Source organism: Anoplophora glabripennis, unplaced genomic scaffold, assembly GCF_000390285.2.
Source record: "Anoplophora glabripennis isolate ALB-LARVAE unplaced genomic scaffold, Agla_2.0 scaffold141, whole genome shotgun sequence".
Lineage (NCBI taxonomy): Eukaryota > Metazoa > Arthropoda > Insecta > Coleoptera > Cerambycidae > Anoplophora > Anoplophora glabripennis.
The window spans coordinates 671,036-743,124 of NW_019416312.1; the positions used below are offsets into that span (position 1 = coordinate 671,036).

Here is a 72,089-nt window from a genome sequence, read left to right on the forward strand (position 1 = left end):
TTATCACAAATGAGTAAAATTATTAAAATGCTCAATATTGAGTGAAATTGTACTCAATCATTTCACTCAATGGATTCACTCCGTACCTTTATTGCTTTCACTCACACCAATTTTTTTACAGTGTACAGAACTTAGATTTTGTACAAAAATCACAACAGTTGTTAAAAATGACCTCCTTTTACAGTAATGCAGGCTGCCAACCTACGTCTGAGTACCTACCCTTTCAAAAATGCGGAGTGTTGCGGATCGAATTGCAGATTTCATCTATTTTCGATTTTGTCAGTCAGGTGTAAAATGTTTTTGATATATTATCGTTCCGTGTAAATTTATTTTAAAATAAAGTGTCAACAACAAAACTAGATATTTATTAAACTATATTACAATTCATTTAATTACTTTTTTAAATACGCTTATAAGAATGTTAAGGACGTGTATTCCTAGACATAAGCTATTTTGTAGTGAGTACTACCAACGATGTTGTAAATGTAGAGACAGAAAAATCTTAAACAGATCATCCAGTTATTGGCACGTAATAGTCATCACCAAGGCTTAAAAAGTATTTTTTAGAATCGTATAAATAAAGTCTATCAGTGACGTAGAATGTATCTGGATTCCGGACAAAAGAATACATTTTTTATAGTCTGTTTGGAAATGAAAGAGAGTAATAAAACCCCGAGATAAGAACCGGCCATGGGCGTGGTAATATTTCGTTTCAGGTAATTATCGGGTAACACTAATGCTAACAAAAATGACATGGATTGGAAAATCGACTATCTACAGACTTTTAAAGGAAACAAACAATGAACAAGATACTGTAAATCCCCCAAAATCATCTACAGGGAGGTCAAAAGTCGTTATAGATGATTTCTTCAAAAATGTCATTCGCAGAAAAGTACACTCATTTTATTTTAAAAAAGAAATACCAACGCTAAACAAAATTTTAAGTGAACTTTCAGAGGACAACGATTTGCCAAAAATCAGTAGAAGCAAATTATGGGCCGTCTTACGAGAGTTGAATTTTTGCTGGGAAAAGCAGAACAGGAAGTCAGTTCTTATCGATAAAGATGAAATTATTTGTTGGCGAAGATCCTACTTAAGATCAATTAGAAAATTCCGTGACGAAGGGAGGAATATTTATTATCTAGACGAAACTTGGGTCAACGAGGGATATACTGTAACAAAAGTATGGCAAGATAAAAATGTAAAAAGTTTTCGACAAGCATTTTTGGATGGACTTTCAACAGGGTTCAAGGCACCTTCAGGTAAAGGGCGAAGATTAATAGTGACACATATAGGTAGTGCCAGTGGTTTTGTAGATGGCGGTTTACTTTTATTTGAATCTAAAAATACAGGTGACTATCACGAAGACATGAACGCAGATGTTTTCGAAGAGTATTTTACACAGATGTTGGATCTTATTCCTCCGGGGTCTGTAATTGTCATGGATAATGCCAGTTACCATTCACGGCAGACCGAGCGGACGCCTACGACTGCTTGGAGGAAAGCCGATATAATTCAATGGTTATCCGGAAAAAACATTTCTTTTGAAACAAATATGGTGAAAAAGGAACTTTTGACACTTGTCAATCTTAATAAAGATCAGAAAAAATATGTTATCGATGAAATGGCAACAAATCGCCAAATAACGGTACTACGGTTACCACCTTATCACTGTGAACTTAACCCAATCGAATTAGTCTGGGCGCAGGTAAAAGGAGATGTAGCGCGAAATAATACGACGTTTAAATTAAGTGACGTGAAAATTTTGTTAAAAAATTCCTTGGAACGAGTAACTGCAGATAACTGGCAAAGATGTATACATCATGTACAAAAAGAAGAGGAGAAAATGTGGGAACTCGATAATTTAATTGACGTTACTGTGGAACCTATCGTTATCAATCTAGGAGACGAAGATAATTCATCAGAATATTCAGAGGATGAATTTTAATATACCTACTTTTTTATTTTCTTTATTGTACATTTATACAACACTACATTTACTCACCATAATTTGAATTTTCAAAATACATATATTTTTGTGTGGAATAAAAGTCTATTCATTAAATTTAAATAAATATTTTGATAATAATATTGAATAATTTTATTTGAATTACTAAAAACCCTCTTAACCCGGTTATGATGCTTAAAGTAGCCTCATGTTTTGAAATGCTGTTTTTATATTGTTTACTTATAAGAGAAATGGACCGAGAAATTGAAGCGGCATAGACAAAGACGGATTGTCGGGGATTAAATTTTAGCTACCTGCTACAATTTAGTACAATCCAATCGCACAAAGTTTTTTTAAAAGTACACCTCATCCTATACCGATAATACATAATATAAAAATATTGAATATAAGCACCAGTACTACATTTATTTACGATTTGCATACATAAGCTTTTATTGCTCTCTTTCATTTCTAAACAGACTATAATTGCATGACACTTAACAAAATCAAAGTAGGTACGTGATTTGTAATTTTATGGAAGTTATAATATGTCAAGTGTGTCCTTAGTGTCTATATAAAAAAATATTTACTTCATTTGTTGACAGCATGAAAAGTGGTTTAATGTATTAAGGAAATTTTTTTAAACTTATCTTGTACACTTATGCAAGTTATGTTATTTCTACGCTACATAAGTATGTATATTATTTTTATTTAATCCACGCCTCAAAATATTGTCAGAGGTGTACGTATTTAATACAAAGAAAATTACTGTCAAACACGTCATGTACTTGATCCGCGCTGAGAGATTGTTCGGCAGCGTACATTTATATTTAGATTTGTTTTTGAGTCTTGTTCCTCTATTGTTGAATTTAGAATATTCAAAAGTATATTCATTGAATATTTCCGTTACGTAGTTACGTGGCATCACCGATCTTATAAAAAGTAATAAATCCCGCCGATACTTTCAATAGTTCGAAGATAAAACATTTTTGTCTTATCTGTATTTAGTGATAAATAAATTATTGTTTATTCTCTGCCATTCGAAATTTATCGTTGTGAAACCAAGTATTCAAATGGCTATTTTGCACAGTGCTGTCATTTTTGGTAAGTTTTATATTTTATAAAGATACGACAGTCGATAAGTAATCGATAAAACAGAATGCTTTTTTAGAAAGGAACGTATACTTCATAACAAAATTATAATAAATATTTAAAAGCGCCTTTTTCATCTTTTGTTGTTTTTTCTTCATTTCTGTGTGTACTAGGTATAATTTTAATATGATTATCTTTCGTAATTTTAACTAAACTTATCCTAACGTCATTAATTTAAGTATCTCATTAAATTTAATACTAACAAAGCGTAAGTTTATAAGTACGTACTGGTAAAAAAACTGATTACAGATTTGTATATGCCCTTTATCTGTAAATACCAGATATATTTATAGCAATTACTTCATTGCAATAATATATTTAGTAATAAATAAGTCCTAGTAAAATAAATTTCATCTCTAGGTATACACGTGAAATAGGTAAATATGGTATATTTCACATCACAAAATATTCCAATATTGGCATTTCTTAATTTTCACTCTTAAACCACGTGGAAAGCAATTGTGAAATAAAATTATTCTATTCATTATGTTTTTTGCTACCTGTTAAAGAAATAAAAGAAGAAATAAATAAACATTTGTAATAAAGGAATCAATGTACAGTATTTTTTATGGAAGTATAGTTGCCCATTGAAAAAGCGCACAAATAAAAATTTAAAAATACGCGTCTCCACATCACATCACTTAGTTTATCTTTACGTACATTTTACATTTAAAACCTAATTTGTAATTTTGTAAACTATTTTCGAAACTATAATTACTGAAACAAAAACAATTTTTAACTTGTGCTAAAAGCTATCATACGGTGCTAGATAAACTTTCCTACAGGGACAGAAAAGTTGTTTTTACAGCATTTCAATCAAACTCAACAACAACCCTCATTAATTTGTGGTCGCTAGATTGAAATGGGTGTATTCCTCCTCCCTTACTAATTAAAAAGCTGTATAGTTTGCTCTACCCGTATCACTCTGGATCCCTGCATAAAAATATTAGTTCGGTATGCCCCAATGCTCATTGAATTAAGGATATATTTAATTTATCCTTTAAAATTTATTTAACTATGACCCAAATTGTCGCTTCAGGATGTTACAGATAATGTAGGCAATATCTAGGGAGGTGATATACGTCGTCAACTTAACACAAAACGTTCTTAACAATATGTATCAATAAAATCCTTTGTTTCTGAGATCCAGCGAGTCAAATGTTCATCTGAAGCTCTAGATTTTCTTTTATAACTAGAAAATTATACTCCCACAAAATTGGAAAGATGCTGAAGTTCATTATTTGCAACGTACTAATAGAAGAAAGAATTTTTGAGGTATATCTTGGACGTCACTAAATGACAGATGATCACCTCATCAAAAATAATTATACTAGCAATAGGTATTACAGACTAACTTTTTTTGAGATATTCGATAAACAGTATTTAAAATAGTTAAAGGTAAAGAAACCGTCAAGATTTAACTGAATTTGGTTTACCTTGTTAGCTTTAAATGTATTCAAATTGGTCCGCCCTTGCTTCTACACAGATTTTCGAGATAATCAATATACTTCTAAATTTTCCCTGCATCACTGTCAATTTGATTTAAACTGGTAGTGAATGAGTAGTAGTAGGTTTTCTGTTCAAAACTTATTAAAACATTTAATTTAATTCAGTAACTTACGATTTGGCAGATCATATTGTCACGAAAGATTTCTCAGCCTTGCAACCTAATAACCAAACTTTTCAACGAATTTATCAACCTTTATGTGGAATTGGTACAATGAAAAAAATGGAGAGAAAAATGGAAATGAAAATCGTGAAAATATAGACGCTGTAATTTTGAACGAAATTGAAGATAACAAATACAACCACACACAAAAAAAAGTCGAAACCCAAGAGAGCCACTTATCTTTTCCGAAAGGAATTCGATGCGCTGAACACGATCCTGTAGTCAAAATTCATGACTTGACAACAAATTTCGGAGAAAAGTGAAGTTTTTGGGTGAAACTGATCCAAATATGGGTCAAAACAATCATATTTAATTCTATAATTAAGTATAAAGAATATCCACAAGTACGGAAAGAGTCGCGAATATGCCCCGTTTATAAAAAAGGGACTAAAAACGACATAACTAATTATCGGCCCATAGCTATTATAAGTAACTTTTCAAAAATTCTAGAAATTTTCTTACACAATCGACTTTATTTTCATATTGAAAAATCTATATCTCCGTACCAACATGGATTTATGAGTGGTCGTTCAACTACCTCAAATCTAGTTGAGAAAACCCAATTTATTGCTGAAGCTTTGGATGCAGGAAGTCAGGTTGATGTTGTGTATACCGACTTTTCTAAAGCTTTCGATCGGCTTGATCACAATTTATTAACTTTGAAATTGGAGTCTTATGGTATATCTCCTGCTCTATTAACTCTGTTTAAATCCTATTTTAGTAATAGGTACCAATTTGTGCAGTATCGAGGCTTTCAATCATGTAAATTCCATCAATCTTCAGGAGTTCCGCAAGGGTCAATTCTGGGACCACTGTTATTTATTATTTTTATTAATGACTTAACTGAATGCCTCGATGTCAACTATTTACTATATGCGGACGACCTGAAGTTATTCTTGGAAGTTAAATCATCTACTGACTGTACTACATTACAAGATAATCTTGACAGATTACACAATTGGTGTTCATGTAATAATCTACCTCTGAATGTAAGTAAATGTAAATTTATGACTTACAGTCGACGCAAAACTAATCTAGATTTTGATTATAAAATTGGTGAATCTTTTTTAAATAGAGTTACGCAATTTACTGACCTTGGTGTTACTTTCGATACCAGATTATCGTTTGACGACCACATTAGTTTAGTAACCAAATCTGCTTATAAGAATTTAGGCTTTATTTTGCGTAATTCTAAGGACTTTCAGAACGTAAAGATTCTAAATATATTGTATGCAGCATTTGTGCGTTGCAAACTTGAATATGCATCGGTTGTTTGGAGTCCCATTTATAATATCTATAATATTCATTTAGAGAAAGTACAACGGAGATTTTTAAAGACTATTCATTTTATTAGTTATGGATTTTATCCTCCTCGTGGTACACCTCAAGATTTATTGCTTTCTTGTTTTAATTTTAATAGTCTCTGTCGTAGGCGAATTATGTTTTCAATTATATTCCTTTTTAAAATCATAAATAACACGTTAAATGCAGACTCGTTAGTCTCAAGGATTTTATATCATGTTCCTAGACTTAATTCTAGATTTCACTCCGTTTTACAATTACCCACACCTCGTACCAACTTACTAATAGCATCTCCCCTATATCAAATGATTTCCAATTACCAGAAGTATGAAGATCGACTTGATATATTTTTTCATTGTATGAATGACATAAAAAAATTGTTTGTCTAGTAAATGTAATCCTTATCTTGTATATGTTTGTTAGCTTATTTGTTTTATCTGTCTGTTATTGTTTATCCTTAAGTTTTTTGTCTGGATTTTATATTTTGATTGCTCTATGTTATGTAGTATTTATATTTTTATATTTAATGTTAGTTTGTCTTTTTCTTTTAAAATTTAGTTAAGGTTTTCTGTTTTACCTTATCCTATAATTGGGACTTTGTCCCGTTGGATATTGTAATTTCTAAATAAATAAATAAATAAATAAATAAATAAATAAATAAATAAATAAAATAAAACTGATTTTTTCCTAAATTTTGTCCAAATATATCAATTTTGTAGTACTTTGAGGCGCTGAATGCGATACCTTTAGGAAAATTTACCCATGACCTCGATAGTTCTCAGAAAGTCCACTATTTGGGTGAAAATTGGCTCCAATATGGGTCAACCATTTTCGTAGTATTTTGAGGCGCTGAATACGATAACATGGTGAAATTTATCTCTGAGCTCGATATTTCTCAGAAAACCAAAAATAGTGCTTTCTTACGTACCTGAAAATTAAAAAAGTAATCACTAAGAACTTCATGAGAAACTTAAAGCTTTTACCTCCAACATCAAAATAAAAATTCCAAAATTATTGACCACTCTGTTTGATAAAGTCACATCTTTAGGATTAAAATTTGAAAAAATTCATCAAATTTTAAAAGTTAGGCGAAGTTGTTGGATGAAAACATACAGGCTGTCTACTATTATAAGAGAGCCACTCCTATGAATCTCGCTTAATATACGATGCACGTCAAAAATCTTTATATGTTTTTGTTGCATTTTTTTGGGTCATTATGATCGTAAAAACAAATTTGAGATCCATGATCAACTTTATGAGAAATCATAAAAAACTGGAAAAGTACAGAAAGTTTAGGGCCGTTTAAGTTTTTTATTTTAAGAGATAGAGAAATTTTATTTTTATAAAATTTCATGGCAAAATTGATATCTTTCACCTAGTGCAAACAGATTTTTAAAATATTGTATGTAATTTGTTGCGCCCTCTACGCGGGCAAAAAAAAATTGTCATCGAAGCAGGCTGTGGCTACAAAAAATTGCTTGTTTTTTCCTCTTTCATGCGATATACTACATGTTGCCTGTATCTTTTATATTTATTACATTTTTTATAATTTTAGTATAAAAATGTAAACATTTTCGTGTTAACGTAGAAATTGTTGTAGACATGTGTCAACTATAAAAAAATTAATAAATATAATGAATACACTTCTTTTAAGCAAAATACACATTTTTATAATATTGGTTTTTTACTTTAGAGAAAACTGAGCCTCCAACATTGTTCTTGCACAGACAAAGTAGCTTACGCTAAATGTAGTACGCTATGAAAACAGATGTGTTATCCCAGTAATATCATTATGTAACAAATCGTTTATTGTTATACTTAGTTTATACATAACTGTTGGTTTGGAAATTGGTACAGTTAACTGTGATTTGAAAAACTAAAAATTTTGAATAATAATGATATTTTCACATATTGAGAAGTGTAATATGTTTGTATCAATGCAATTTCAATTATATTCAAGCACTTGCGGAATGTAGAAAACCTGCGCTATAAAAATCAGGTGTTAACAGAATTTTAAATTAAGTAAATACGAAAAATGAGCAAAACAGTGAGAGATTGAAGTGAACTACAATTTAGAGCAGGATAGTGCAAGAAGGATATTACGAAAAAATGGTTTCAAATGGTATAAGGTGAAAAAAGTGCACCTCTTGAACTTGAGGGAGGAAGATAAACCGAGATTTGGGTTCTGTAGATGGTGACAAGAAAGAAATAGAGAAAATTGTTTTATATGCAGAAGAATTTTGCTGGTCAGATGTGCTTAATTTTTGTAACAATGGATTTTTTAATAGGTACATTTACTTCAAATGGACTAATGGTAATTTACATTGGCACGGAGAAACTGAATTTCAACAAAGGTTTTCAGTAAATGTTTGGGTTAGAATTCTTGATACCAAAATCATAGGACCTTACTTCTATGATGGTAAACTGATATTGCAGATTCTTAGCTTCAAAAAAGTACATTATATTCATAAAATTGTTTGTAGTTGACCTTTTTAAAACAATTTCTATACATTAATCTACATTTTTGATACCAAAATTATAAAAATGTACCTAATAAATATAAAAGATAAAGGCAATATGTGGTACATCGCATGAAAGAGGAAAAAACAAGCAATTTTTGTATTCACAGTCTGCTTCGATGACAATTTTTTTTGTCCGCGTAGACGGTGCAGCAAATTACACACGATACTACAAAAATTTGTTTACACTAGGTGAAAGATATAATTTTTGTCATGAAATTATATTAAAATAAGTTTTCTTATATCTTAAAATAAAAAAGTTAGACGGCCCTAAACTTTCGGTACTTTTCTGGTTTTTTTATGATTTCTCATAAAATTGGCCATGGATCTCAAATTTGTTTTTACGACCACTAAGGCCTCAAAAAATGCAACAAAAAAACAAATAAAGATTTTTGACGTGCATCGGGTATTAAGCGAGATACATAGGAGTGGCCCTCTTATAGTAGACAGCCTGTATATTGACTTCAAAATAAAGAATGAAGACAATTAAGCAAAAATTTTTACGAACTAATGAATAATGCTGGTTTTGGAGAAACCATGGAAAATGTTAGAAAATATAGAGACGTAAAGTTAGTCACTAGATGGTATATGATGCAAACTATTATATTTTAAAGACAAATTTTCACAGTTGTACAATTTTTGATAAAAATATGGTTATAATGAAAATGAAACAATTAAACATTACATTTAATAAACCTACGTATGTAGGATTTAGCATATTAGTTATTTCTAAAATAATTGTGCATAATTTTTATTGCAACTACATTAAAAACAAATTTAATAGTAAAGCAGAATTACTGAACACCGACATTGATTCTTTAATAGTATATCATTTCTTTGTTGACGACATATATGAACAATGAACATATTAATGATATTAATAAATTAGTAGTATTACTTTTTTAATTTTCAGGTGTGCAAAAAAAGCACTAATTTTGAATTTTCTGAGAAATATCGATGTCAGAGGTAAATTTCACTAATGGTATCGTATTCAGCACCTCAAAATACTACGAAAATGATATATTTAAACAAAATTTAGGGAAAAAATAGTTTTGACCTATGTTTGGGCTAGTTTTCACACAAATTTTTCACTTTTCTCCAATATTTGTCGTGAAGCCATGAATTGTAACTACAGGATCATATTCAGCACATCGAATTCCTTCGGAAATAATATGTGGCTCTCTTGGGTTTGGACTTTCTTTTGTATTTAGTCTGTGTAGTCTAACAGTAAGTACAAAACAAGTGGCAAGACCTCACAATATGAACCATAGAACAGTTTGGTGAATTCTTACAATTATCTGCGTTATAATAATAATAATAATAATAATAATAATAATAATAATAATTCCACAATTTACATATAAAATAATAATAATAATAATAATAATAATAATAATAATAATAATAATAAAAATAATAATATTTCATTATTATCATAATTGTTATATACATGGTGTTCCAGGAATAAATACAAAAAATTAACTACCTACTTATTTAACTCATCAAAACTTTTTTCCTAGTAATTTTTTTCGAAAACTGTAAATGATTTCTGTTATTCGTTATACTGTTAATATAATAATACTTTATGAGAAATCTGAATTATTGGTATGTGTATCCTAGAAGTTATTGGCAGTGTTCCTCCTACTGATCCAACTGTTCTCTCTTTGCCTTAGGTGAATAATAACATGGAATATTGTTAAAGTAGACTAATCAGTTAAAAGTCAGAAGGAATTGTAGTTTATTTCTTAGTACAAATGATTTCAGTGCAGTACGGAAACCCGATGAAATACCGCTCCGTCTGCTTTACCTATTTTTCATCGAATCACAATCCTTCCGCGTCAGTACTTTATTGCAAAAAGTGAATATCCCTTTAAGTTGAATGTAATGCAGTAAGATTCAATACGGTACAAACTATAGCGAAGCAAGCTGAATTTCATTTATGTCTCTCGGCAGATTTCAAAGCGCATTTCATTTTATTCCATTGAACTGCGCCTACTGCTGTCTGCACGGCTACCATCATGCCTGTTACTGCGAGGAATTGTGTTAATGTGTCTGTCGATTTGGTCTTAGATTTTTCCCCAGTGATTTATCTTCACAATTAGGGCTCTCGATATTTCTACAATATATCATTAACCGCAATCACTTGAATTGCACTAAAAGCAATTTTCAATCGGAGTGTTGATTCTGCTCTAATAAATCGAACAGCTAGTTGCGAATAACATATAATTCCTCCTCGTGAACATGCGCTTATAATATTCTGCAACACTATTAGTGAAGTGAATTTCATTCAAACAATACATTTTTGGTAAAAATTTAATAACGTACATTTTTCAATATTTGGAAAAAGATAAATACCTTTAAAACATTATTTGTATGTCCTCTAATAACAGGTACACAAATTTTTTAAACAAAAAAGCTTTATTTAATAAAATAAAACACGTAAAAATCCCGTATTCTTGCTTTCTATTATCACACTTGACAAAGGTTAATCACGTAAAAAGCAGTTGCTACAAACAGATCTGTTTCTTTCCACAATTTACTAGGAATTGTTTCATCAGATAGCATCCCTTCTCGTATTGAATTATAAACATAACAGAAAAAATATTATATATAAATATCAAACTTTAAAAAGAAATGACATTTTGAAAAGTCGTGGGTTTTTCTCAGTTTAACTTAATATCCATTCATAACTTTATCCTCTTTCTGGCAATAATGACAACTATTTTTAATTTGATTGATAATTCCATTTGGAAGTTTTTGGGTTTTTGGAGAATTTTGATTAAATGAGCGGGTTGGGTACAAAAAAATATTTTTTAAATGTCTACATTATCTTGCCACCCATATTAAACAATACTTAACAAAGTGCTAGTAGGCACTGATTTTGTAAGTTAACTGTAATTTAAGTTTGATCTTTAAGTCATTGTACCTGCCAATTCTTAATGAGTATTTACTACCACATGTTACTTCATTTTTCGATATGCATACACACACATACGACAAATTAGAGTTATTTACAACATGCCTAATTTTATTGAGATAATTAGTAAAAACAATCAAATACAATAAAAATTGCTTGAGAAGTTACCAAGTTGATGTTATTAAAGGACCCCGCACAAATCTTATGGAAATTGGGTCCCGGTCAAATTCGCTGAATTTTTGATATGTGATAGAGTTCATCATACTGGTCAATTGTCTCAATGGCCACAAAGCTCAAAAATGGATAGTTTGGCCGGTACAGAGCTTTAAAGCTCCGAATATCCTCCACGGATTTATGTATATGCGCAGTGTGTATAGACTTATGAAATAGCCTATTTCATTTTTTTTATTATCTAGGTCTATATCTTTGAGGTTGCTGAATTCAGATCTGTTATTAGATTTTCAAAATTGACAGTTGGCAGCTGTCAAATAACTGTCAATGTGCTATAATAAAGCCAAAAACTTGTTTTTTATGTTTTTTCTTTCTTTTTTTTTTAGTTCGATAAGTTCAAAGACGATATCAAATCAATAACAATGACTATCGGCAGCTGTCATTTAGCTGTCAACAATTCTTCAAAGTCCGGTAATAAAGTCAAAAAATTATTTTTTGTTTATAACTTCAAGTTTTTTAGATAAGTGAATATAAATATGATAATATAAAATTATGTAGTCATCAGCTTACAGCTGTCAACAAGCTGTCAACTAACTGTCAAAATGCAATAATTGAGCAAGTAACTTATTTTTTGTGCTTAACTTTGTGGATAACAAATCAAACATGATATAAGTTTATGACATCACTTTTGAACTCAGTGATCTAAGCAACTTAAAGCTTTTTAAAAAAAGTAACTTTTTGACTTTATTATTGCATTTTGCAAAATCAAATAATTGACATACTCCACTTGTCTTATTGCTGTCATTTGTATGCTACTGTCCATTAAGTATTATTCGTACCTAAAATTACATCTTAATTTAAATTGTATGTACATAAATGTGAGATGGAATGCCGAGACTTCCGTTTTTTAGGGTTACATGAAATCAATTGTTTATGGAGAAACTATAAACACCTGTTAAGAACTTTGGCAGCAGGTTTTAAATGCTGCAAAGTCATTTCGCATTAAGGATTTATACTTTACAACAAGACAATCTTTTAATAACGCGTTGATAAATGTATAATAATATTTTTAAAATTGGTTTAAAATTGGTTTAATTGGTTTTTCAAGAACAAAACTATGTGTAAACTGTTTGTCAAAACAAGATTGCAAATTTTAATTTAAAAAACAAGCAAAAATTTATGCATTCATTGTACAGTTACCATTTTTTATAAAATAGTTACAATAGTTTATAAAATAAAATATACATTTACGTTTTTTGAACAAAGAAATCATTTTGATGGAGATTAATTAAATTAGTTAGACATAATTATTTATGAATTTCAATTTGTGTTGCTCCTGTTAACAAGATAATTTTCTTATTTATTCTTCCTTATATTTTCATTAAAAAATTAATTATTTTATGAACATTAGGTACCACAAAAATAGATATTTTTCCCATTTTTATGGCAAATTTTCCAATCTCTTTGGCGGACATGTATATTATTGTGTTATACATTTCAATTATTAGAGAAAAAAATCAAAACCAGATTGCTGGTTATCACCAACCATGTTGTCAACTTCTCAAGAATTTTGTCGGACAATAAGATACTTTCATTTCAAATCTTATTACCAGACCCTCCCAGAAAAATCAGCTTGCTGGTTGTCACCAATCATAGTGTCACCAAATCGACATATTTGGCATGGGGGACAAACTCAAAATACCAACATTTTTGTCGGACAAATTTTTTGGGGGGTTTAAAAAATATATATCTTTCATTTAAACTTAAAAAAGAGTGCTGATCATAACATTCCATGTTTATGCCAGATTGACATGTTTTCCTGAAAATCACGGGGAAACTTACCACTGTTGAATTTTCTTCGTAGTCAAATCTTGGGAGACTCGTCAAACTTAAGCTGCACGCAAAGTTACAGCTTGCTGGTAATCATTTTTTTTTTTTACGTGGGCCCGTGGACTATAACTCGGATAAAGTGTTTTCCAAAAATTCTAAATAAAATTCCCCATTCTGTCTATTGGGCAGAATAACAGGGCCAATAATAATGCGTTGTATTTGATTGTTTTTTCTAATTATTTCAATAAAATTAGGCACGTTGTAAATAACTCTAATTCGTCGTATGTGTGTGTATCCATATCGAAAAATTAAGTAATAGCTGGTATATCTTCTCGTCGTCAAAAAGTCAGATACAGTGACTTAAAGATTAGACTAAAATAATTACAGTCAACCTACAAAATCAGTGCCTACTAGCACTTTATTAAATATAAAGGCAAGGCAATTTATATCTTCTTTTAGCTGTGAATTTGTGATCATGATTTGAAACTATAGACTATAGATACTCGTTTAAAATTCGAGAGTGCCATTGATTAGTATTTGATTGAAAAAACATTTGAGGTAATTAATTATATACATTACTTATATAGGTTCTAACAGACTTCTAGAAACATGTATTAGCTCGAAAAGAGAAGCTTAACCCAAGTTATTATTTAAAAATAAATTACTAACTTGTCATGCAAAGCAACGACTGTTTATAAAAAACACATGTATACTTATAATTAATGATTTCTCTAAAAATATAGTTTTTCCTATTTTATTATTTATTAACAACCTCAGTTTAGTACGACCATTTTACATTAAATCTAATCTGAAAGACAAATATTTTAATATATTTCCATTAATTTACAGCCTCCATCCTTGTGGCAATAGTGTCAGGTTTTACAATAACGAATGAAGACCCTATTTTACCAATCCAGCAGATATTAGACGATAATTCCTTTTTAAGGACTTTTCCCAACAATGAACAAGAAATTGTTAAGTGCCCTGAAGGTACTCATTTAGACAAATCTAGTTATATCTGTCACTTTGACGAAGCCAGTTCTGGTAAACCGATTTCACCTTTTGGAGTGTGTTCATCTGGAATTGGAGACTTTTCAAATCCTGAAAGCTGCAGGTAACTAAAACCATAGTTTAAACCATCCAGTTTAAACAGATGTCTAAGTATTTTATTCAATAACCGTCGTTTCATGAAGTCAAGCTTTCAATTAATTGATTGATAATTTTAAATAGCAGCAGGTAGTACTGCCTAATACAACTTGAACTAAGATAACGTATCTATGTAGTTTTCCTCCTGTTACTTTTTTATTAGAAATCTTGTCTTTTAATATTTGGGTGCACAAAATAAGGAAAATATATGCCAAAGTAGCGCTCCATAAATTACTCGAATGAGCGTTATTACTCTTATATCTTGAAGCGCTAACTGGAGCGTTACAAATAGATCGTGGTGAAGGAACACGCAAAACTATACGTATAATGAAAGAACTCCCTGAAGGAAAAGGATTACCAACCACATCTACTTGAACATCTGCAGCTGCAGGGCAAACTAGTTTCAATATTCCCAATATCATCGCACCAATGGTTTCGAAAATAGATATGCATCGACTTTATTAGAAAATGTCTTCTGAAATTGAATTTGGTTAGAGATATAACATGTAGGTATATTTTGCAACGCTCGGGATCTAACTTTAAACAATGAAGGAAAGACAATATTAATTTTACGATTTTTCCATAAATAAGCTCGTTTTGGGCATATTTAATAATAAATTTTATGCATATTACGTTCTAGTTATGCTGCCATGCAAAATTATAAATTACTTATATTCCTCTAATTTCGCATTAATTTATTTTACATTAAAAGTTACTGTTCCATATATCACCATCAACATCTCTTATACAAAAAGATTTATAAAGTAATGAGTATACCGAGGTGATTAAAAAGGAGTTCCTCAAAATAAATTTTCGACAAAAATGTTAATTCAAACTCCTAATTTTTTAAATTCGTTTAAGAAATAGAGGATGTTACAGCCTAGTGTCAATCCAAAAATTATGAACTTTGAAACAAATGAATGATTGGATGAGACCTCATTAAGTTCTCTTTTAAAATGTGAACAGATCTGGAGTTAACCGATATTCGTAAATTCTCTAAGAAAATCTTGGAGTCATATGCGTCTTATTAGTTAGCTTGGAACACTTTATATTCCAAATATCCCGATAAAAAGAAATATAAATCATTAAGATCAGATAATTTAAATGGATGTTCTATAGAGTCTCTACTTCCATTCTATTCTCCAGAGTCAATTATCTAAAAATTGTCGAGCATTTAAAACAAAGCGTTTAGAAGTTAGTTTCAAAAACCGTCGTTTCATAATTCAGTTGTTTTATCAAAAAATTTGCAGATTTTTTATTCAATAAAATTTTCTCTTACATTTAATTTCCTTATTACTTTGATTTGTTTATTATGTTACTATGTAACCATATCGATTCATAATCATTGGGATTTACATATACAGGGTGTGCTCCTGTAACACTCCCGCTGCCAATATCTCCGAAATGAAGAAATTTATTTTAGTTCCGAAAATTGAGGTTGTTAGGTTTCTCGAATAGCTTCAAATTGTAGTTAGATAGTTCAAATCCTTCTGTATAGATGGTGTGGCGATACTAAAAAAAATTTTGATCCCTGGAACGTGGAAATGCAGTATAATGTTTTTCCCTATATTTACTTGTTTTCGAGATATGTCCACTTCAATACGCAATGTTTGATATAACAGGAAAATATATTATTTTTTCTAAATCACACCGAGACAAAATATTCTTTTAAAATATTGTTATAATGGCTTTACTCACACCACATACTAACTAACAAACAATAAATTATAAAAAGACAAATGAATCAACTACAGAAAAAAAATTGTGCAATGGTAAATCGTATAACTAGTATAGTTAAATTGAAAGACCCAAATTGATAAAACTGTAATTATTGGAAAACTAATATGTGTCATTTGTCATTGTTTTATTTTAAACAAATGACATAAACCACCTACGACTGCATTTTTTAATAACATTTGATAAAATACGGTTCGTCTCTGCCCCTTATAAGATTTACCAACTAACTTAATATTTTAAACTATAATTAATTCCACTATAATATCGCACACGATATTAAGCTTCTCTTTAAAAGTACCTGTTTAGGGATTTTACGGGATAAAATTTCCTATAAGTTCCTGTGTACGTATCTGTGCCGTATATAGTTTCAGGGAACGACCTAGTAAATTATCTCAAATTTAACCCATTGCTATGAGGAAGTACTACTAAGGACTTTTCATTATTGTATGTTGTTAAAATGCACTTCGAGATAAATGATATAAAAGTCCACTTATAGATAATTATTGCCGAAAGCGGCAAAACATCAATTTTTTAAATGAAAATAACAGCGCCACAAAAAAGTGGCAGGTCCGAAAGACAAGACCATGGTACCTATATGGTTTTGGGGTCGCTGAATCCGAATCCGGTGTCCGTTTGAGACGATTAGCTCTGGTTTAAGGTCAGTTCAAGGTGAAATGTAGAAAATCAATTGTCAACAACCTAAACCTATGTACCTATCTATTTTTCAACTTATGTATCGTTTTGGGGTCGCCGAATCCGAATCCGGTGTCCGTATGATGCGATTAGCTCTGGTTTAAGGTCAGTTCAATGTCAAATGTAGAAAATCAATTGTCAACAAACTAAACCTACGTATTTACACGTTTTTGGAGTCGCCGAATCCGAATCCGGTGTCCGTTTGATTCGATCAGATCTGGTTTAAGTTCAGTTCAAGGTCAAATGTAGATAATCAATTGCCAACAAAGTAAATCTGCATATCTATAATTTTTTGGGGTCACCGAATCCGAATCTGATGTCCGTTTGACTCAATCAGATCTGGGTTGAGGTCAGTTCAAGGTCAAATGTGGAGAATCAATTGAAAACAAAGTAAACTTACATATCTATACGTTTTGGGGGTCGTTGAATCCGAATCTGATGTCCGTTTGAAGCTGCAGGTCTATTAAATACTTTCTAATAGAAATAGATCAATCAGCATACGAAAAATATTTATATAAATATTTTGGTTTTAAACCTAAATGAAAAATTTGATTGGGTTTGAGCAGAGAGAAAGGTTTCACCAAGATATTAAAGAAGGGAGAAATTTGGGTGGCAATGAAACTATCACTGATATTGCTAGTGATACTAGTGACAACGAATATATTCCATATCACGTTGTGAAAAAGACAGGAGCAATATCACAAAAAAAGTAAATTATGTTCGAGATTTGAGCCTGGCAGAGAATGGAGCAGAGTTCCTAATATCACGGCTAAAAAAAACTAAGCAAGCCGGAAAAGTGACAGCTTTTTACTATCAGTACAGGAATAAGGAATATTTTTCTAACGATGAAGAATTTTCCTTAGATTACTACAATGATATTGTTGGATAAATTACTTCAAACATGGATGTTATAAACCTAACGCACATTGAAATAGGAGTGCCATATTTTGAGGATAGTTTTACATAGGATCAAATACGAACAACATAAATGGCTTTACATTTGACCTTGAACTGAACTTAAACCAGATCTGATCGAGTCAAACGAACACTGGATTCGGATTCGGCGACTCCAAAAACATATAGAAACGTAGGTTTGGTTTGTTGACAATTGATTTTCTACATTTGACCTTCAACTGACCTTAAACCAGAGCTATTCGCGTCAAACGGACATCGGATTCGGAATCGGCGACCCCAAAAACGTATAGATACATAGGTTTAGGGGTCATCCATAAATTACGTAAGGGTTCAATGGGGGGGGGGGGGGGTCCTCAACATTTTCTTATCATTCCTTACTTGGGGGGAGGAGGGGGAATGAAATTCTTACGTAATAAAATAATGTAGATTAATTTTTCTATTTTTCTTGGTATATATGTATTTATAATATAACAAATATATTAATAAATGTTATTATTAGAAGTTGTAAAGCTTTTTTTATAATAAAAAAAAATTAATTAAATCATGTAATGTATTACGTAAGGTGGGGGAGGGGGAGGGGGAGGGGGGTTATGAAAAATCTTACGGTTTCTTTACATGGGGGGAGGGGGGAGTTGAAAATGTGAAAAAATACCCTTACGTAATTTATGGATGACCCCTTAGTTTGTTGACAATTGATTTTCTACATTTGACCTTGAACTGACCTTAAACCAGAGTTAATCTCGTCAAACCGATGCAGGATTCGGATTCGGCGATCCCAAAAACACATAGGTTTAGTTTGTTGACAATTGATTTTCTACATTTGACCTTGAACTGACCTTAAACCAGAGCTAATCGTGTCAAACGGACACCGAATTCGGATTCAGCGACCCCAAAACCATATGGATATCATGGTCTTTCGGACCAAGCACTTTTTTTTGTGGGGCTGTGTAATTATTCGAGTAACCACACAAACTCAAGCTCTACCTGAAATAAACAACATATTTTCATTAATTTTCAGCACCTTGTATATCCAAAAACCTAGCATTTCCAGAGACATATTTATAGGAATTATATTTGTTCATTTTCGTCGTAGAATCCGTCATTAAAGTTTGGTTCTGCATTTTAGTTCGTCTTATATACAGGCTGCCCGTTTTTCTAGCCGCACCAGTGATTATGTTATAGGATACAAGGGCAGTCAAATTAGTATCCTGTACATTAAAGTATCTTTAAAAAAAAATTTAAACCGTTTTGTAAAATCATTATTGTTTTTCTAGAACCTTCGTCTCTTGCGGACCATCAGGTGATTTTACCGTAACCTGTTCTGCAAACCTACTTTACAATGAAGTCACAAAAAAGTGCGACTGGCCTACGAAAGCAGGATGTTGCGAATATGTAGAATATAACTCCAGCAGGTTGGTCCAGAACAGCTCCTAAACGAGAAGCTAATTCATATACAGATGCCAAATAGGAACCATCAGTCGCCATAATTTCAGTGTAATTTACTCTATAATAAATTAAATTCAATACGTACAGAATTTGTTCAGGAAAAACTGTAGCGAAATAAAGTTTCGACATATATTCTTAAGAAAAATGTGATATTAAACACTTTTAGTAATATAATATTTATTTAGGTAATATTGTCTTTCGTAGTTATTATTATTATTATATAAAAAGCATTGACGTAAAGTATCTCTGGAACTGTAACAAGATTTTTTCCGTAAACTTAAATCTAGCAAAATTGTATCAATATTTAACTCCTTCATATTCGTGTGGAATAAACCTTGGGAGTGTCAAAAGCCGCAGTACGGATACATTAGTTTAGGAGGTGGTGAATACTTTTCATAAGACATTGTGGCCTGAAACTACACCTGAAGAAAATTGGATTATAAATATATGAGGAGACATCAACAACGGATTATGTTACAGAAACAGCATATCACGTCATCTGAAGCATTAGACGATAAAAGATAGGTATTTCATGGATAAAAAATTGAATACAAAATGGTACATCTCAACCCACGGTTAACTACACAAGTCAGTCCAAGAAAGAAGAGTACTTGAAAAGGTGCTAAATTAAAAATGAGAGATTTAATACAATAAGCTACAAAGGTCCAGTACCTTTGGAGTCATTGCCAAGCGGCTCTCACAAAATATACTTTTTTATGAATTTAACAAATAGGTAGAAAATGAATACACAAAATTCTAGGGCATTTATTTTTGTCTTCGTGGAACCACGATTATGATCTTTATCAATCATAATGCAGATTTACACCCAGTTCCAGAACAGGACAATGAAACAAAACGTCAATCTAACAGAAAGTAATACAATGAATGTTTAAAATATGATTTGAAACTAATAAGGCTGCAATTAAAAATGTCAATGTGGCTGCATTTCTTATTATGAATTCTACATATAAAATATAAATGAGAATTTTGTAACAAAGTTCGAGCTATCTCCAGATGAAATGTTCATGACTGTCAAAGTTCCAGACAACAAATTATCTGATGCAGAGAAAACATCAACAATTTTTAAGATTAGGTTTATTAAAATATAATTGCTTTATAAGTTATACTTATGAGTGTTTGCAGAGATTTGCTCGTAAAAATGATAGACGAGATAGAAGATAAAGAAAGTCTATTGTTTTCTATAAAGTTCAGGACTGTAATTAATAGTCATACAAATAAACGTAAATCAAAATATCATTGATTTCTAAAGATTTTAAAAGTGATAAAATATTTGTACTAGTTTCTCACAGTAAAACAATGAAACACTTCACCCTACTTTTTTGATGCTACAGATGCTACAGGTTTGTGTTGTATAAATAAATCCAAAATATTTTCAGTAGATTGAAACCAATGGCCGAATGACCAAACTTTCTTCTGTTCTAGTCTGGATGTCACAAGTCTCAAAATTGTGTATTTTCTTCAGAATATACACAAGATGTGACAGCGACGTTACAAGAAACTTACAGAGTTGATTTCTCTTGAATCCCTCGTATTCCGATGCCGGTTAGTTTTTGTTCAATATACAGTCTGTCAGGTCGAATCACTTAGGATCGTACAGAGAATATCAATATAAAACTTTTACTCGCCATATTCTTTACTTGATATTCATTCTAATGAAGTTGTTCGGCCCAAATGGGTACCTAGAGATTTACATTTTGGCTTCTAACTTTAAAACGTATCCACGATTTAATGTTAAAATCTTTTACTATTACAGAAACAAACTGGCCCTGATACATATTTTTTCAAAATTTTGGCAGATATTCTATCGGACCGAAAACCTTTTCTTAGATACTCTGAAGATTTGTCTTTAAAAAAAGATACTCGTCGTTAACTTCCGTAAAAGGAACAGTTTTCGATAAATGAGTTTTTGAGGAAGGTGACAACTAGATTTTATTTTTTTTTAATTGTTTCATATATTTAGTGTAACTTTGCCAATTTTAAAAATCATTGTAGGGGTTATAGCTTATGAGAAACAAGTTAAATATTACCTAAAAAGAAACATTTATATAGTACTAAAAAACAAGAAAATGGTAAATGGTAGTTTCCATATAGATTCAACGAACAAAAAAATCGACCTCTTTAATTTTTTTGAAACTTTTATGTGACCCGTTTTCTTGTTTTTCCGAAAAAATGTTTTGGAGCTTTGTGGCGTTATGTCAAAGTTTACATCGTGATAGCGTTATTCCGAAAATGAAAATAATATAAAATATATAAAATAATATATTTTTTCAAGTGGTCGTCGTTTTGACCCAAATCATCCTGTCGAAAGGTTTTTTTTTTTTCAAAATGTGCATAATTTTATCAGCTTTTACCTGTTTTTTCAGAATTCAAATTATTTTAAAACTTTGTGAGATAAATGAGAAAAACGGAGTAATTTTTTTTCAAAATTGATTTTCTTAAAAACCCCACCTTTTATTTTCAACCTAACCTAACCTAACCAGCACATTTTGGAAAAAAAGCCCTTTCGGTAAGATGATTTAGGTCGAAGTGAATAAAATATGCATTTTCATTTTCTGAATAACATTGTCACGATGTAAATTTTGACATGGCTCCACAAAGTTCCAAAAATTTATTTTCGGAAAAACAAAAAACACAAGTCTCATAAAATTCAAAGTAGAACATCCCAAAGTTTAAAAAAAATCGATTGTTTTGCTCGTTGAATCCATATGGAAACTACCGTATATCACTTCGACAAGTTTTGAAAATCAGCTCCCATACACTTTTTTATTCTACAAATGTTTTTCCGGTGCACATGAAATAACATTCCATGACTGTGATGAATCTACTTTTTTACAAAAAATTCAGGGGGTAATAGTGTTATTCTAACCTCTCCTACACACTCCCGAAAGATTAGTAGATACTTCGGTAGATACTTAACGAATACCCTGTATAAAGGCAGAATATGAGCTACGATTACTATAAACGAAATTCTTTGCACAAAATTTGTTTATATCTGTAATGGTTTTTTAGTAATTGATCAAAAATTGTAATTCACTTCCATCAATATTTGAATTATTATAGAGCCCTTAGAAATCGTTTTATGAAAAAATGTTGCTCTCATTTTTCATTTGCTTTGAAGAGAAGGGCCAGCCCTGAAAGTTTGTGGCAACGCTGCTGTATACAATGTAAGTACAATTTTATTGAATTACTCTTAAATATTTACTGATAGTAGTTTTTAAAAAGTATGCATCAACAAAAACATCTAAATGCTGTTATTATCCTCAATATAGAGTTCGTCCGTTACTGGAATTATTTCTGTTGCCTTCATGTCGAATTGATTGCAGTTATGCCCCCTTATTCAGGCAAGCCAATATGTTATTTTTATTGGTCTCGTATACGACGTTAGTCCCTCGTTAGTACTGCTTAGTGGTTTCCTTTTCTTCAAATCATGTCATTATAAGGGTGTTCGTAACGTATAATGGGAAATCAGTATCCCTGCTGCGTCATAAAAATGTTACAGTTAATGTGTTTTATACTTGGTAAAAACCAATTAAGAAATAAATTTTAATTAAGGAACTGAACATTTTTGTTGTAACTATTTACAATGTTTTACCCATTGTACTATTTGTCCTGTTTATAGCGAGATTTTTTAAAATAAATTTTGTTCGTTAATACAAGGTGTCTCAACCAAAAGCAGCTACCACAGATTTCAGATTTTGCTCTAAATGCTTGGGAATTTTTAAATAGGTAATCAGTTTCTTGGAATTGGCAAGAGAAGTCTTCCAGAGTTGCTATCTAGGTCATCTGATTTTAATCATATGCAGGGTGTCCGGAAAGATCATGTCAAAAATGAAGGGGTATACAGGGGAGCTCAAAATAGTTGTAGTACTTCATAACAATTTTTTTCCTATCGGGCTTCATTGTGGAGTTATTCGCCTTCAAAGAAAGAACTTACCATGACAACAATGAAATTTGGGCAATTAAAGTAACTTATTAATTTCCAAGTTTAAACTGATATTCAATGCCTAAAAGATAATACCATATATCAATCGATATATTGTACCATTTTTGAGAAAATCGAAATTTATTAATAACATAGATGTATTGAATCAAAAATACAATATTAACATTTTTGCAAAAATCTTGGAAATTGAGATGACTGTCAACAAGTGTGTATAATTAGCAGTTAGATATTTGTCATATTTTGTCGCCATTTGTTGATTCAATATCTGGATTTTATGAAGAATTTGCAGATATTCATCTAATGTACGAACCTGCAGAATATAATGCTTCTGAAACTGTTCGGATTTACGCCAACCGCTTTCCAAATAGAATAGAATTTGCATATTTGAAGTGACGAAAACCCCCATGCTATTATTCAGACAATACACTAACAAAAATTTATCATTAATACATGAATGGGAATAATTGGAAAATACTTAGTGGGACCACATATCATTGATGACGCTTTAAATGAGGATAAATACCAATATTTACTGCAAGAACACCTTAACCCATTATTGGAAGACGTCCCTTTAAATATTTGAAATAACATGTGGTTTATGCCCGATGGTTCACCACCCCATTTTAGCAGGACAGTAAGGGCTTATTTAAATACTACATTTTCCGATCAATGGATCGGTCGAGGTAGTCCTTTTCCGTGGCTACCTCGGTGTCCCAATCTTAATTCTCTCGATTTTTGTCTTTAGGGCCATCTTAAAAGTCTTGTTTATCAAATTCCTATAAATAGTAGTGAATAATTATTAAATCGCATAATTAATTACATACGCCGACATCATTAGAAATGATCACGTTATTTTGAGTACAGCAGAGGTGTTTGAGCAATTTCAGAAAATGCATTGAAGTTCAAGGTGCACATATTGAACACATATTGAACATCTTACTTAATAGTTCTTTTTTTTCTTTTAATTCTATAGAAATCAATATTTCTACAAAAATGTTAGTATTATAATTTTGATACAATAAATGTATGTTATTAATAAAATTCGATTTTCTCAAGACGGTACAAGATATGGACTGATGTACGGTATACCTTTTTTTAAACAAAGTGAAAGTGGATCATTTTGTCTGCTGCTATAATCTAATCCAGGCATATTGAATATCCGTTTAAACTTGGAAATAAACATTACCATGAGTTGCTTTAATTGCCCAAAATTTCATTGTTGCCATGGTAACGACTTAGATGTTTCAATTGAATTTGTTTTTCAAACTTCTTTCTTTGAAGGCAAATAACTCCACAACAAAGACCGATAGGAACAAAATTTTTATGAAGTGCTGCAATTATTTTGAGCTCCCCTCTACACCCCTTCATTTTTGACATGACCTTTTCGGATACCCTGTAAACTTCAAGTGTCAGTTAAACAAAATTGTTAAAATACAGCTTTCTAGGTATTCGAAAGACGCTTTTTCTGAAAATTATTAATTATTTTCAAAATCCATCCGTCATTTGGTCGAGACACCCTTACAATATGGGTAAGGGTGTCTCTTCGAAATGTATCTATAATTAATCTGTTTAAATGAGTCTTTACATATATTTATTTTCTAGAAATTAACAAGAGCAACTCTTAACTTTTTATAAAAAGGACATCTTTAACTACCATAGTAACTAGTGTTTCCATAAATATGGGAAACATTTCCATATTCTTGGACAAACGAAACGCGTTTTGGTCGTTTTTTAGGTTCAGTGTTGTCCTTTACGTCAACATTTACCCTACCAAAGAGTTTCAAGTTCACCAGAAATCGAAAAATTCCATAGTAAATGATTTCTGCTATTGTTATTAAGCTGCACCCCATGAAAAGGCTGTAAACTCCTCCAAAAGATGCTACAACAAATCGAAATAAAAATTAATACATAATATTTATTGAGTAAAATATGTTTCTTTCTTTAATAAATTGCTAAATATTTCAAAGTGGCCAAATATTATGGACTCTCATGTATTTTTAAAACATTATGTTCTTCAATTTGAAAATGATCACATATTTAAATTTACTCCTGCAGAAATTTCTATTAGCGCCAACAGAAATGCCCTAAATTATCTAGACAATTATTCATAGAGCGTAAAGCATTAAAGAAAGCATCTCTTACATAGCAAGTATAAGGTGGATGTTATAGTGTCCCTCACTAATATGGTTTGTCGATTATTGAGAAAAAATATATTAAGTACATTATATCCATCGTGAACAGAGATGTTTCCACTGAAAATAAAAATATTATGTTATTTTATATACGTACATACACATATAATACAGGGTGTCCCAAAACGACTCATGCCCACAATAAAAAAAATTGAGATAGTATGTGTCCGGGCGAATCAAGAAACCAATATGGTGATGACCTTGTGTTTCATCAAGGTCAAATTAAATGGGACACCCTATGTTTTATGCCGCCAATGATAGAACACTAAATTTTACGTCGGAATTGATCACAAATTTTTATTTGTTTATCCTTGCAGATAATTTGAAGATCAAACTGGTGGTGGTAATGCAAAATAGAATATTATTAACTGCTAACAGCTGATTAGATATCAGCCTTCAGAATGACCTTTCATTAAATTTTGATTATTAACCTAATATGTTAAATTTCAAAATTATTCTCAAAATCTTACTAATAATTTCAATCCAATAATCCTATTAAATTCAATTCCTTTTATATCTATTTTTTTTAAATAAGTTCTACCTTCAAGTTACACCCTTTATATTCTTCAATGTTTGGATTCTTCAAAAATTCTAGACATATTTCATATACAATGTCCTATACCTATCTTCAACTTTTTCGGAAATATTAGGTGTTTTCAAATTTATTGCAAAAATTTACATTAAAAAAAGAAAATTATTTGATTACAGAAATTTGTTACAACACACTCAAAAACTATTAGGTAATACTGTTCATTTATTGATAATGTAAAAAAGCAAAAAAAAAACATTAATGTCAATGTAGGAGATGTTCAAAATGCTCGCCGTGAACGTCTTGGCAACATCCTAACATTAAATAGAAATTTCTTCCAACTCTACATCTCAGGCTTGACCGATCTAATCGCAAGCGTTATTCGTCTTCTTAAGTCAGCCAAGTCGAGGGGTTTAGTTTTGTATATAATATCCCCATAAGAAGAAGTCTAATGGTGTCAGATCAGGGGATTGTGCTGGGATTGTGCTGGCCATTCCATCGATCCTCACATCCCTATCCACCGATTTGGAAATATTCGGTTGAGGTACTACCGGACAATGATTTGGTAATGGGGCGGTGCTCCATCTTGCTGAAACCATATCATATTTGCTGGAACTTGTCGGTTTGCTGGATTAGGAAATAAGTTTGCCAAAATTGATAAGACATTATTTTGCAGCAGTGCTAAATAATAATTATCGCCATCCAAATTGTCATCAATGAAAAAGGGACCTATGATATGATCTCCAACAATTCCTGCCCAAACATTATTGGGTATTGCGTATGTTCTTCTGTAATCTAGTGAAGATTTTCCCTATACCAATAGCGGCAATTTTGACGATTAGCATGACCGTGAAGTGTAAAGGTGCACTCATCAGAAAACAAATCATGTTCTAATTGGATCACATTGTTATCTAACATTGCCATCATTGGTTCACAAAAATACGTTCTCCTATCAAGATCGTCTTCCATGAGCTCCTGAGTTGGTTTCGTTTTATAGGGATGCATTTTATGTTCTTTTAACATTCGAATAATCGATGAATTGCTAACATCGAACATTGCGGCTGCTTTTCGAAGTACATATGTGGGTTTTCCTCAAACTGAAGCATAATATCCAGTTTGGTATCATCACTTATTGCATTGGCAGCTGCCTTATTTTATCTGCCTTACATGTCCAAGCTCGCGAAACTGTTTTTCTATTTTACTAATAATTGTCCCTTGGGATATAGGCGGCTTTGGAAATCTTTCATGAAATAAGCCAGCAACTTCCATTTGTGTCCATGTTTTATTTCCATAACCAATCATCTGTAGAATTGTTATTTTGTGCATTTCTGTTAAATGAACCATTTTTCTGATATGCAGTTAACGAAATTCAAACGACTATAGCACTGACAACTACTGTCAAGCAGGCAGACGAACGTTGCTAAGGCCAACCGTTTTACACAAAACTAAAGAAAACTATTTTTGTTTTTTTTATTTCATATCAGTAAAAAGGAACGCTGAAATGGTTTTTGCTTACTTTCTCATTATCAAGAGCTAAATGGCAAATTAGTGGTGAGTGTGTTGTAGGGAATTTCTGTAATCAAATACTTTTCTTTTTTAATGTTAATTTTTGCAATAAATCTGAAAACACTTAATATTTCCGAAATAGTTGAAGATAGGTATAGGACATTGTACATGAAATATGACTAGAATTTTCTGAAGAATCCAAAAATTGAATAATATACCGGGTGTTGTATTTAAAATAAGAAAGTTGGTATTGACTACTGTTACATGATCACTCTGTATAAAAAGTTTTTGTTGAGAAAAATGCCCAACTAAAAATACCGATTGAAGTGTCCGGGCGTTTTTTCGAACACGCCCCCATTTATTTATAATTATTGAATTTATTCCATTTGACTGATACACAATGTATATCTTCTTTCGGCGTCAGTTGTCGGTTGTAATGTCATATTACACATTTCTTTCTCATTTATATCCCGTATACATACAAGGTGTTATTAAGTCGACAAACTTTATGGAGATATTCCTCATAAAAAAATAAGAAAAATATCAAGTATAAATTTTTTTCCAGAGACGCTGCATTTTCGAAATATAGGGCGTTAAAGATGTTTTTAAAAATTCGAATTTTTTAAATAACTTCTAAATGAAGAAGGCAATTTAAGCCAAATTTGGCATGACACAGAACAGTTTGTTATTGACAAAAAGTGTAGTCTTATAGTTCATGGGGAAATTGATTTTTCGGAAGGGTGCTTCTGGATTCTGTCGATAAACTTTGGGAAGACGTTCCTCATAAAACCTAAAAAATATAGTACCTATTAAAATTGATATTAGTTTCGAGTACGTGTGAGTCAAATAAGCCTTTTTGTCTCCCCTTCCCTTGGGTTTAACCAATAGTATTAAAATTATTTAGGAGCTGCTTCGTTTTTGAAATATAAGTTTTTTTTTATAAAAAAAATGATGAAAACAATAGAAATATTTAACTACCTAACATCTAATGTGACTATGTCTAAATGCGACAACGTAACGACCCTTGCAATACTCCTAAATTTTTTCAGGCGGTTTGTAGTCACTTACTTGTGTACTTGTACTTTTAAATAAAATAAGATGGCAAACAATACATGAAAATTTATTTGTTTAACAACACTCCAAACGAAATAATCCATTGGTGTCAAGTCCGGTGAACGTGCGGGCCACGCTGCAGGCCCCCCACGACCAATCCATCTCCTGGGATAATTAATGTTTAACCACTCCCTAGGGCCTCTACCAAAATGGGCAGGACAACCATCTAGTTGAAACCAACTGTTCATTCGAGTATTAAGCGGAACATCTTCTAACAGATCTTGAAAACCATTTTCAAAGAACTCGGTAAACATGTCAGCATTTAACCGATGTGGAAGCAATTAGGGACCAACTATAGTGTTGTCCAGCACACCCAACCATACGTTACATTGGAATTCATGCTGAAAACTATGTTCCCTTACCGCCCGTGGATTCTCGTAGGACCAAATATGGTTGTTCCTTTGGTTTAAAATTCCCCTTCGAGTAAATGTTGCCTCATTTGTCCACATTACTTTTTGCGTAAACTGATTATCATTCTCAGCCTGGTTTAACATCCAGTCACAAAACACGCGCCTGCATCGTATGTCCTAAGGCAATAAATGTTGCACACGCTGGATGTGGTACGCATGGCGTACATCAGCCCGAAGATTCGTCCAAATGGAACTTGACGAAATACCTAGCTCATAGCTAGATCTTCTAACACTCGTGGATGAATTTTCATCGAAATGATTTAAAATAGTATTCGATCTTACTTCGTCCTGAAGTGGGGCAAAATGTCCATCAGTATAAGTTGGAATACCGAAAGACCCATTTTGTCTGAGACGACTGAATGTCGTTGAAAATGTTTCCTTTAGTGGTAGTCTGCGATGAGGAAATCTTACTGCAGATTCACGGCGAGCCGCCGGGGCATTTCCATCACAAAAACCATATACAAAGACCATATCAGCATATTCATTGTTCGAAAATAGGCCACCGACCCGCCCTGGTACGTAAGAAACACTGACATATTACGAGACTTACAATACACAAACGCTACACAGACAATAAGACAAAACGCGGAGAAACGGTTTGACGTAGCCGCTAGACATGACAATCCCCTCCTCAGGCAAGCCGTTGACTACGTACCCGACGTGACCGACAAACACAAAAGACCTAGACACCAACTTTTTGACCCTGGGTGACCACCCCAATGACCCCCCCCCTGCCCGCTAACCTTTTCTGTTTCAGAGACAGCCAGGATCAAGAAACGAAGACAACGACACACACACACACACACACACACACCCCCCATACCCTCCTTAACCCTCCCCTCCCGCGCTAGCCTAAGGGCCACCTTAGCAAAGCGCATCCCAGGCTGCATAGCCGCACTACCCTACCCAACCATACCACACATAAACATGACACTACCCCCGGGGTTTACACAGACGAGCCGGCGAAGCAAGAAGAGCGCCAGAAGAAAGGGCCCTAGCCGGCGGGGCCCAGCCAGGACAAAAGGAGGTCCCACAAAGCGCCTACACCGGCCGCATTTGCGGTCGGGGTAGACGACGGATGGGGCCCACCTACGAAGGCTGTCCAGGCCTACACGAGATGAGGCAGGATAAAGAGGGATAATCCCCCTCGATCCCAAATCATTGAGGCCAATTTCTAGCCATGGAATAATGGCGCGTGTTCGAAAATATGGACGGCATTATTAAACTTATTTTTATTATTAGTTTGAAGGTTTATCTAATGGATGCAACAATTCGCAAAATAACATTTAAAACGTAAAATTAACATTACTTGACAGCAGTCTACTGGAAAATTTTTAGTGAGTTTAGTTTAGTCCTTGCGGGACTTCTACTTCTATGGAAAAATGGTATCTTATAAGAAGATGTATCATGCCAAATTTGGCTTAAATAGCCTTCTACAATTAGAAGTTATTTAAAATATTCTAATTTTTTAAAAAATCTTTAACGCCCTATATTTCGAAAATGAAGCGTCTCTGAAAAAAAATTTATACTTGATTTTTTTCTTATTTTTTTTTATGAGGTATATCTCCTTAAAGTTTGTCGACTTAATCCTGAAACACCCTGTATATACATTATTTTTAGGTATTCTTCTAATTAATACAAAAAAGTTTATGATTAGGTACACAGCCCCACAAAAAAAAGTTATGTACCAGTGACATAAATACATAGATTTTATTTTTTTGATGCTGAATCCGAATCCGCAGCCCAAAAACCGATTTACCAGGTAATTTTTTAGTAAAACGCAAAAATATCTTCTAAAATAGGGAGAAATAGTGAGGATAAATTGGAACTTTCTAATTAAATGCGACAATAATTCGTAAATAGTTTGAGAAAACGTTTTAAAATAATACTTTAAGTATTGGAAAGAAATATATGCAAATTAAATACACACCTACCCTAGATTGGTCTTTGGGCTGTGGATTCGGATTCAGGAAAAAAGGTACACAAAATCTATGTAGGTATTCATGTCTGTTTTTTGTGGGACTGTGTTACTAGAAACTTTCTAGTGGTTATTAACTAGTAATATACTAAAGCGCTATTAACTAGTTGACTATTAACAGTGGCGGCGCGTGAACATTGATTGAATGTGTTCTGCTTAGGGTTGTTACATTTGTTGAATTGAATTCCGGGATATTAAGTGCCCGGAGTCTCTAAATGGCGCCGCAGGCGAAAAATTTTAAAATTTTCAAGGTCACGCGTTTTCCTGGCACTTCTGAATTTCAAGGAACAATGAATTTATAAAAAAAATACAGATTTTCACAAGAATGATTTTTGAAATTGATACCTTTTTGAAATATCCATTTACGAATTACCTACTGATGGTATAATAAATTGGAATAAACTAAATATATTTTATTAAATTATTGAATATTGTTTATAAAAAAAAATCGTTTGTGAAATTTACCAACGATTCAACGAATTTTAATTTTCCTCGGCGTGTTATGATTTTTTCTTTATCTTTTTTTATATATATGTACATTATATTATATTCCGGGAGTTATACGTGCAAATCCGAAATCCGGGACCATACAGCTAATTCCCGGTACAATCACAGAAAATCCCGGTCATACCAATGTGGCTAGATGTTCTTTTAAAATGTCGTCAAGATCTACACTAAAATTTATGAGTCCACGAAACACATCAGGGTTGTCCGAATTTTCTGTCTCGTCGTGTCCGAGAAGTGCTAATTCGAAAGCTCCGCAAAATTTTATGCAATCTATGATTTTAAATAATACATGACGATTTTTCATTACCTGTTCATATGTTTCCGTATATTATCCCAATATGCAGAATCTAACTGACTTCTTATGTTTATTTTACCTAAAGACTTAATGACTTAAATCTTTCACACTGTATATTGTCCATGCTTTATCCCCACCGAAAAGTAAGCACGGAAAACAAAACAGTGAATATTTTAAATCACACCCGCACACCCACTCTGCTTTTGTGTATACATTATTGTTTTTTTATAACTTTTACTTCTTTTATTTTTAGTTTATCCTCATAAGGCAGAGAACCAAATAAAGTTTTTTTTTAAACGAAACGCTATTCATTTTAATAACTATAATATCCGTAGACGCCTAAACGAAAATATTCACACGTGCCGCTCGCAGAAATAAACCACCACATACCACGTACGAAATATTACTGCATTTACTGCAGACTGCAGCGCAGTGGCTGTCACTATTGCAGCCGCCAAAGCCCCTATCTTCGTGTACTGGGTCACGTGCCTGATCAGCCAATAAAAACAAAGGACGCATATAATTGTTCGCTGTCCACACATTGTGTATATGAGGTTGCATATATTAAGGAGCGTAGCTCGCGTCGCAATAAATAATAATATAAGCTCCTAGATTTATTTTAGCGCGAGTACATTTGGATTCTTTAAATATTTTGATGATATTTAATATGATTAAATACATAAAATTTTATGTGTTCTGCAGCTCCGCAGCTCTTATGGTAAAACCGCCACTGACTATTAATAAGGCTAATGATGTTTATTAATATTAGTACGTACAATGACATCATAGAAAAACTGCGTCCATATTGCATCCTAGCAGAAGTTGACAGAATTTGATAAGATATGTCTTCACATTGGGCAGTACAAAAACAATCCTCCATTTCATCAAATAACTGACGATCTAAACAAACCAAAGCAATCTATATGTACAGTAAAGAATGAGAAGAGGTTTACAATAACTTAAAACTTTTAAAAGTGTCTAGTTAAAAATGATTAACCCTGTTTTATAAAGAACCGCGCATAGTCCATGTAATTGGTGATGATATTCATAAAATTGTCACAGTTTTTGACCCTTATTCATGAACATCTCATTTTACGAAAAAGGGGTATATTAGAAGGTTTTACCTACGACCACTACTGTAAATACTTAAAAACACACCGTCTGCGATCAATGTAAGATTCCTATTACGTACGGTAAAAAACTCGCACAGCTTGATAAAAAAATAGTTTTCCTAGCAACCGCCTAGCAACGGTCAATACAATACTGTTTGTATTGACGGTTGCTAGGAAAACTGTACGATTTTTTTACCAAGCTGTGCGATTTTTTTACCGTACATAATAGGAGTCTGACATTGATCGCAGACGGTGTGTTTTTAAGTATTTACAGTAGTGGTCGTAGGTAAAGTATAGTACGTAATACGTGGTGTATGCAATTACGCACTTATAGAATTACGCACTCGCCGTTACGCAAATATAGGTAGGTACTTCTTAAATAAATTATTCATATAAACTCGTATTTGGGGCATTTGTACCTAAATCAGAGTAAATGTCCTCATTACTGAGTGATGTCACCCCTTTTTCATATCTAGATGCACTGTCTTTATCTGTTCCCATCCTTCCATTAGGTCATCTCGTAACCGTGGCGTGGTGGATGGCAGTATGGCGTATGGTGTGCTTTGGAGTTGGATAAGTATCAGTTTATCTGGTTATTGTATTTAAATGCAGTGATTTAATTGTAATAATTAAAGACAATATATTAAGTCTCAATTAATATTTAGTTAAATAAACGGATAGTTAAATTATTGTTATATATAATTACGTATTTGTAACGTACAATATAGGTTATGGCAATTTATTTATCCGATCAGTGAATCTGTGTTGCAACCACCATGACTGTTTAATAGTTTATGACAATGATATTTAAATAAAAATTTTAAGAAAATATAAAGTGGTGCAATACCACTTCAAACGTTAATAATATGGAAGCATTTATTAACATTGTACATATTAGCAGACCTAATTTCAAATAACATAGCTTTTGCCCAAAAATTATACAAATTTAATAAATTACAAAAAAGTTATTACTAAATACCGATTTTCATCTCTTAACTTCAAGGATTAATATACAGGGTATTTTTGAATGGAGCAGCATAAATGATACAAGTGAATCTACATTTCAAAAGAACACGATCTGCAAAAAATCGCCTTAGTAAAATGTTCACCCCTGAAGAGATATGGGCCATCAAAGTTTCCAAAAAAATTATGAAAATTGGCTGTAATTTGAAAACCGAACGAGGTACAAATAACAAATTTTTTACAGGTTGTTTACTAATACAGATGCGAGTTTTCAACTATTTTTCGAAAATTTTAACCCCTCGAAAGGGGTTGAAATAACCACCCCTCAAGCCATTTTTTGCCATAACTTTTATATTTCGTAAAAACTCGATATCCAAAAATACGCATTAGATAAACTGGTTCTTTTAGAAACTTTTACCTCTCTAGCAATTTTCCTTTAAAACTTTTCGTTTATTAATAAAAAAATAAAATGTATTACCATTCACCTCACACCGTATATGATTGCAATCAATCAAAGAAAAACTAAGTGTGCTGCTGTCATGCCAGTTGTCACAATTAACTCTTCTGTAAGTTGTCACTGTTATCAGCTAAATACTTTTTGGGTGTAAATTAACAAGAATTATGCCAAATTTTACTAATGATGAATATGTGGACATGCTACAAGTGTATTTTGAATGTCGCAAAAACTGTGCTGCGGCAACAAGAGCGTATAATGAGAGATATCCAAATCGTCAAGTTCCCCACAGACAAACTTTTTCGGCGGTAGAACGAAGACTTCGGGAAACTGGAAAAATACAGCCGCATATTGAGGGTACCGGCCGAAGACCTACTGTTCGTACTATTTATCTTGAGGATGCAGTACTTGAAGAGTTTGACGAAAATCGTCAGACTAGTACGAGAAAAACAGCAATGCACTTAAATGTGTCCCATAGTGTTGTTTGGAATATTGTCCATGATAATTTATTATATCCTTTTCACCACCGGCCAGTTCAAGCTCTACTTGAACCAGACATGCATAAGCGAGTTGTTTTTTGCGAATCGTATCTTAATATTCTAAGAAATAATTTGAATTTTGCCTCAAAGATACTTTTCACAGATGAAGCAACTTTTCAAAGACATGGTTTAACCAATATGCACAATCTTCATTCCTGGGCTCATGAAAATCCTCACGAAGTATCTATGACAACATTTCAACATAATTTTAGTTTAAACATTTGGGCAGGAATTGTAGAAAATGTGCTTGTCGGCCCTTTTGTTTTACCTCATCGACTTGGTGCTGTTGAATATTTGCAGTTCTTAAATGAGCATCTACCACCACTTCTGGAGGAAGTACCATTAAATGTACGTCAGGCCATGTGGTACATGCATGACGGGGCTCCTGCTCACAGCACTGTAGTAGTTAGGCGGTGGCTTAATTTAAATTACCCGAATCGTTGGATAGGTCGCGGCAATGAGGCACCTATCTCTTGGCCTGCACGTTCTCCCGATCTAACGCCCATGGATTTTTTCTTTTGGGGACATATAAAAAGTATTGTTTATGCGACCCCAGTTGACAGTGTTGAAGAGCTACAGGAAAGAATATTCGCGGCGGCTGATGAGATTCGCAACAATCCCATAATTTTTGCTCGAGTCCGTAACAACTTTGATAAACGTGTTAGGTTGTGTTTAGAAAGAAATGGCAATTATTTTGAAAATGTCCTTTAACTAAGTTTTTTGTTTTTTCTCTTTTTGATAATAAATTATTTCTTAGTTTCGTTTTCATTGTACTTCTATTTAATAAAAGTTTCTGCGACATTCAAACAGTTATTTGTGCAACTACTGTAAAGAGTGTGTATTTGTTGTACGATGCATGAAGTTTGCAGCTCGAGACGAAGTTGAGAGCTGCAATCATGTTAAGTGCAACAAATATGCTTTTTGCACATGTTGCACGCAACATTTTTTCTACGATTGTTTTTATTTCAAATTTTATTTAACAGTATTTTACATAATATTATAATTTTAACTGACAACTGGAAATTAATTGCGCAAATTGTCAATGTCAGACGTTAGGTACTTGTGGATATGCTTACATTAAACTTGTAATCAATATTTTTTTTTGTACTACTGTAAAAAAGTTAGACTTTTGGCACAGTAGGTAATGCAATAAGTAGTAAATTTTGCACGATCGTAGAAAAAAACACTTATAGCATGTTCACATATTCATCATTAGTAAAATTTGGCATAATTGTTGTTAATTTACACCCAAAAAGTATTTAGCTGATAACAGTGACAACTTACAGAAGAGTTAATTGTGACAACTGGCATGACAGCAGCACACTTAGTTTTTCTTTGATTGATTGCAATCATATACGGTGTGAGGTGAATGGTAATACATTTTATTTTTTTATTAATAAACGAAAAGTTTTAAAGGAAAATTGCTAGAGAGGTAAAAGTTTCTAAAAGAACCAGTTTATCTAATGCGTATTTTTGGATATCGAGTTTTTACGAAATATAAAAGTTATGGCAAAAAATGGCTTGAGGGGTGGTTATTTCAACCCCTTTCGAGGGGTTAAAATTTTCGAAAAATAGTTGAAAACTCGCATCTGTATTAGTAAACAACCTGTAAAAAATTTGTTATTTGTACCTCGTTCGGTTTTCAAATTACAGCCAATTTTCATAATTTTTTTGGAAACTTTGATGGCCCATATCTCTTCAGGGGTGAACATTTTACTAAGGCGATTTTTTGCAGATCGTGTTCTTTTGAAATGTAGATTCACTGGTATCATTTATGCTACTCCATTCAAAAACACCCTGTAAATTATCAAAAAAAATATTATTTTTACAATATCTCTCCTAATTTGAAAGTTCATCATTTGCAGAACACGCTGTGTCTGAGTAAAAAATGACTCAATAATAGTTAAATTTAAATCATATTAGAGAAAAAGTCAACTCTAAATTGGGTTTATATACTCAGAATAGAGTCAAAAGTCACTCAATTGATAGCAGTTAGCAGTAACTCGGATTTGAGTAAAAATACAATAGTTTCACTCAGTTGTACTCATACTAGTAAAAATTTGACTCAATCGGGTGCGGACAGAAATTGATACATTATTGAGTAAAATTGAGTGAAATTTGAGTGAAATTGTTTTACAATGTATTCTGTACATTAAGTACCTTATCTCTTATTCAGAACATTTCAGTTGTATATACAAGAAAACATGTACAAGAAAAAGTCATTCAATATCAGACATTATTTAATAATTGTGGGAAACCACTACTTTACAGACTATAGGTCCCATTCAGCATAAAATTACACCTACAGTATTTAGTAACCGGTAAGAACACAACTTAGACACTGTTTTGAACTTAACAATTGTCTTCATTATATCGTAGATGAGATAACCGATGAATCGTTTAGCTATTTGTATATCTATCTACTGCTCCTCATTACATACTGACAAAGCATTTCTTTATATCTACTGACAAAGTGCGATCTACTAATTATTAGTTAAAAAGTTTGTTTCGCTTAGTGTGACTAGTTATGCTTTCATAATATCATAATAATAGTAGGTCGCTCTCTGCCAGTAAGTACAAAGTAATACTTTGTGCAAGTTAACATTGTGTACCAATGACATTTTCACCCAACAGGATGCTTATAGAAAATATTTGTTTTATATTCACTTGGTATTTCTGTCAATAAGTTTTTAATCAACCGCCCCCAATTGGCTCATTTAAAAATTTCTGATTTGCAAGTGTTCTTTGTTATACAAGAGTCTGAAATTTGCTGGATAGTATAATAAACATTACGAACTTAAAATTTAAAACTATGTAGCACATCTGGTGTAGGTATAACTAGCAGTATGGGAGCAGACGATGTTGTCGATCAACAAAATCTTTTTTCGATCGTATCACGGGCTTCAACTTATTTACTAGTTACTGTATCGAATACTAATAATAATTTCTCATTTTTCTTAAAAGTGTACCACCAACAAAAGATGATCGGCACAGCTTTCCTAATGAAAATATAAACGTATGTACAGGGTTAATCACTATATTCTGACAACTTATTGTGAGTTTATTATTGAAATTACAAAAAAGTTTTCAATACAAAACTTTTAGCTTTTTTTATGAATTTTTATAATACAATATTAGAAAAAACGATTGAATAGTGGAAATAACTAAAATAAAGAAAAAGTTTTTTCCTATATATTAGAGCATACTTAGCTTCGTTAAATTTTTCTCTTTTCAAAAATATATAATATGTTACTGTTTGATTCAGGAGTTTTCGACATATTTCAGTTTAAAACTATTTTTGAAAAAACATGAGGGAAATTTATATCTGACGGCTCGCAGTGGCTAAGGACGAGGCACGCGGAACAAACAAATGACTTTGACAGAAGTTTATTTATCATCATTAATTTATTTCATATAACAAACTATTCTAACCAAGAAATAATGTTTAGTGAGAACGAAAAATTTGAAGTTATCCGTTTATTTTACAAGAATAAAATAATGTGAATGCAGCGCGCGCCGAGTATGCTCGTGTGCATCCCGGGTTTCCAATTCCATCTCAAGCTGCGTTTTACGATATCGAGCGACACTTTAAACTTTAGAGAAACAAAATCTCTTGGAAACGAAGAATTATTCCAAATGAAGAATTAGAACTAACTATATTACTATATTTTCAAGGTAAGCAAATATTCATTCGAGGTTTACCATGGTAAATTCAAATATTAAATTATTGTAGAAAGGCCACAAGAGTCCACAGTAAATGCTTCAAGACAGTTAGAAGTAAGCCAAAGTAAAATTATTAGAACGTTACGTAAGTATAAATACCGCCCCTATAAAACTATGCCGGTCCAAAACCCAAAATCAAAAAATTCAGCTATTAGAGTAGTGCAGAGAAATGTTGCGTTTGAAAAATAGCGACCTAAACTATTTTGAAAAGATTTTACGGACTGATGAGGCGACTTTTACTACAGCTGGCATTTATAATAGAAAAAATACTCATACCTGGCCAAATGAAATTCCTCACTGTAATAGGGAAATTCCAAGTCAAGGACGCACGCATCGTTTAATATTTGATGCGGTATATTGAGAAGTAAAATCATTGGCCCACTATTTTATGAAGGTGTTTTTTGACTGGGGAAAGGTAGGTACCTTCATTTTCTTGAAAATCAAATAGAAAACAAATTGGAAGGCCTGCCGATAATCGACTATACCAATTTAATTTAAATTATTTAAATAATAGGTTTAATTTGTGGATTGATAATTGAGGAAATATTCAATGGCCTTCAAATAGCCCAGACCTTACACCCTTGGACTATTTTCTGTGGGGTTACTTAAAAAACGAAATTTATAAGGAAACTAGTGCAAACTTACATGAACTAAGACGTAAAGTTGATCAATGTATACAAAATTTAAGTAAATTTAATTCCCATTTCAAACTAAATGCAGTTCTGAAAATTAATGAGGATTATACGAAGTGCATCAATAATAATGGCGGTCACATTGAGCATCTGTGACCATTTGTGTTTTAGTTGGTTTTTATTAATTAGGTATTAAAATTTTGTTAAATTTAAGACTTGTTAAAGTTAAGAATGATTTTTATTATTATCATAAACGGAAAATTTCAAATTTTTCGTTCTCACTAAACATCATTTCTTTGTTAGAGTAGTTTGATATAGGAAATACATGAATGATGATAAATAAACTTCTATCAGTCATTTGTTTGTTCCGCATGCCTTGTCCATAGCCACTGCGATCAGTCAGACATAAATTTACCTCCTGTTTTTTCAAAAATAGTTTTAAACTGAAATATATCGAAAAGTCCTGAATCAAACAGTAACATGTTATATATTTTTGAATAGAGAAAAATTTAACTAAGCTAAGTATGCACTAATATATAGAGTGTTTCATTAAAAAAAAATATTTAATTTAGTGATTTCCATTATTCAATTGCTTTTTCTAATACTGTAATACAACTAGTATAAAAATTCATAAAAACGCTAAAACTTTTGTATTAAAAACTTTTTTGTAATTTCAATAATAAACTCACAATAAGTTATCAGATTATAGTGTCATAAAATGTAAGATGAGTGTTTTACTTACCGGATTTCGCACGCTGTAAGCAAGGAATTTTCGAAATGTTACATGTGGGTTTATCTGAAAATTCATTAATACCTAAGTACATAAATAAATACGATGGTTTACAGGGAAAATATCAAATTAAGGGTGGCCAAATATGGAATATTGTACGAATGATACAAATTGTTATGTCACGGCATGCTGAAGCACGTTTTATGCTAAAATCCGATTCGACAGATAATTACCTGAGAATGAAAAATAAAACGGTACACATTCACACAACTTGTAGTACAAATTTTCTTCGCATTCAAGATGGCAGTTGTCCTCGTTGTAATTGTTTCCAAAATATTTCAAACGATATTCGTCAGGGTACAGACATTGGCGGTGAATAATTGGTAAATTCTTTACACCGTTACTGCACGTAAGTTTAGTTCCTACAATTTGCAGGTAGGTTAATTTGCCAACAGTGGCTATTCGTGAATCAGTCTGAAGCCCTGGATAGTCTGAGGGATGGTGAATAATTACCTAAAAATTAATAACAGTGGCGTACATAGAGACTAAGGTTCCGAACTGAACAAAAATTGATAATCATTTTTAAAATAGTAACCCATAATAAAGACCTGAGTCATGTTTCTTTTGTACTTGTTCAACCATTTTGGAATTATTTAAGTAGAAATTTATCACTAAACATTTTAAGTTTCATGTTCATGAAAGATTTATTTTGATAGACTATGTATATAAATTCTCACTCTATTACTCTGTTCCTTTTGTCTTCCTTTTACGTAAATATATAAAAAAGCACATGCAAAATTTATAAGAGTAGGTACCTAGTTACCAGGATTATTTTTTTTTTATATTTTAAATATCATTTCATTTGATTTCATGAGAAATGATCCCATTTTCAATTTGCTTATTAGGATTTCACGTGTGAATTTAAAATTTAAAATTTGAAGACGTACTTATTAATATTTTTCCAAATACATTTTAATGAATTAAACCTCCATGAATATAAGAATAACATGTTTTTTTATAAAATTTATGTTATGGATCGGAATGCTCTTAAATCACAAATTAGTAAAGTTGAAGCACAAATTAACAAAAAGGAAATAATGTAAATATATTATTTATTTTATTTAAAATAACAAATATAAAAAAAATCTTAATTTTATATAGTAAATAAGAAAAAAAATTTTTTTGTCTATAACTGAAAAAAAAAACATTTAAACTGTTTTTAAACCAAATTTCAACATAAAAAGCAAACTAAAAATACGTGTTTAGAAAAAAACATTATTTTGCAAGCTCAATCAAACTCCATACTATAATGCTTCCGATTCCAGAGCAACAAACTTTAGGTCATTCTGAACATATTTAGAATCTTTATCAGCTACTAAAATAAAAAAACTCCAAATGCAATTTTCTTAAATGCATAATTGAACCATTGACGTAGGTATATACCGAATAACAAAAGTTTATTTTTTCCATATATTTCTAAAGACCAACTTTTCCAAAAACGATTGACCTTTATATAGAACTCAATTTTCAAGAAAATCTGACCCAAAGAAAATTGCATCTCGATATCTTGATATGATTGAGAAAGACAAGGTTTTTTATCTAAGATATTTTTTAAAAGGTTTTTTATTCAGTTTTTGTATTTTTCTATTACATTTATGACGCAAATTTACATAAATGTTTTTTATTAGTCATTATAGTTCGAATTTTATAATCTACATAAAATGATTTAAGTATATTTACAATAATTTTATCTTATACTTAAGTATGCCATTTATTTTTAAATTGATATATGATTGTATCTTGAAACGTCATCTAGTATTTTTTTGTACAAATATCATGTATAATACACAGGTAATAAGCGTTGTAACTCAAAAAACGAAAGTTATGCAAAAATATCGCGTGTTCCGTAAGTGCCAAAATGTTCAAATAAGAGTTTTTTAATATCACGAAAAATTGCAAAAAGAACGCCATTCTAACTAATTTTTGACAATATTCTTAGAAAATGTGAAAAAAACCCTAAAAATATTAAAACTGACCACATTAAGAATAAATAAAATACCTACTTATTATTTTTCTACAAATAGTAGTAATTTTATTTGCTTTGTAGTGATTATTGAGTATTAGATTAGGTAAATTTTTGTTTTAAAGCGAAGTATGTATTTAATTTTAGTTCCTAACTTAGTTTGAATTAGACACCATAATTTTTTTCGTAAAGAAACTTAAATAACCTTATGATTTAGAATTCGGTTTTGCAGAAATATAATAAAATTAAAATAACCTGTATTTATTCCTGATTTCCTGTCAAGTATTGTTTTTTGCAATATGTATACAGTATCCCCCTAAAGTCGTGCACAAATTCATTATTAGGTAAACAAAAGAAATTACTAAAAATGCCCGAAACAGGTCAATTTTTGAATTTAATTTACTGTTTTTTCAAATAATAATTTAATATACAGGGTGACCTATGTTCGAGTAATGACGTCATCACATTTTTTTAAATGGAACACCCGACTTTTTTCCAATTTTGCCCTAACTGAGCTGATTCCAAAAATATACCACAAGTTGCTTCTAATTGTTACAGGGAGGACAACAATACCCAAATTATTTACAAATACTAAATTTATTTACAAATAAATAAACCTACTAAAAATTTAATCAAATCACCACATATCATTTTAAAATGTCATTATTTTCTGCTATAATTTCTTTGATGCTTTTTTAATTTTATCCGCCTGATAGAACGTGCTCGTGTATTTCTTGCAGGCAATCATTTTTAAATAGTTTGTTAAGATTGTACAAGTAAATCCATTTTGAATGATTCTTCCTTAAAATATTGAGTATTTTTTAATTAATTAAAAATCATGATTCTAAGTGAAACCGAACGGATTGAAATTCTTATGATGATCGGATATGGTGATAGAATTCGAACTCATGAGGAAGTTTGTGTTCTGGCAATCCGAAAATTGGGAAAAAAGTGGGGTGTTCCATTTAAAAAAAATTGTGACGACGTCATTACTCGAACATAGATAACCCTGTATATTAAATTATTATTTGAAAAAATAGTAAATTAAATTCAAAAATCGACCTGTTTCGGGAATTTTTAATAATTTCTTTTGTTTACCTAATAATGAATTTGTGCACGACTTTAGGGGGACACTGTATAAAAGGTACCTTAAAGCCAGAAGAATATATACGTGAATAACAAGCTTGTTGTGTCTGAGAATTTAACAAAACCCTGAGGCCTGTATCCAGTCCACTGTATTGACTATAAAGTTGAGAAATTTTCTTCCCATTGTTATAGTTGAAAGAACAACAAATACCAAGTTGTGAAAATGTTTTATAGAAATATTCCAGACACGAGATTTCTTTTGTATTCCATACACATTGAATCAACATGTCTTTGCAGCTTTGACTGATTTCTTCCATTACCACAGTCGTGTCCAAGTAACCATTCTGTTCAAGTACATTTTGCAAAATGTTTATTTCGGTCATATTGGGCTGGAAACCGCTTCTTGTGTAGGACAAGAGTTGTGATAAGGCATTTCTGATTATTGATTCGTCGGTGTCGTTATACTCCCTGCAAAACAGCAAAGTTATCATTTTAGTTAAGTACACAGTGCCCTTATATTTTGTCTACAGGGTGTCCCGTTTAAAACTCCCCAGCTGGATATCTCGAAAACGGAAAAAAATAAATTATTTCTGAAAAATCCACTGTATAGTTTCAATAAATGGCTTTACTTGTGAATACAAATCCCGTTCCTCTCAGTGCAGGTATAGATGTCGCTGCAATCCGAAAACATATTTTGTTGACAGCAGTTTTGAAAAGTGGCGCACATGAAAGATCCCTTTTTTCCAGGAGGAAGATTTTTTAAAGTTAAGTTTTCAGGCATAACTACTGCAGATTTTCGTCGTATTAGATTACTTTCAATAAAACAGTGGTGAATTAATTTTATTTAACTAATAGATATCACAGGAAATTACTTCATTTAATCTTGTTTACGCAAATCATAGTCTTTTCGATCAAGACAAATTAATATTTATTTAACAAAAACTGATGCAAAATTACAAATAATATCCATAGTCAGTCCATATAATGTTATTTAAAAACTGGTCGTTTTCTTGAACCTTCTTTTGTTTTCTTGAAGTGTCAAAGTTGATTACATATTACTATTACCATAACTACAAGTCTACACCTTCAACTTTAACAGATTTGACATTTATTCAGTATAGTCCAGTACACGAATGAAGAAAAGCTCGACATAATTTTAATATTCGGTGAATGCCGTAGAAATTCCAGAGAAGCAGAAAGACTTTATCAGGTACGTTACCCAAACCGTCGACATCCCGATCATAAAACCTTTTTGTCTTTATCGATATCGATGTTATAAATGATAGAAACACTGCCGTGGTATTAGGTAAGGTTGAAACTAATCCACATACCTCGGTGCGAGCTATACAACAAGAAACGGGGATTTCCGGAACATCGGTCCATAATATCTTGAAGCGAAATACGCATCATCCTTACAAAGTGCATCTTTTACATAATTTACGTCCTGGTGATGTGCTACGAAGACTAAATTTTATTGCAGAAATGGAAATAAAGGCTCAAGAAAACGACCAGTTTTTAAATAACATTATATGGACTGACAAGAGTCGATTTACAAAAAATGGTATTTTGAACAGACATAATAGCCATTTCTGGCATGACAGTAACCCTAGATGGACCGAAGACAAACATTTCCAAACCGCGTTTTCTATAAATGTATGCTGTGGTATTATTAATGGCATATTAATTGAACCCTATTTATATGAGGAAAATTTGAACGGTCGCAATTATTTACAATTCCTTCAGACCCAACTAAATGTTTTTTTTTTGGAAGAAGTTCCTTTAGTTATGAGACAAAATATCTGGTTCTAACAAGACGGGATACCAGCTCGTAACGAAAGGAGGGTGCAAAATTTTCTTCATGAATATTTTCAGGGGCGGTGGATATGCACCAATGGTCCAATAAGGTGACCTGCCCGCACCCCTGATTTAACCCCACTCGATTTTTTCTTGTGGGGTTACCTAAATAACCTAATTTACCAAACAGAAATTGAAGACTTGGCTGACTTGGCTTAATCGAAATGTTTTATTACGGGCAACTGATACCGAAAAAAAACCTTAGAAAAAGATATGAATTATGTATTCATGAGAATGGCAGCAATTTTGAACACTTATTGTGACTCGTATATTATGTTAAATTAGTATCGTTTATTTGTAATTTTTGTTAATTTTGCATCAGTTTTTGTTAATAAATATTACTTTATCTTGATCGAAAAGACTATGATTTGCGTAAACAAGATTAAATGAAGTAATTTCCTGTGATATCTATTAGTAAAATAAAATTAATTCATCACTGTTTTATTCAAAGCAATCTAATACGACGAAAATCTGCAGTATTTATGCCTGAAAACCTAACTTTAAAAAATTTTCCTCCTTGAAAAAAAATTACGTCAAATCCAAGTATCTCGGAAATTAGTGGCTTTTCGAAAATTGTTTATATCACAAAAGTTGCTTATAATTTAGAGATCTTTCATGTGCGGCACTTTTCAAAAGTGCTGTCAACAAAATATGTTTTCGGATTGCAGCGACATCTATACCTGCATTGAGAGGAATGTGATTTGTACTCACAAGTGAAGACATTTATTGAAACTATACAGTGGATTTTTCAGAAATAATTTATCTTTTTCCGTTTTCGAGATATCCAGCTGGGGAGTTTTAAACGGTTCACCCTGTATACATAATTATTAACTGTAATATGTATCGGCAGCAACAACATCTCAGGAAATTGCAAATTTAAAGGGTATTTATCTTAATTTTATAAGTGTGGATCAATTATCTTAAAAATTAACAATCTTTCTGCTATTTCAGTGATTATAACTTTTGAAAACTCAGAGCAAACTAAAACATGTCGAAATCAAATACTACTATATCAAAAATTTGTATAAAGGTGCGAATATAAATTATATTAGCTCTCAACAGAACTGAGCTTACATATTTACTAGAGCTTTAGAAAAAGATACATTTCAGAATGTATTGCGTTTATTTAATTATTACATTCAAATTGAGGGGCAGTATTAAATAGTTATACAAGGTGTCCCAAAATTCACACATGAAGTAATTTTGATAGAAAACACATGTTTTTAATTAAACATAGTAAATTTTGTATTGATTCATATGGAATAGCATATCGGGTAAACGGCATCAGCATCCACTTGTTGTTGTTCCATAATCCATTCAAAGAATTCTCTTCGCTTTGCGAGGTCAGAGGGCATTAGTTCTTGAACCAACTGAACTTTGTAAGCTCATGAGAATAAGCAGTAGAGAACTCGAAATATTTAATTCTTGACCAGGGTGCCAAATTGATGTTCCTGGACACTCAGCAACATTCTCACGAACTGCTTCGATGTTTGACTTGTTGGAGGACGGCCAAAGTGTTTAAGATAACTAATTGATCCATTCTCCCTGAATTTTTCAATTAATCTCATTACAATTGATAAAGTTAAGTCAATATTCCAACACCTGATAGCTTAGTCTATGTACCTATTTTTGCGAAAATAGTTTTATATTTAATTCATAAGATAGCTATGTAAAAAAATAACAGTGGAATCGTTTGTTCAAATCTATTTTTATTAATAATACAGTATATATACTGAATCGATAAGTATATATTTTAAAAACTGTAACATTTTACTTAGTCGGTGGTTTTCTAAAGACGATGTAGGCTGTTGTAAGACGCAACGCACTGTGACATATCAGATATTTAGTATGAAGTGTAAATTACCAATTTTGCAATTTTGACATTTCTAGACAATAGATTTTAGTAAAGAAAAATAATCAAACTATTTTCAAGTGGAATATAGAATATATAAGGTTCTATCGAATTTAAGTCTCATGAATTGTTGAAATTAAGTACATCATTAGAATGTTGGTGTTGAATTTTGATTCACTTGAAGCTTTTATTAAAAAAATAAATAAATAATATACGTTTAATCCATAGATTAGTATTACTTATTTTTTATCTAAAAAATAATTTTTTTTTTTTGAAGTCCAAATGTTACTTCAGGACTTTTTATAAAATGTGACATTTTTCTTCTCAAATTGTCGAATTTAAAGCCACTACATTAAGTATTTGTTATGGAGGTTCTAAATGATAAAACCACTTAAACATAAAATATACTGGATATGAATGTACGTCTAGATTGCAATCTCTGAAAAAAGAATTCAAAAAATTTAAAATTTCATTCTTAAAAACAATACTTGAACAAATCATCTCTTATCTCAGAAAAATAAACAATGACACAGGCTCCAATAGCATGATATAACAACGTGTTGGGTAAGTATTAAAAGTTCTTTAATAGTTTATAATATAATCAGGTATTTTTCGCTATATATTTCAGATTAATATACACTTGAAATTTCATTGCCTTTGAAAAATTATCTTTGATATTGTAACTGAATTATATTTGCACTGAATATCCTTTCTATTCGTTGTACATACATACAGGATGCAATATAGGTGTATACTGTATACCCTGATGTCTGTTGTTTTATGGGATGCTACACACATTTTAATATTGGATATTCGTCAAATGAAATGCATGCCACGGACATTATTTTTACTTTATTTTTTTATATTTGAACAAAAAGTATTTGATTGTTTATTTTTTGAACATATTTAAGAACAAAAAACTAACCTTATAATCAAACAAAAATAATATATCTACAAATAAGTTCTAATTATATGCCCTTTTATCGAGAAGGAGAAAGTGTAGTTCAGCAATACTTTTATTCATTTATTTCTTTGAATTTGATATGAAACTGTCTAATATTATTTATTGTTTCAAAACATATACTTACAGCTTCTTCATAAATTCTTGCACCTTTGGCGTCATAATGGAATTCAAATTGCAGATAGTGACGCCTGGAAATTGTATTTCCGTTGTAGGTGCATATGCTGTAAAGACCGTTGTCCTAGTGAGGTTACTCGTATACCTTTCCCAAAATAACATAGTCATGTAGACTGCACCATACAATCCAAAAATTGTTATAAGACTCCAAAATACCCTTAAAATATAAAAATCACTGCTTATTTTATAGAAATGAAGAGTGCATTCCTATTCAAAGAACTGTGACCAGTAACTTATGGAATTTGGGCCTCAAGAGAGCAACAATGAAACTTCGTCCAAATTGTCGAACATCGAGAGAGCATCAAAAAGTCCCATAACATGCATCAGTTATCGCCTAAGCTGATAGGTATTTTAAACATTCGAGTATCCTGAGTAATCTAATGACGGTTCTATGGATTTTTGAGGTCGCTGATTACGAATCTGGCCCATGCTTTTCAAAATTCAACATCTCGGATCCAACATGGAAAACCCGGAAAACTCCATAGTTTTGTCTGAAATTCCATACACCCGCCAGACTTCAAGTAGTCTGTTGAAACTAATTTCTTTATACATCTTAAAGTGTCTGCTGTTCATTCATATGTTCATAACTGCTTTCTTGGGGCCCAAACTGGGCATGGTTCTTTAAATATTTAATTACTAGGGTAGTTCTAAATTGTCTGAAGGTAAATAGGATTTACATAAAAAAGGGGTTACTTTTATATAAAAACGTTTTTTTGAAGGGGGGTGTACATGGTGTTTTTTGTGATATCTTAATAAACCTCCAACTTTTCATAAATATACTATTAGAGAAATAAAAAGTGCTCTTGTTTATTTCTTTAACTCGAACCTCTATAGACAAATGCAGGTTTACGTGTGATAGGACATTTGAATGTGCAGATTTCAATATACAGGGTGTATTTAAATGGAGGGGCACAAATGAAACCAGAGATTCCTTGGGTCAAAATAAGTCGATTTAACCTAACATACCTATATCTCAAATCGCATAATAAGAAAGGTACAGGGTGTCAAAGTGAAAAATAAAAAATGGTTTTTCCTTAATAATTCCTATAATTTTAGTTAAAAATGTTTCAAATTTTCAACAGAGAGGCTTTTTAATGATGGGAAAAATAATATAATAATGATTTTTGAGTGTCGAGTACGAGGCGCCCTCTGCAGGCAATATTATGCGTTGAATATGTAGTAACTTTTTTGCCAACCCCCGTATACAGTTTTTAGTAACAAAATATAAAATATTGGACTTTTTCAACAAAAAAGGTATACTTATTGAAAATGGCTGAAGCCAACCGTTGAGGAGATATTTTCACTTTCATAAATTAGTGTTACAGATTTATACCTCCACGAATACCAAGGTACAAACACAAACAGACACTTTTGTTAATAAATTCAGAACGCATTACCTTGCAGTACATATTAGTTGTGTATCTGTATTTGTAATCAAAAGGGGGCTCAGGAATCAACTGAGACAACATTATTTTTCCTGTTTTAAATTTACTTTACTTTTCTTTGAGTATTATTTTAGCATGTGTGAGGACACTTGTTGCATAATTTCTATTTAATTGTTTTTTCGACGTCTTTATTAAAAAACACATTTTCTCGTGCATGTGGAATTATTTAAACCTTGCATTAAAGAAATCTAATATGAAATAACAGTTCAGGTGAAAAAATATTGCAAAATACTTATTTATTGTTAGTTTAATAATAATTATTAGAAAAAAGAGCAAAACAACTAAAACCAAGTAGAGTCACTTAACAACAGTCAATAGATAATTTAAGAGAAACAATTGGCTGACAATAAAAGAAAAACAAGATTTTTTAAAGGATATTTGAAGTAATTTCCATTCTCCTGCAACATATCGACATACTCGTCATTAGTATACATAATTTGTTATTTTATTCAATTCCAGAACTATTTAATATCTAGGACGCAGGTAAATAGTGACTAAAATCAATTAACACTTTAAACTAACACTTCAAAATTGTAATTTACGAGTATTATCGAATGACATTTACCTACTCGGTTTTTCTATTTATTTAAGTAACTCGAACCTTGGAATTTGTGGAGGTATAAACCCGTAACACTAATTTATGAAATTAAAAATATCTCCTCAACGGTTGGCTTTAGCCATTTTCAATAAGTATACCTTTTTTGTTCAAAAAATTCCAATATTGCATATTTTGTTATTGAAAGCTGTATACGGGGGTTGGCAAAAAAGTTATTACATATTCAATACATAATGTTGCCTGCAGAGGGCGCCTCGTTCTCGACACTCAAAATTTATTATTATATTATTTTTCCCATCATTAAAAAGCCTCTCTGTTGAAAATTTTAAATATTTTTGACTAAAATTATAGGAATTATTAAGGAAAAACCATTTTTTATTTTTCACTTTGACACCCTGTACCTTTTTTATTATGCGACTTGGGATATAGGTAAGTTAGGTTAAATCGACTTATTTTCACCCAAGGAATCTCTGGTATTATTTGTGCCCCTCCATTTAAATACACCCTGTATACATACATTTCGAACAAGTACTTTAGTTATATACTCACTGCTAGGTAATGATTATATGCACAAGTTTATTTTTTATTTTAGCATAACATGAAGAAAGGTACCACTACTAAAAAAACAAAGCGTTCCAATTTCCTCATTCCAAAGTTTACAAAGATTCTATTTATTAACATCATGTCAACATAATTGTCCTTAATGTCTTCCTCCTGTCCAATTGTTTTTATTTTATAATACAGGGCGTATTTTTTAAGCTTTTATAAACTAAACCTTTTCTTCAAAATTGTATATATACAAATAAATTTTTTAAGGATAATTAAAGTTTTCATTTATTCACTCAATTCTAAACAAAAACTACATCCTAATAGTTTGCTAGACTTGTGGTAAAAATAAAAAATACGAATTGCTCATCCGGACTAAGAAATTTGTACTTGAAAAGCTAACACTTGAAATCCACTGTGATATATATATATATATTTTCTTTTAATAGTGAAAGTTTAAATGCAATAAGAAAATGTTCAAATTTTGCTCCACTTTCCAATGTCGAAGCTGTCTCTACCCAACTACGCAATAGTAATCCCGGCAAAAGAAAAAATCGCGGAGCGGAAATTAAAATTTTAGTCTAGATCTCGAAAACTTCTTACAAAATCTTTGCCGAAGCTGCCAACCGCCCTCAATGACTAGAGCCGCAGCAGACGACACGGGCAGAAGCCGAGGCAAATACACAAAAGTAGCCGAAAGTGTAATCCTAAAATGAACGTACCATCACTGAGCCACCATGGGGAGTAATTACACGTTGACTCTGATCCCTTGCTATTCATTAACCTGGTCAGTAGGTACATGTTCTCCAAATTCTTAGGTACATACTCTATAGAGACCTACATAAGCTCCAAGAAGCTTCCAAAGCAAAGTACTCTCAGGAGACTACAAACCACGGCTTAGTGCAATAGTGCTTAGGCAATGCCATGCCTGCAAAGACGGTGACAAAGACACTATAGAAGAGTCCAGAAAATATTTTTAAATAATATTTAAAGTAAGGCTGGAAAATAAAACCAGTTCTCACTCAAATACATGTTACTGAAGCATGTATTTATAACTTGATAATTCCTATAAAACGTGTCCTCATATGTCTCAAACCAATGTTATCAATAAAGTTGCTCCTTATGTCGTCGAACTTTCGATGAAAAGCAACAAATAATTTGTTATTTTTTCCACAAGGCATTTGTTAGCAGTTGGTGGGCGGTAAAAAGATCAAAGGATGTTTTTCGACATGTAGAAAATGCTTCTGCACAATATGATATTGCGTGTTAAAATTTTTTACTTCTTGAATTATCACATATATCACAAGATGATTCTAAATTGCCTCTCGATATTTTCAAGACAGTTTATTAATTTTTAATTTTTTCCCCGTTAATTTTTCTTTCAGTAATTCATTATCTATTATTATTATACCTCTCAATATATTAAGTTTACTTAAATAATAGTCGCTATTTCCTCCCATATATGTCGAGAGCTCTAGATAATTCCACTCGTAATTCCACAAAAAAAACTCTCAAAACACGCGTGTGACACACAAAATCTGAATTTAACAAATCATTTGGCTCTTTTGCTAAATTTGTACCACTATAAGGGTAATGGCATGTAGACTTGGTAAGTTGAGTTTGAGTTTGTTCGATATTGTTTTTTAATTTTAATAAAATCCCAACAAGTAGAACCCATAAAAAAATAAGTATACCTTTCTGTATTAACTTTTATCTGAAAATGAATAATACCCATTTAAACATGACATACAGGGTGTTTCACTTCGGGTGAATCAAACTTTAACCACAAATAGAATAAATAATTCAGAATTGCTTTATAAAGCAAGGGTCTAAGTCTCACCGTTTTCACTGTACAGAGGGTCGTATTGGTCGGTTGTTAAAATCATATTATTTACGAAATCTTTGGTATGTTTATAACAAATCGATTCAAATTTGGTGTGGTATTAACATTTACACATGTGCATAGTTTCTGTAAAATTTACAAATTTTTGTAGGTCAGCGGCGTAGGAACGGGTATAGTAAACGGTATTTCTTTTACCCCAACTTCTACGCCAATGATAAATCATTTGGGATTCATTTTTAGATTCCGTGGACAATTCTACATGAATAAGGTATACTTGAAAATCGGTATAGTGTATCGTTTTACCGAAAATCTCAGTTGAATAGGAGATTGAGAGACAGTTCTTATTCAAATCCCACTTGTTGCCCATTAATTTCATTTAAACTTTTTTATTTTTATCCATTTTTTGAATTTTTAAATAATCTTCTCTAGACTATTAGAAACAACAAAGGTGCTCTTGCTTAATTTTAACAAACGAATATTTTTCCATATCTCCAGATATTTGGAAATAATTTCCATAAAATAAGTACTTTAGTTGTGTTACCATTTAAAAGAAAAACAATATTTTAACAAAATGATCTCAGTTGTCAAATGCTTACTTTGTAGAAAGTGTTCTTCTGGGTTTACTTCTTTCTCAAAAAACAAGTTTTTGGAAGTTTTTTTTCCTTAGTAATCTAGAGATACATATTTTTCAAGAATTATTTAAAATGTAGTAAAAATAAAAAAGTTGAGGATGAAATCGTGTTATACTCCTAATACTAACTCATACGAAACGTAAGATTTATTGAGCAAATCTGTTCGTTCTTAATTCGACACTACTTGATGTAGAATATATGTGGAAGATTATAATAAATTTAAAAACAGACACCCTGCACACTATTTTTTTTTAATCCTGCATTTGAGAACTACTGAGAGTATAACGCTGTTTTCAGATTTTAATAACACAGTCAAAGCAAAATAGCTCAAACCAGAGCCACATACGAGTATCATTTCCTAAGGAATTCGATGCGCTGAATACAATCCTGTAATCCAAGTTCATTACTTCACTACAAATTTCGGAGAAAAGTGAGATTTTTGGGTAAAACTGGTCCAAATATGGGTCAAACCTCATTTTTTTCTAAATTCTGTCCAAATATACAGGCTGTTACAAATTCGCTTCTCACTACAGGGATCTCGGAAACGGTAAAATCTACAAAGTAGCTTAAATGGGGGCAAAGTTGCGTAATTAGAGGACCAACATTAGGCCTCTAAAAAATCAAGGCTAACATGATTAGTTTTCGAAATATTTGGAAAAAAAAAAACAAATTTTTTAAATTCATTTTTGTTTCATTTCAGCCTTGTTTGAGGTGATATTGAAAAAAGAACAACACTGTCTCATTGCTACTTTTTTGCTCTCTATTGAATGGCATAATCAATTTTTGTATGTAACATTTCGTCTCTCCAGGACCACACGGTGGGCAGGAAGCAACTTTAAATCGCATAAAAATGACGACAAAAACTGAAGGCGGCGATGTATTTGTTCTTGAAAAATCAGTTTGAATTAAAATCCTAGCTGCTCCTGTTTGTAGGATATTCAAATTTTTCGTTTTTTATAGCAAGAATTTGTGATATATACAATATTTAAGAATCACGATGGTTAAAAACATTTTATATGCCAAATTTTGAATAAATAATGAATTAAACTATGAAAAAAAATATGTATTGTATCTATTTAGTATAAAATATCCAAAGAATATAAGGCTAGGCATGTCATTGTGTGTGAAGGGTCACTCATTCACATGCGTCTCTGGACGCCTCGGACATATTATACATACCCTTGCAAGTAAGTTTTTAGATGATTTTACACGTATCCAAGGTGCACCACATGGAGGTTACTTACATTCCACCTCTTTTCTTTTTTTTTATTTTTTTCGTTTATTTTTATTTATTTTTTTTAATTTTTTATTATTTTTTAATAATTAAAGTTTTAGAATAATACAGAAGAAAAAATAAATGTTTGTAATTAAGGTCAATATTTTAAAATTATATGGTATAGTAAGCTTAAATGTAATTTTAGATGTGCTGAGATGAAAAAGAAGCTACTGCTTTTTTAAATCGTTTTGGGAAAGTTTGATCTTCGATAAAATTTATTTTAAATATTTCCCAAAATTTTAACAAACTCTCTGTGAATCGCTTCCCCAGCTTGTTCAGACCATACTCCTAAGCCATCCTTGTTCAAGAGCACAATTGCTTGTTTCAAATGATCTAGAATAACATAGATTTTAACGGTTTGTAAAACATCTGTGCTTTTCAAAGCAAGTTCATGAATATTTTTATCAAATGGAGAAGAGACATGGATTATTTCCCAAAGAAACTGCTATAATAATCGATATTTAGATAAATATATTTGATGACACCTGCAATTAGAAAAAGAAAATCTACGATGCTAAAAAAAAGCTTATATACTCGTATGTTTGAAATTTCAATTTTCCGATTGTGGATAGCAAAGCGCCATCTAATTACAATCAATATAACTATATTTTCTTGGCGATAAATTATACAATACGTATGGTAGAATAACTAATTTTCGTAATTAAAAAAAAGTAATAAACTTGCACGCACGCACGTGTGTGTATACATGTCAAAAATTGATCTTTCATATTTAAGTTATTATTTATTCAAAATTCATTACTTATACAAAATTTAAGACATTATCTATTCAAAATTCCATAAGAATGTTTTTAACCATCGTAATTCTTACCTCTTGTGATATTTCATAAAATTTTCCTATAAAAAAAAAACAAAAATTAGAATATCTTACAAACAGGAGCAGCTAGGATTTCAATTCAAACTGCTTTTGACTCTATTTTCAAGTACAAATATATCGCATCTTTCAGTTTTTGTCATAATTTTTATGCGATTTAAAGTTGCTTCCTGCCCACCGTGACCATTATCAACTTCATTTTTTTAAATACGACCCTAGAAATTTTATTACATTTTTCGCAAGCCTTCATGAACCCCAATACTGTACTGCCTCAGCCCGAACCAGATTCAGACGTTTTGTCATAAAAAATTCATCCTCAGTGTATTCGTTCCAAATTTATTGAAATTTTTTATTTAGATTTCTTTGTTTATTGTATTATCGTATACTGTAAGTGTCGTTAGACCCTGTGAAATCCATCTACTTAGTTATTTAAACTATTACCACCACGCATTAAAATAATATCTTTATTTGAGTTTTATTCTCGTGTGCATAGTTATTTCTAGGCTTCTCGAGTGCTCTAAATTTAAACAAATTCCGATCTATTTTTTTCAGGATATTCATACAAATACATCTGACATGCTCTTTCACAGTTGCTTGTACAGATATAATAAATTCCGATAATATTACGCTGATCTTCATTTTAACCTTTGCCAAAACGAAAATGTTTTTGAACATTTACTGAAATTTTTTAAAGAAGAATATTCAGTTGGCGTTTTGGTTGTTCATATGCATTTTTAAGAATGAATTTGTCATAATAAAATTAAAATTGTAATAATGTTTTAAATTTGACGCAACAACTTATTGAGTTATGTATGACCAAGAGATGGTAATAGCTAATAATAATAAATGTTTTATTGTAACGCGTGGTGGTAATATTTGGATGATGATGGTCCTGGAGAGACGAACGTTACATATAAAAATTGATTATGCCATTCGATAGAGGACAAAAAGTGGTCATGAGAAAGTGTTCTTCTTTTTTAAATATCATCTCAAATAAGGCTAAAATTAAACAAAAACGGATTTCCAAAATTTCGGTTTTTTTCAAATATTTCTAAAACTAATAATGTTAGCCTTCGTAGCTCTTACCGTTTCCGAGATCCCTGTAGTGAGAAGCGAATTTGTTTGTAACAGCCTGTATTATTTTCGTAGGTCCTAAACACAATGCCATTAGTAAAATTTACCCATGACCTCTATATTTATCAGAAAAAGCACTACTTTGGTGAACACTGGCCCAAATATGGGTCAAAACTGATTTTTTCCCCAATTTTTGTTCAAATATACCATTTCATAGTATTTTGAGGCGCTGAACACGAATATTGGTATGGCCGGGTTACTCAGAAATACGTATACCTATAGTCTTGAATTTTTGATGTATGAGATCCATATTGTAAAAAAAATTTAATAACACTATAGATATACCAAATATTAGTCACTTAATTTCATCAAAACTCGACTTTCCACTTATTTTTCGGAATTGTGCGCAAACTATCCTAGCTTTACCTTACCTATTTTCAAACGTTCATAATAGATATCCTCCTTAAAAGAACAAAAATGTATAGGCAAAGATTCCAAAATTTTAACTTTCAAATACAAAGCATTTCTATCGCTTTCATTTTGAGCGATTGAAATCATTATTTTTATTTAGAATAAGTATAAAGAAATATGCTTGTAAATCAGCCACAATTTATCAACATCAGTATCAGGATAATCGATTCCTTGGTTGTTCGTTCATATTTGTAATACTAACAAATATTGCTGATATGAAAGAACATCCAAATCAACCTAGTATTTACCCATCTTATTATTAAAAATTAACTAAGCAATATTTCTAGAAATGTATAGGTACGTACTTTTCATAAGGTCCAACTTTAGTGCTGACTGTGTACTTCAACCCATGTATACTAGTATTATTTGCGAAATCTTGATAAGTTTCGGAAAGTACAGTAAAACAACCCTTTGACTTCTGAATCTCACTATTCTTGAGCCGCATAGTGACAAGTAACTACACCGCGATATTTACCTATAGCAGTAATAATTATATCCTGTCGTGACGGCCTACATAGGAAAATGTCATTTATTATTCATGTTGCTTTACAAAGATTGATATCAATTAATTGACATTATTTAAAACTTTTTATTTTATAAAAGCAAATAAAGCCAGGTTTTTATCTGAACTATGATTTAACAAGACAAAAATAAAACTCCACAAGTAACCGTGGGTGCAAACCTTAAGGGGGCGCACTCGCAGTTATTGTATTGTTTTTCTTTCTACAAAATACGTTTTGAGGGGCGCAAAATTCAAATCTTGCACTCATGATAAATCCATTACAATTGGTAACTGCAAAGCGAAAAAATAAGTAGGTATACAGTGTGACCTAAATAAGATGAAAACAGCCTTAAAATTTTTTGTTTTATTTATTACTTATCAAAATATCGAGTAGGTACCAAGTAATTATGCAGACTTGTAGGAGCTTAAGATTTTTAGTATGTACCTTCTAAACCAAGGTATGTACATACCTATACAGTGCCTGATTTACCTATAGGCTGATGTAGGCTGCAGGCCCCCACCAACTAGGTGCCCCCACCATGTTAACAAAATTTTTTTTATGAAAACTAACTTTTTTAAAGATTTTTTTTAAGACCTTTCCATCATGAACAAGACACTACAGATATTATCGAAGAATTTGCTACAATAAAAGCTAGAAAGAAAAGTATTATACTATGATATCTTAATTATTGTAGCATGAAGATTGCCCGTTATTCTTTATTATAAGTTTTTTTTTATTTATAATGTGGGTAGCAAAATTAAAGCATTTTTGAAACTTCCGTTCCTCTAGAAAACTGGTTTTAAAATAACGTGTTTATATTAATAGTTTTTTTATTTTACCAGTAATAATTTTTTTAAGCCAATTACTACTCCTACAATTTACTATTTAAAACGACTTTTTTTTGTTTTAAAAATCTAATTACATCGTATTACCCCAAGGGTAAGTGGCTTTTAATTCTTCATTTCTAGTTATACATCTTGTGTCCCTAGGGAAAGTGGGTTAAAATTTACTTTTATTTAATCCAAATTTTTTTTGTTGGGGGACTACCAAAAAGGATATTTTTTTTCTAGAATAGGCCCCCCCCCCAATTTTCAGCTTACAGGCCCCCACCATTGTAAATCAGGCACTGTACCTATATTATTCAATAACCTATACGGTTTTTTAATACATTTAGGTACCTAGTATGGAGTTATATTTCTTTAATGGACTTACCTAGATAATAGATGTAGGTACCTACCTAATTTGAGTTGAAAGAGCTTATGGTCTTTAAAAATCGTTTAACACCAAAAAAACGTTACACTTGTTTACTATCCCTAAAAAATTTGTCACAGCTTAGATCAATTTAAAGAATTATTAAATCTTAGAATGATTCAACATAAACAATTAACCATTGGAGGGACTTAAAGTTACTTACCAAGGAAATATCGAATTGTCTCCTTTCTTTATTAATTAATTTTTATTCACTTTAATGGGACTGGGATATAAAAAAAATGGTATCTTTTCATTTTGTTTTACATCTAATAGATCATTTAATATGTAAACCATATATATTTTTAGTTTACAAACAAAATTGAGATAGGTAGAATTATAAAATGACGTCGCGACGTCTACACAGAATCACAAGTGGATTTATAGTTCAACCAATAAGGGATATTTTGATGGGTCAACGTCGGCGAAAACTAAACACTCCCAATAACTTCAAGAAAAATTATTTGATGATTAGAAAAAGCAGAAACAAGTCGATGTTATATTGGAAAGAGACATTTTCTGACATTGGGTGTCTAGATACATTTTACGTACCTAATCAACTTTAAATTCATTACAAGCCTCCCTAAAAATTTCAAAAAATATTGTACGAGTCAGGAGTTGAAGAAGACGACGAATTTAATTCCCTAAACAAACGTTTTATATTTGTAATTCTATTTAATTGATTTGAACGATAAGAGGTGTAAGTTTTAAATTCTCTTTCAATTGTTATAAATTAATAGTCTCCAATTAAATTTATTTACTAATAAATTTAACAAATGTTTCAATTTCCATACAACAATGGAAAAAATCAGTTTGACATCCAGGGAAGGACATGGCTTCGCAATTTTTTGAGGGGGTAGCGGAAAATTAGAAAATACAGAATGAAGCAGACTTAACCAAAAGTACTTGAGTCCAAAGGGGTGAATTAGTATAAGTCAAGTACAATATGTCTTACTTAATTCTAATGTAAGTCTGCAACATAGTCACTTTGCTTTAATTTACCCCTTTGTGCTCAAGTGCCCTGAATCAAATCCATTGAAAGCTTTGATCAAGACAATTGCACAATGAATCATGCAGTAAACCTTATGCAGATTTCAGCAGTAGGTACAGAGCAGTCTTGTATAAGTGTCTTGTGCAAGATTTTGCTACCAGGGTGGCTGAATTTTTGTTAAATTAATCTACTTTTTTTGTTTAAAAAATTAGTGAGAAGAGGGATACTCTCTGCCTTCTGTCAAGACCGATTTGCATAAAGTTTAATTTATTGCAACTGGCCGGCGATATACGCAAATGTGAGCGAGAAAATTGAAGTAAGTATAATCGAAAGAAAGAGCAAAAGCTGTTAAAACTCTTGTTACTTATATATACATTAGAAGCAACTACATACATACATTTATTTCTTCTTTGCTTTGCACATTTAAAACTTTTTTTAAACTTTTGACGTGTCCTTAATTTTTGCGAGAAGATACGTTTACACTATAAGTTCCAAAATAACGAAATAAGCTGCCTTGACAATTTACCAGTGCGCATCCAACCTTCACTGGCCACATAACTTAAGTTGGAACTGTAGATGATAGAAGTTCAAAGTGATTCGTTCTGCTGTACATGTCAAATCACTATACCCTGTCATTGTATAACAGAGGTTTAATTTCTTTCAGAAAACGAGGAAATACAACTTTTTGATTTACAACTTTTTTTGTTATAGATACTCTTAGGAAATTGCACCTTATTTTTAATGTCTATAAACACTATATCGTGTACTTATTACAATTTAATAAAAAAAACTATTTCCTTATTTTAGTGACATACATATCTTTATCAGAAGTTACACTAATTGCAGTACTACATCACTTTTTTGAGTTTGTAGTGGTATAGATAACTCAACATTGAATTTATAAGGTATGCTATCTCTCCAGTCTTTACTTAAATTAGCTGAAACCAATGTTTCCTAGTTGCTGCTAAATTGTCTCTTTACTCTAAATAATTTGCTTCAGCCAGACCTTTTGTTGATTTTTTGTTTATATCTCCGAAATCTATTACCCAATCTCAATAAAATTTGGTACAGATAATCTATGGCAGTAGGCCTTACATTCCCTAAAATATGAGCTCTAAAGGTACAACCAATGGTGTACAACTGGGGTCATCTCCTTTTTTATAAAAAAAACCTACACCACTGCATTTTTTACAAGTTATTGTAACGGTTTTATATTCTAATGCACAAAATACGTAAAAAAGGTAACTTTTTTCCCTAAGATTCACAGTTTTCAAGTTATTCATACCAATACAATCCCCTTGTGCACACATTTCTAACCATCATATTCCAATTATGTTTATGTTTATGCTTAAAAGTAAGTGGAATTTGTAAGCACATCAACAAAATTCTTTACACTCGTTTCCACACCGTCTGTGAGGTAGAGTTCCTTAAGGGTTTCTCCTGGAAGCTTAACCCACTATCTTTACAAATAAGAACAACTTAAATCAAAATAATAATAAATGTACATTTACCAAAGGCGAGGGGTAGTGAATTTTCACAATCTGCATATTAGTCACAAGAAAATCCTCATGAAATTCGGATAAGATCTTTTCAACACGAATTTTCTGTGAACGTGTGGCTCAGAATAATTCGCAATAAAGTTTGTGGACCTTTCTTCTTGCCACCTCGATTAAATTCCCAGTCATTTCTAAAGTTTCTAGAAAACTATCTATTTGAATTATTAGAGGATGCTCCATTAAATATATGACAGATACAATGGATGGTGCTCCTGCACATCCTTGGAGAATATAAGAATGGCTTAATGAAAATTATATGGGTATATGGGACGATGGATAGGTAGGTAGAAGACCAAGTGCCAATTTCAACCATATTGGTGCAGAGGGTCCAGTGTCTTGGCCAGCCAGATTGCCATATCTAAAACCACTGGACTTCTATGTTTGGGGTCATCTGAAAAATAAAGTTTATTCTACTCCAACAGATACAAGACTACAACTACTGCAACGAATAGAAGACGGGTGTAATGAATTAAAAGAAAACCACCACACGATATTAGCTTCAATTAATTCCATTAATAGAAGATGTCAGAAATATATCGATGTGGGTGGTTCGCATTTTGAACAATTGTTGTAAATATGTAACATTAATTTTGTTTCTTGTTTAGTTGCTGTTGCTTGGTAAATATATTTTTATTATTATTTTGATTTAAATTGTACTTATTTGTAAAAGACTATTAGGCCTCCAGGAAAAACTAAAACACGCCAGGAACACTATCTCACAGGTGGTGTAGAGTGTAAATAATTTTGTTGATGTGCTTACAAATTGCACTCACGTTTAAGCATAAACATAAATATTCTTGTAATATTATGGTTAGAAGTGTCTGCCACAACGGGATTGTATTGGTATAAATAACTTGAGAATGGCGAATCTTAGGGAAACAATTCAAGTTACCTTTTTACGTATTTTGTGCATTAGAATATAAATCAGTTACAATGACTTGTAAAAAATGCAGTGGCATAGGTTTTTTTGTAAAAAAAAAGGGATGGCCCCTGTCCAGTTGTACACCACTGGTTGAACCTTTAGAGCTCATATTTTCGCCTAAAATCAACTCTTGAAGAGATACATAATTAAATAGGAAAATATGACATTTTTCGAATTTTTTTAAACATATTGTGCTGCCAAAAGTTAAGCCCATTTTTTTTTATGTGTATAGACAAATTTTAATTTCTAGTGATATATGAAAGCCAAAAAGCCAAAAATCTCCGTGGATGGCTTTTTGAAACAGATACCTTCTGGACTATGAATAAATCGTGTGATTTTGAAAATTCAGAGCACAGTAAATTGAGCAAGCTTTCAATGATAAAACAGATTACGTGGTATGCTTTGAGAGATTTGGCCATTGATTTAAAGATCACTTTTGATGAAAATAAACTTTATGAAGATTTCTGCAATTTGAGGAAGGTTCAGGACAGCATTATTAAATCAAATGAATGAGTGGATTTGAGGTGGGTAAAATTTTTCTCAACAGTCAAAAATGGATTTGGAGATGTCGAATAGTTTCATTCTTTTTGTCTGTACCTGTATCAAATGCCACATGAGCGTTTAAATGAAGCAGAAATCCAGTCGTTTTTCAATTATTTTTTTTCACCCGGATTTAGACAGCCAAGAGGTGGCAACCCTACCCCCAAGACCTAAAAAAGGGTTGCACATATACCTGTATGCAAAATTTTAAATTTCCATTTAAATATTTTATTTTTTAATAAAAGACCTGTTTGTATCTATAAGTTCATTGAGAATAAAAAGGTATTGGGAGCAGAACATGCTCATTTGTCTCAGCCAGTCGAGAGCTGTTGTTGTAGTGGCATATTAAAATATTTCGTATCACAAAGAGAAAGGCACCGTTCCAGATTTTTAATGAAATCAAAACTGTTTCTGGGGATGGTGTGATAAATTGTACTGTGTCAAATGGTGTTGAGTATAAAACTACCAGAAAGACTGTTCACGATAAACAAAGGAGTGAGCATCCCTTAATTATGACTTATGCAGTGTGTCCACAAATCTTCAGATCTCTTCTGCATGAATGTTAACAAAGGGAATATGATTGTTTCATGACAATATAGGTCCCTACGCAGCCAATTAAACAATAAAGCAACTCTTAGATTCATTCTGTTGGAATATAATCAACCACCCTGCCCACAACCCTGATCTGGCACCTTCTGATTTTCATCTTTTCTCTTCTCTGAAGGTGTTTATGGGTGGAAAATTCAACTGAGGACGAGGTCCACAGTACCGTGAAACAATAGGATCGAGAAGTGGCGGGTAATTTTTTTTACAAAGGTAGCAGAAAGCCCATCCCTCAGCTCAGCGAAATACATTGAGGTTGAAAGCGAAAAATTGTGTTTGATGTATCTTTCTGAAAATGAAAATTTTTCATAAATCGACTACCATTTCAATTTTAAAAAAATTGAGTTCTCTTACTTGGGCGTGCCCTGTAAAATACGTTCTCCCACAATAATCACATCAATTTAAAAATTTTAAATTATCATAAATTAATGTTATTGCATTTGTTCCTATAGAAGAAAATTTAAAATTATTACAATTAATTTATAATTCAATTTTCTTTTAATATCGTGTTAGAAAAATTAAAAGGAAATACAAAATCATTTTTTTTTATCATTAAGGTACACTTAAACAAATGTATGATTTATTTAAAACAATTAAATAATTTTACACAAGATCTTCTAAACCGGGCCTCTTATGATAAGTGTAAAATCTATTCGGTCTTCTTTCTTGTTCAGCGGTATTAATTCTTCGGTAGGAAAATTTATCTTGTCTGTTATTCATAACTGGAGGCTGCTGAATTTCAAGGCATAATTGCTCATCTAAACTCTGAAAATAATCAATGGATTAAATCACTTTGGTACACATTATATGTTCATCCTGCAAGTATCTCTTGGAATGTGAATTTTGAATATCTCAAATATACATACAGTGCAGGTCACTAACCCGAAATAAATTCAGTACATCAAACACAAAATTGTTAAAAAAAATGCTCAGACATGTCAATTACTGTTATAAATTGCACACTTTTTATGAAAATTGTATATATATAGTGTCCCAAATAGGAGAAATGCTGTTATCGAAGATTTTTTTTTAAATTACGACCCGGTTTTTTTGGGTTTGTTGTAAAAGGCACAATACCAGATCCGCCTTTCACAGTCCGAACCAATCAAACAAAGGTACCGCCTGCAAAACCCGAAGATGCAGGTCATTATCAACAAGGAGGTTGATGAAATGCTGAACAACGGGATAATAGAGCCGTCCGACAGCCTGTGGAGTTCACCCATCGTCATCGTCCGCAAAAAGGATGGAAAACCTCGATTCTGCATCGACTTTCGAAAAGTCAACGAGGTTACCGAGAAAGACGCCTACTCAGCGCCATACATCAATGCAATACTGGACAAGATCCACAAGGTCCGATATATCTCCAGTTTAGACCTCAAACAGGGATACTGGTAGATACCACTTACTGCCGAGAGCAAACCGATCACTGCTTTCACCGTCCCTGGCCAAGGCCTGTTCCAGTTTTGAATCATGCCTTTTGGACTTCACTCAACTCCTGCTACATTGATGATGACATCATCCTATTAGGAGAGACCTTTGAAGAACACCTGGACAACTTACGGGAAGTATTCCGCCAACTACGAATGGCTAACCTGCAACTAAACCCCGACACCGCAGAGGGGATACAGACAGATCCTGAAAAGGTGGACTCAATTAAGAAGTTCCCTACCCCCTCGAAAAATCAGAGACGAGGAACTTAGGAAACAAACTGATTTGGAGATTCAGTTCCTCACCAAAGTTCTGCACGTATCCAGTGCGTAAGTCTTCGAGTCGATCGGGGACCTGGCGAGGTAATTTCATTGCAGAATTAGTTCTGTTCTTCTGCTACTACGGTGCGGACGTATCGAGGAAAGGAAGTGAGTTAAAGGTTTAGGAAACATAGGTTTAGACTAGGCTGCTGTCCGTTTGTACTAAAACTGTAAATAATTGTAAATATTTGTGTGACTTTTATTCCTGTGTGAAGTCTAACACTCTCTAGACCCTCTGGACATACTGTGTCTTCACTGTAGCCGCCCGAGTAGTGGTGTTTCTGCACTACAAACAGAAACTGGTGCCTGACGTAACCACCGCTGCTCAGGCGTCATAGTGGCGAAAAACGTCATAAATTTGGCACATTACCACCAAATTTCAAAAACTTATTCCTTGTCGTTCATTCATTAAGATACAGCAAGTTAAAACTTAACCTTTTACCATACTGACCTTGTTCTAAGGCTAAGCTCTGTGGAGGTGGACCCTCAATCAGAACCTCTAAGCATGCCCAGATTTTCAGTTCTTGTAGTTGGTTCTAAGCCTGCTATGAAGGAACGGCTCCTCAGACAACAGTGATTCTCTGAGAAATCCTGTAATGCCCTTCGCCATTCTTCAGTGGTGTCTCTGCAAAAGCTCCACCTTGACTGTGGCCACTTGTGACCCCGTCACCGACCTTATAATGTAGATGTTGTAGCACACGAATTTAGGCCCACACAGTACAGCGATACGAGTGGGGTGGGAGGTAAAACCATTATTAAAAGTTGGTAGGTGAGTTGACCCACCCAAAGATGCATTTACAAACAACTTTTCGACAGATATCTAACAGTGTAGTAGAACAGGCAATTAAATCATATACGTTTTTTAAATTTCAAGAATGGTAAAATAATAATTTTTTAGGTTGCTGGATCTTAGGAGAACTAAGTCAGATAAATATTTGAAATTCAATGATGTACAACTTTAAAAGCCCTTCAAAAAATCCCAAAAAAAACTAGGTTTGCTATTTAAAAAATTCATTGATGACATCATATGTCCTATATTTAGGACAACCTGTTTATATAATTCTTTTGTAAAAAAGTGCACAACTTATAATACTAATTGAAGTTTTTGAGCTTTTTTTAACAACTTTGTGTTTGATATACCGTATTTATTCTTAATGCCTCATACGGTATAATCAAAATCAATTACTGGGTAGGAAAGAGCCGATGGTCTATCACAAGTTACGTGAGAGCGATAAAGTAAGACATAGAAATCCATGCGATAGAGAAGGATGGCTATAATTAAGGCGTATCATAGTCAACGCCCATTTCGCCCTTCCACAAATAAGAAGTGGATCTTATTTGTGGAAGGGCGAAACGGGCGGTGACAAAGAGAAGCCTTCATTATAGCCATCCTTCTCTATCGCATGGATTTCTATGTCTTACTTTATCGCTCTCACGTAACTTGTGATAGACCATCGGCGCTTTCCTACACAGTATATTCATAAGAAATCTTAAAAAAAAGAAAGCTAATACTTTATCCATAAATTTTTACTCTTTACCATATCAGATATGTGTCCTTGCTTCTTCAATAATTGTTTGATTCTATTAAATTCCAATGCTAGCTCAGGATTTTCTAGTTTTGCAATAACGTTTCTTACTCGTTCTAATACATCTGAATTAAATGTGTGTACAGTGTTATTATCAGGAATATCTTCATTTAACAAACTTTTCAGTATGGGAAGTGTATCTTCAACCCTTCCTAGTTCAGCTAAAGCGACAACCTATTAGAAAAAACATAGTTTTGTCATGAAAAAAATTTTATTATATATATTTCTATTAATATAAATAGTGTTCTGAATTGCATATGCCAAACTTTACCTCCTTACCAAAATAAAAAAAAAGTTCAAATAAACCCAACTAGGTACATTAAACATTCTATGACATATGAGTTTTTTTATTATTGTGGGGTATTCTGTCACCAGGAAAAGTTTGGCTCATGCAATTAGGGACTCCCTGTATATAAATGCATTCAAAGTTTTTATATGCAAGGTATGCCATTTAACAATGGTGTTTCGTTATAGACTAAAAGAGATATTTCATTTCTAGTTAAATCAAAAACTGACCATTTTAGTAATTGCTCTTTAACAGTAATTGTCTAATTGTGCAAAATGTTAACTGAAATTTACCAAAAACTTGTATTCAAAAAGTCATTCAGCATTTTTGTCAAGGAACAATAAATAAAATCGCCAATATTTTAATTTAATTTTGCACAGGAAGTGAAAAGTGAAAAAAATGTCCAAAATTTAATTATCTATTCTTATGCAATTGTTTTGGATAGAAAAGATTTTTGCCACCTACGAATAGGTATATGGACAAAAATAAATATACATGTTCCAGGATCTATATCAAATTTAGACCAAATCATTCTCTGATATTTCCAGGTTCTCCACATAGATTAAAAAAATTTTCTAGGTTGTACAAATCAGTTCATTTTCATGAGCTTCAATTTTTCAACAATGGTTTCTCAATATCTCCCAAGTAAATATCTAGCAAACCATAATTATTTTGATAATTTTTTACTGTATGTGATAAACAATCAAATTCCTATTTCAAACCATGTGATGTTTATCCAATCATTAAAATATTACAGCGATATTGCGCATACCTATTATGTGGTGTTGTCAACAAAGCATGATTGATTTAACTGTCGGGTTGAAAATGAACAAATGTTAGGTTAACAATCAATTTATTTTTTATTAAAAATGTCACAAATGCATCAGCGGTGGGAATCAATAACAAGTCAACTTCATCTTTTAACTTTATTAACTGGTTAATAATTCCCATATTTCTTAAATAATCTAAGAATTAGTTTTAAATTTGGTGGACTGTACTTGTTTGATATTCCAAAAAAAAAATACTTTTTTTATAGAATAATGTAAAAATTCATGGCATCCAGCGGTAGCATACAAAAGTTAAGACCAGTTACTACCTATTGAAATTTTAAAAAAATTCTTAGGAATTAAAAAAATTTCTGATATTTCTAGATCTATGAAATTCCGTAATAATTCCAGATTTTCCCAATTTTCCAGATCTCTACCCTCCATATACAACTAATGAGCATCTGAAAATCATTGAGAGTTGAATGACCTATGAAAAGGTAGTTTCTGTTTCTGGGTCAATACAACACTTAGATATGAAGTGTCAGTTTTGTTTATTTCATGTTTTTCATATGAAATACAATTAATTAATTTTTACAAAAGAAAAGAATAGTTAATTTGTTTATTATTTAATTACTTATATTGACTTATTGCACACCACTTTCAGGTACATTGAAGGAAATTTCTGAACAAGTGGCAACACTGTCATCGAACTTCAAAGGCAGATTGTTTTATTTATTCTTATCTTACAGACATATCGACACTTTAGTATGAAAACATGCTATGTCAGATTTCGGTTGGAAAACATATTTTCATATTAAAGCGTCGATATATGTGTAGGCTTATCTCTCTTATATTTCTTCTTCTTGAGGCAGAAGATATTTGATATATTAGCATCGGTGTAGGTTATTCGCATACACTTTTTCTCAATGTTATTTCGATTGTGTTCATTTAGATGAAATATGTGTTTCTGTGCTTGTTAACTGTGATATAGTGAATTACTACTATTTTAAATTTATTAATCTATACATTTACCATATGCTTTTTATAACTGTTTCCAAAAAACAATATGCATGCTTGTGCCTAATAATGAATCCATTAGAGTCATAAATCATTTAATTCACATTGAATTAGATGGGCTATAGCATCAATTTAAAATAAGTACATGTACTTTAGTTTCTAAGGAAACACTAGAGGGTATGTTAAGTGCCATACCCTCTGATGGCAACTAAAATAGTGCCAATAATTTATAGTACACATACACACACCTACCTTCAAATTCCTGACTGTAGTATAATTTTGATTCCTTGCCGATGTCAGGATTTCCAACGCTATACCTGGCTGACCTTGATTTAAAGCAAGCCCTGCACAAAATGTAGTTGCCCTTCGCATGGGAAAATGCCCTACATTTTTTAGTTCCTGCCATAGTTTCAAAGCATAATCTAGACTTTCCTTTGAATTCTAAAAAATTAATTATACAATTAAACAATTTTAAATTATATCTAACACATAATACTCACAATTTTATAACAAGCTGCTAATGCTAACACTATTATATTCCTTGGATACTGAGATCCTTCAATTTGCCTGTTCTTAATTAGGTTTACGGCTTCTAATACTTCATCATATTTTTTATTTTCATATAAGAGGTCTAATAAAATTTGGTAACTTATAAATTGGTCAAAAAATCCTGTCATTTCAGAAGACTTAAAGCACTAAAAAAGATTAGAAATGTTAAATACATAGAAATTTAAGACGATCTTAATTCTCTCGAAACAGAAACAAATTTTATTTGTTTTATATATATAATACTGACAATATTTACTGACAATATACTGACAACTATTTAACCAGATTGTACCCTGTATTCTATACATCTCTCATGCGAAAATAATTAATTTTTTCAAGGTAGCTGAATTTAGTTTGAGAGAGAAAGCCCTGTAGTATATTTAAATTTCAATGGATTTCTTAATTAAAATAAAAAATACCTCATATGCCAAGTCAGCCTTACTGAATATATAGAAAAGGCGCATTACGACAGGTCCAAATACATAGTTTCCAAACCTCAGTTGCTTATTTTGTTGATTAAACCTAAATGAAACAAATTATGTCAAGATTCCATTAAGTACTACTATTAAATATTATACTTTTTGATCATTTTAACAACTAATTCTACGTCCTCCTCATTCTGAGAGAGGTGTACCATATTCTTCAAATCCTCTGTAAAAATCATACTCTTAGATTCATCTTGTGAATATTCAATCATTTTTTGCTTAAACCTATCTGCTATATTTTCCATTTGGTGTTGAGTTTTTTCTCTTTGCAAGTTAAATCCATCTATTCCTAATGTGGTCTTTGCATAAAGATGCCGCACAGCTTTAATAAAGTGAAAAGCATTAGTATACAAAAAAAATATAGGTTATATAAGGCTTACTTCGCGTATTTATCACAGCAATAAAATTATTTGCTTTTGATAAATTACTTATATTACTACAAAACGGAAAATTTGTATTTCTTAATATACAAAAGAATCTGTTGGCCATCATGATATTTATATAAAATTAATTACACTTCACTCTAAAAACTCATTTGAAAGCTGACATTTGTCAAATGTCAAATGTCAATTGTCAATACGTTTACGTAGAGGTCCTTTCGATTTGGCAAAAATAGTAGCTATTAGCAGCTAATAGCAACTTAGAGTTAATCTGAACTGATATTAGTTGCTAATATTGACTATTTTTGTCAAAACGAAAGCCCCACATAGGGCCTTTCGATTTGGCAAAAATAGTAGCTATTAGTAGCTAATAGCAACTTAGAGTTACTCTGAACTGATATTAGTTGCTAATAAGTACTATTTTTGCCAAAACGAAAACCCCCCATGGAGACTCCTGTTTACGTCAATCAATACTCCATAGTCAGGGAACAGACTGGACACAAAACAGAACGTAGCACCACTGATCTCTATTAGGTTATAGACATAGATAACAAAACACTATAAATTCGTATCTCAGTGCTAACACGCGCCATTATTCCATGGCTAGAAATTGGCCTCAATGATTTGGGATCGAGGGGGATTATCCCTCCTTATCCTGCCTCATCTCGTGTAGGCCTGGACAGCCTTCGTAGGTGGGCCCCATCTGTCGTCTACCCCGACCGCAAATGCGGCCGGTGTAGGCGCTTTGTGGGACCTCCTTTTGTCCTGGCTGGGCCCCGCCGGCTATTGCCCTTTCTTCTGGCGCTCTTCTTGCTTCACCGGCTCGTCTGTGTAAACCCCGGGGGTGGTGTCATGTTTACAGTGCTAACAATGTCTAGTCTCCCTGGCTAACAACTACACGTAAACAGCGCTGTAAGTAATTGAGCCGAGAATTATTTCTTAAAAGCGGGAACTTTGGAAATTAACTATTGAAACATTTTATTCGAATCTAACCCCATCCTCAATTTTTTTCACTTTTGCACTCAATGCACACTGAATACATTTCCATATTTTATTGTTATCAAGTTGATAACGCAGATCGAAGATATTCTCAGTGAGCATGGAATGCAACAGTGAAAATAAATCAAAAATGCTGTAAACGGTTTCATTTGTTGCTTATGGTAGAATTAATTATTTATCATATTTGTGTACTATTTTCAACGAAATAGGTTGAAGAATAGGAAAATGTATCATAAAATATATATAATAAATATTCTCCATATAGTAAAAATAGAAATTTGAGAATAATAATTACTAAAAAGTTATTAAAATATGCAATAAAATTATTCATCATAATATTTTTTATTCTGACAAGCAGACATTACGTACATTACCTAGAGGTAGCCTATTGCTGTTCTAACTTAGCACTCTTTTGGCCACCAAATTTCCTTTGCCTATTTATGGAAAAGTAGGTATGCAAGATACTACTTTCACAGATGAATCTGTATGTATACAGACAGAACATTAAAACTGGTACTTTATCATGGTTTTTTCAGGTTTTTCAAAAATCACTCTTTAGGAAACTCTATATTTATTTGTGGTATATAACAATTGACAATAAAGAAAAGTCAATTATAAAAATAATTAAAAATTAACACATTTAGGTACTAGCAAAGACTTACACGACAATTTTTAAATAAATTGCAATAATAAATAACTGTATAGTGGTTCATAACATTGTACATACTGTAACTGCAGAGTGAGGCAACTTACATGACCACTTAAAAGTCCTTATACCAAATTTGTAGATTTTTAATTTTCATTAAAATCTACTTCCAACTATCTTGAACATATTTTATAGGAATTATTTTTTTATTTTGATATACGCCACTGGACGCCAACAGATTCTTAAGGTCAAATTGCCAAAATCCCAGGACCGTATTGGGAAAAATGATCATTTTTTGGGTCTACCTACATAAATAAATATTTGCAAGTACGGTCCTGGAATTTTAAAATTCTGTTGATCTTCAGCGGTCCACATCAGAAGTAAATTAATTCCCAAAAATGGTTTAAAAGCTACAGTGAAAATAAATTTTAGTGACAGTTCAAAGATCACCTTTCCAAATACTTTTTTAACCCAGAACTCGGTAAAGCGGTCATACATCACTGGCCTAAGTCGCATTTCTCTGCCATTGCAGTACCTATGTAA

At 31.8% G+C, this 72,089-nt stretch overlaps 4 protein-coding genes across 4 annotated transcripts in view; 1 reads left to right on the plus strand and 3 right to left on the minus strand.

Annotated features, from left to right (window-relative positions):
* Positions 1 to 2,945: 2,945 nt before the first annotated feature.
* On the plus strand, positions 2,946 to 19,616 carry LOC108904361. The gene is made up of 3 exons (XM_018706881.1): positions 2,946 to 3,052; positions 14,358 to 14,622; positions 19,274 to 19,616. The coding sequence occupies exons 1-3, from the start codon at positions 3,022 to 3,024 to the stop codon at positions 19,431 to 19,433; spliced, it is 456 nt and encodes a 151-aa protein (XP_018562397.1). The 5' UTR covers positions 2,946 to 3,021; the 3' UTR covers positions 19,434 to 19,616.
* Positions 19,617 to 25,055: 5,439 nt separating this feature from the next.
* Positions 25,056 to 57,165, minus strand: LOC108904353 (sodium channel protein Nach-like). The gene is made up of 8 exons (XM_018706871.1): positions 57,026 to 57,165; positions 47,996 to 48,202; positions 43,264 to 43,669; positions 40,326 to 40,605; positions 40,105 to 40,158; positions 32,716 to 32,839; positions 25,552 to 25,661; positions 25,056 to 25,288 (listed from the first exon to the last, which is right to left on the minus strand). Exons 1-8 carry the CDS (start codon positions 57,163 to 57,165, stop codon positions 25,056 to 25,058), a joined length of 1,554 nt encoding a protein of 517 aa, XP_018562387.1.
* Positions 57,166 to 63,649: 6,484 nt separating this feature from the next.
* Positions 63,650 to 70,082, minus strand: LOC108904360 (pentatricopeptide repeat-containing protein 2, mitochondrial). The gene is made up of 7 exons (XM_018706880.2): positions 69,902 to 70,082; positions 69,615 to 69,843; positions 69,456 to 69,558; positions 68,988 to 69,182; positions 68,740 to 68,928; positions 66,370 to 66,591; positions 63,650 to 63,848 (listed from the first exon to the last, which is right to left on the minus strand). The coding sequence occupies exons 1-7, from the start codon at positions 70,011 to 70,013 to the stop codon at positions 63,687 to 63,689; spliced, it is 1,212 nt and encodes a 403-aa protein (XP_018562396.1). The 5' UTR covers positions 70,014 to 70,082; the 3' UTR covers positions 63,650 to 63,686.
* A 1,401-nt stretch (positions 70,083 to 71,483) lies between these two features.
* Positions 71,484 to 72,089, minus strand: part of LOC108904362 (androgen-dependent TFPI-regulating protein-like) — a 6,276-nt gene continuing 5,670 nt past the window's right edge. Inside the window, exon 4 of the mRNA XM_018706882.1 lies at positions 71,484 to 72,089. This exon is cut by the window's right edge and continues 266 nt beyond it. The gene's annotated coding sequence lies outside the window, so the exon portion shown is untranslated.

What these genes read in the sequence shown, in the direction of transcription:
- LOC108904353 (XM_018706871.1), bottom strand. Translation starts at nt 57,165, where the DNA reads ATGCGGCTCAAGAATAGTGAGATTCAGAAGTCAAAGGGTTGTTTTACT. An exon ending in AAAGTTGGACCTTATGAAAA is followed by an intron (nt 48,203 to 57,025) that starts GTACGTACCTAT and finishes TTATATTTTAAG; the next exon opens with GGTATTTTGGAGTCTTATAA. An exon ending in AGTTTTTCTATGATGTCATT is followed by an intron (nt 25,662 to 32,715) that starts GTACGTACTAAT and finishes TTTTATTTTCAG; the next exon opens with TGGAAACATCTCTGTTCACG.
- LOC108904361 (XM_018706881.1), top strand. Translation starts at nt 3,022, where the DNA reads ATGGCTATTTTGCACAGTGCTGTCATTTTTG. An exon ending in GCACAGTGCTGTCATTTTTG is followed by an intron (nt 3,053 to 14,357) that starts GTAAGTTTTATA and finishes ATTAATTTACAG; the next exon opens with CCTCCATCCTTGTGGCAATA. An exon ending in TCAAATCCTGAAAGCTGCAG is followed by an intron (nt 14,623 to 19,273) that starts GTAACTAAAACC and finishes TTGTTTTTCTAG; the next exon opens with AACCTTCGTCTCTTGCGGAC.
- LOC108904360 (XM_018706880.2), bottom strand. Translation starts at nt 70,013, where the DNA reads ATGATGGCCAACAGATTCTTTTGTATATTAAGAAATACAAATTTTCCG. An exon ending in TGCTGTGATAAATACGCGAA is followed by an intron (nt 69,844 to 69,901) that starts GTAAGCCTTATA and finishes ACTTTATTAAAG; the next exon opens with CTGTGCGGCATCTTTATGCA. An exon ending in GTTGTTAAAATGATCAAAAA is followed by an intron (nt 69,559 to 69,614) that starts GTATAATATTTA and finishes TGTTTCATTTAG; the next exon opens with GTTTAATCAACAAAATAAGC.